A 72089-nucleotide genomic window follows, 5' to 3' on the forward strand; every position below is an offset into this window, starting at 1 on the left:
AGGGCGTTTTGGGTATTTGATAGGGTAGGTTTTTTGGAGTTTTGACAAGGTAGGGTTTAGGGTTTTAATAAGGTAGGTTTTTGGGGTTTGTATTGACCAATAGGGGGAGGGGAAAGGGAATAGGTTTTGCTAGTGTTTTAGTGTAGTGATAATAGGAAAAGTGTCATGGGGGATAAGGAAAAATGGTAAGGAAGGGAAAACAGAGCCTTGGCATCAACATCACGATTATACAACCCTAGCAACAATGGTTGTTTTGGTGTCTTCTTGTGGTTGACTTTATGAAATTTGTTGCATTCAATCATAGGCATATAACCACCATATCACTCATAGAATTTGATGAACAAGTGATGTTATAGGGCCTACCTTGCAATTTGATGGGCTTCACAGGAAACTTGAGGCAATTTGGCACAATTTCAGGCCTTTTAGCCCTGTGCGCTGCGCTCTCTATGTGCGCCGCGCCAGTGTAAATTTACACTGCAAATTTTCTCCCAGTGCGCCGCGCCCTTTTCCAGGTGACTTTTGGAGGCCTTTCTAGTGTCCAAATTAGGTGTAGGATAGCTCGTTGGAAATTTATTTGAGTCTACTTTCCAACCCAATTTGAATTTTTCAATTTGGAGTTCATTTTCCCTGTCAAAAGTCAAATTTTCCAAGACTGGTCAAAATGTGCCAAATGAGGCTGTCTCAAGGCAGAGTGTTGTTGCAGTCAACTTTTGAATGCCTTCCTCAACTCCAAATTGAGCTCATGATAGCTCATTGGAAATATATTTGTGTCTAGTTATCATTTGAATTATCAAAAGAAAGTCATTTTTCCAACCAAGCTAGGAGAAAACTTGATTTTCCCAAGGTCACTTCAGAGATGCATCAATTATCCCGAGGCAATTGTATTTTTGACATTTCTTTAAAACCATGACACCTGTGGAAAACGTGAAGGAGTTGTTTCTTCATTGGCCTATTGTGGACAAAAACCTCTCTCAGTTTCTCCAAAGTCATCTTTCCTTGCTCAGAAACATCATTTGAGTGAAACCTACCCCGATGTGTGGAACAAGCAATTTGTCGAAATGAAGCAAAATGAAGGGGATAGGGAGCTTATAAATTCTTGAGGAAATTTTTGGAAGTAGGGAGGGATGTTAGAAAGTAGGGGAAAGTGGAACCTCAGAAATTGAGTGAGGGGAAGGGGTCCAAAAAGGCAAAACACAGGTCCAACCTAGAAAATTGCCAAGTAGTAGCAAGAAACTAGGGTTTGTGCGCAAATGATGAATTTGGGGGATCTCAATGATGGGAAGTGTTTGATAAGGTACTTTAAGGATAGGAGAAGGTGTATGAATATCGGGATACAATTTTTGCCAATGATTTGACTGTCCATGAGAAATTGCCTTCAAAACCCTAGGAGAGGGAAATGACCTTACCTAGGCGTAATTGAAGCATGAACAAGGTGTAAAATGACCCAGTGAAACTTGACATGATAATAAAAACCTTCTGAATGATGGTACACTCAACTGAATAGTGACATAGACCGACATTTGGGCGACTTTGGAAGGAGTGAAAGCAAACCTTAGACCTAATGCCTAGTGATCAAATTTTACTTGAAGACTCACTGAAATGACAAAATTTGACCTTGACACCTTAAAGTCACTTTGTAAGAGCATGTTTGATCACTGGAGGAAGGCTGGAAAGATTGACACTAATTTCACTCACAACTATAAAGATGGAAGTGTCACTACTCATATCCTTCCACAACCTACAAGGTTGAAACCACAACAATTGGAGGAAAAAATAGCAAAAGGGATTTGTTACGGGTGTGATAACAAATACACTAAAGGTCACAAGTGTGCTGAGAAGAAATTATTTAACGTACATTGTGAAGAAGAGGAAGAAAAAGAACAAGAAAGATCAAAAGAGAAATATATACGCTACGAACGAACCCTAGAGAAAGAAGAAATGAATCAGACCATATCTTGTAATGCCTCGGCGAGAATTACCACTCCTCAAACTCTCAATATAGAATAATATATCAAGAAGAAAAAGGTAATAGTGCTGATTGATTTAGGTAGTACCCATAATTTTATTCATTGTAAGATAGCCAAGGAATTTAATTGCTTTCTATATACAGTACGAGAGTGTCAAGTTATGGGTGAAAATGGAGGAACTATAAATTTCTCTGGAAAGTGCCATAATATCAAACTAACCATGGCGAAATATGTATTGAATAGTCTAATGATTTCCATTCTAATGGGTGGTGTTGATGTTGTACTAGGAGTCCAATGGTTACAATCTTTGGGGACGATAGTTTTTAATTTTCAAGAATTTTTCTTGAAATTTTCTGGGGAAGGAAAGGAAGTTGAATTAAGAGGTGTTGCAGGAAAACCAGGGAGGATAATTAACTCTAATGGCATGACAAAGCCTCTGAAGAAATAACAACAGGGCATAATTGCACAATTATGCTCACTAAAGGTTCAAACATCGAAATCATCTATAATTCTCGAAATCCCCAAAAATTCTTGGACAATCATTCCAAGCTATTGAGACTCCCAAGGGCCTCCCACCTATTCGTGATCATCATAACGCTATTCATTTGATTCTAGGAAGTGTTCCTGCAAACATCAGGCCTTACAGATATCCCTATGCCCAAAAGAGTGAAATTGAACATATGGTTGCAAAAATGCTAGATGTTTGTATAATTAAACCTAATCAAAGTTCTTTCTTTGCTCTAGTAGTATTGGTGCATAAGAAGGATGGATCATGGCATATATGTCTCGATTATAGGGAGCTCAACAAGCTCACTTTTAAAGATAAATTTTCCATTCCTTTCATTGATGAATTGTTGGATGAATTATATGGTGCAATTTTTTCACCAAGTTGGATCTTCATTCAGGATATCATCAAATTAGAATGAATACTGAAGACATTCTGAAAACGGAATTCAAAATTCATGAAGGTCATTATGAATTTTTGTTCATACATTTTGGCCTTACTAATGCACCTTCTAAATTTCAAGATTTTATGAATTCCATTTTCAAACACTAGAAAATTTGTGTTATTATTTTTGGATGATATACTAATATACAACAAGTCTTGGAAGGATCATGTTCAACATGTTGAAATGTGCTAAAACTATTGGAGGAAAAACTATTATATGCAAAAACCTCCAAATATTTCTTTGGAGTACAAGAAGTGGAATATTTGGGTTATATTGTATCTCATGAGGGTGTTAAGGTAGAACCTAACAAAATTAAACCCATTAAGGAATGGAAAATCCCCACAACCCTAAAACATCCTCGAAGATTTCTTGGGTTGATAGGGTATTATCACAAGTTTGTTAAAAATTATAGGAGAATAGAAACACCTCTAACAACATTACTGAAGAAAGATTCATTTTCTTGGACTCTAGAAGCATCTTAGGCTTTTGAACATATTAAAGAGGCAATGTGCCAATCACCATTCTTATCTATGCCAGACTTCATAAAACCTTTATTGTGGAATGTGATGCTTCAAGAAATGGAGTTGATGTTGTTTTAATACAAGAAGGAAGACCCATTTTTTTTAAAGTCATCCAATCAAGGGAAATTATTTACACCAACCTATTTATGAGAAGGAAATGTTGGAAATACTACATGCACTAAAGCAATGGTGGCCTTACCTAATTGGAAGACGCTTCAAGGTAAAAATAGATCACGATAGTCTTAAATACTTTTTGGAGCAAAGAATATCTTCAAAAGCAAAACAAAAATGGGTCACAAAGATGTTGGGTTATGACCTTGAAATCATCTACACAAAAGGGAAGTAAAATGTTGTTGCAGATGCACTCTCAAGAAAGGATGAGTATGTGGAAGCATTTCTTTGTGAAATTTCTATTATCCAACCTGATTGGATAACTGAAGAAATGGATGAATGGAAGAATGATGAATACATGTGGACATTGATTCAAAAGTTACAGCAAGATCTAAGTAAATCTAATACATTTATCTGGAAAAATGGTTCATTATGGTACAAAGAGCGCTTATATCTTTGTAATAATTCCCAACTCAAACAAAGTATTCTTTTGGAATTTCACACCTCCCCCTTAGGAGGGCACTTAGAATTTTTAAAAACTTACCCCCTCGTCAAGAAATAATTTTTTGGGATGGCTTTAAATCTGATATTCAGATGTTTGTGGAAGAATGTTTGGTTTGCCGAAAAAATAAAGTTGAAACAATTAAGACCCCAGGTTTGTTACAACCTTTAGCCATTCCAAGGCAACATTGGGAGGAGGTCTCAATGGATTTTATCATAGGTTTACCCAAGTCTGAAGGAAAGAGTGTCATTATGGTGGTAGTTGATGTTAGTTTTTGTAGCATCAGATGTGTTCTAGCCACGAAATTTGGTGGAGGGGCTAAAATACATGAGATATCCAAAACCCAAAAATCGTTTCTAGAAATTCTGCATAGAAGTGTCTCAATTAGATTATTAACTAAATTTTAAATATTTCCTAAGTATAAACTTAGGGAATATGGTTAATTAATCAGTATTAATTAAGATAAGGTGAGAATCATCTAGAAACTCACATGGATCGATCTAGAGATGATCCTAGCTATTGATTAAGTTTTAATATTGTCTGTTAGTGCTTCAACAATGGATTATCAGAGGAGATCGATGTGGTGATGGAAAATACACCAGTGCAGATACTCAATTGCCCAAGTAGTTCGATTTTCTCAGTAGAAACAACTCAATAGAGAAGATGGAGCCAAAGAGTGAGTAACAGGTGGAAGAGGAGGGAAATATCATTTCAAGAAAAAGATTTTTAGTCCCCGGAAGAGGCAAAGGAAGGAAGACTAAAATTCTCTAAGGGCCAGCGTAAGCTCTGCGCAAAGGGTGATGCAGGGAGCTCGGTGCAGAGGCTAGGGAGGCAATTTCAGAGGAAAAAAATAATTGTGGGGTGAGAGAAAATTCTCATGATAGTTTTTGCCAGTATTTGCCTCAGATTAGATTTCCATTTGGGCATCTAAATTATTGTACTCAAAAGCATTGTTGAAGAATAATAATAAAACCCTCATTTGTTGCATCTGTTTTCCCATATTGGGTTTTCCTAGGGACAATTGTCCAAAAATAATTGTGTCAAAATTCTTGTGTGTGTGTGCTAGAATTTCTTAGTTTCTCATTATTTTATTTTCCATAGTATTTTTATGGTGAAAATTGCAGTTGTGATTTTATCTGTTGTTTTTCGTAGCAAATAAACTACGTAATTAAAATTTCAGTTGGAAGAATAATTTCTAGTTGCTGCAATAGATAAAAATTTCGCATGGTATCAGAGAGAGGTTGATCAGCCGGAGATCTCAGGAAAACAAAGGAAAGGAATTTCGCTGCTCATTCGGGGTAGCAAGTCAAAATTCCCAAAGGCAGCACAGTGTTTTTCCAAGAGGCCGAGTTGCTGGAGGAAAGACCAATTTTTCTAAGAGGGGCAGAAAAATTTGATCCTTCCAGATCGAGTGATTCCAGAGGCATAAGGAGCAACTTAATATCTTCGTTGTGCATATCTCTAGCTAGATGTAGATAATTTTGTAGCAGTTTTTTAGAGCATAGCCAACGTCGGGGTGGAAAAGAGGAATAGCACACTATAAAGTCTTAAGCATGGACAAAAGTAACATTTAGGAGACTTCATATTTGTCTTCCAGATTGGAGGAAGAACTTTCTTGCTTAGCAGGATCAGCTTCACAGGGAGTCTAGTATATAGATAGTGGAGCATCGGCTCACATGACAGGGGTTAGAGAATATTTCTCTAGCTTCAAAGAGGAGTATATGGACTTCCATATTACTATGGGAAATAAAACGAAATGTACTCCAGCCAGTAGAGGTACCATAGATTGTCAGAGGGAGTCAGGAGCAAGCACCAACACTACAAAGGTATTGCATGTGTCGGGATTAGGTATGAACCTAATTTCAGTATCCCAGATATAATATAAGGGGTATGATATTCACTTTGTAGGGAAGAAAGTGTATGTCAAACACCCAAGCTAGAAAAAGGTAAGAAAAATTGGAGTTCAAAGTAACAGATTGTACCAATTACAGATTGATCCTCCAATGGCACTAATAAGAAATGACAATAGAAGTTGAATGAGTTATGGCATAGGAGAATGAGACATCTACACCATGGAGCACTCAAGATGTTCAGAGAAATGGTAACAAGGGTTCCAAAACTCAGCACAAAACATGATGATGTGTGCAGAGGATGCATACTTGGGAAGTATGCTAAGACAACATTTCCAAGAAGTGACAATAGAGTTGATGGTGTGTTAGGACTCATGAATTCAGATATTTGTGTCCCGATGTCCACTAGAGCTCTCAGTGATGCCGAATATTTCATCACCTTTATTGATGACCATTCCAGGAAAACCTGGATCTACTTCTTAAAGACCAAATATGAGGTCTTCAATCGTTTCAGAGAGTTTAAAGCTCTCGTGGAGAATGCGACATGGAAGAAGATCAAGGTGTTTCGGTCAGATAATGTTGGAGAATATATTGATAAATACTTCACGGATTTCTATGTGAAGGAAGGCATCAAGAGAGAATGGAAAACTCCATATAATCCACAACAGAATGGTGTAGCAGAGTAGAAAAATAAAATCATTATTGGAGTTGCAAAGGCTATGTTATATGACTAGGATCTACCCAGATTTCTATGGGAAGAAGCATGTAACATGACATTATATTATTTAGAACAGGACTCCTTGTAGAGCATTGGGGATGAAAATGTCAGGAGTCTTCACAGGGAAAAAGCCAGAAGTTAGCCACTTCCTAATCTTTGGCAGCGTTGCTTATTTCCACGCGCCAGATGATAAACATACCAAACTGGATTAGACTGCAGAGAAGGGGTTCTTCGTTGGGTACAATGAAACCTCAAAGGCATACAGAATTTGCATTCCTAGCAATAGGAAGATTGTAGTAAGATGAGACATGAAGTTCATGAAGGATCGAGCCTTCAGGAGATCACATGAGATGCATGCATGTGATCAAAATCAATTCGCAGAAGATCCTTCGGTCCAACAGTAGGGGTAGCCATAGGAGGACAGTCACAAGGATCAAGTACTGTGACCAGTACCAGTATTTCCTCAGGTGTAGTAAATCTAGAGAGTTCTCAGCAGATGGAGCAACAAAGATAGGATGAGGAGCTGACTGAGCCTCACATGACTAGTGGTCGAGCAAACATAAAGGTTTGTCATACATTGAGAGATGTAGAGGAGTTTATTGGAACTCTTAGGACGAACAAAAGATAGCATAGACAATTTGACAGGTACCAAGGGTTGTGTTGGATAAAGTAACTATGTTTAGTCTTCAATAATGTACTTGTCAAAAGAATAAAGAAAAGAATTTTTATTATTATTATTGTGACTTATTAAAGCATGGGTTTCATGCTTTAGTCACCATGTTTTAGGTCAAAGTCCCCATTGAGGACTTCTAGGATTTATTTTGAATCTATATAATTATTGTACATTTAAAGAGACCCTTCTTGGGCTTTTGAATCATGTAAAAAGGTTTAGTATTGAATAAAATATGAATTATGGAACCTCCACACCATGTCAGCCTAAGACCTTATTCGACCCCATAAGAAGCCTATAAAAGGAAGGACATCGAATTCATTTGGTGCATCACTTCTCATCAAGTTCAAATTCTCTCTACTAGGAAAAAGTGTGAAAATGTGTTTGTTGGGCATAAGTGCAAAGTGGGTCGCTGGGAAAGTCTATTGTCGGGAAGCCGAAGTGAATGCGAGTTTGGGTGAGTCTAAGGAGTCAAGGAAAATCAGAATTTTGGTGGTGGTCTCTCTTTGTATTCGTGCTCTGGATTGGGAGATTGAAGCCTTCCAAGTTGGACTATTTTCAAAAGCTGTTATCTGCAGCAAGTTGTTGCATAGTCGAAGTTGCTGGGAAGAGGTCAATCTTCTAGAGGCTGACTTGGTGTGGAGGGAAGGATTGGTCAAGGTCTAGGGTGAAGAGTCTCAAATAATACTATTTAAAGGAAGAATTACTTTGACTAGGTTTTACCCTCAAGGGGGGTTTTCCCATGGCATGTGCCTACATCTTGTGCCCATTGTTTTATGTGTTGTTGCTTTTGGTAATTGCTTGATGAACTAAAGAAAGAATATATAAAGAATCATAATAATAAGAAACATCACAAGTAATAATCAAGATCAAGAAAACCTTTATTATATGTCTGATTTTTTGACATGTTATCATAGCTTTGGTGAAGAAAGAAGAAAAGGGCAGATCTATTCATCGGTACTATCTCAGGGAAGGAGTCTATCATATTCAAGGAAGATGTCTAACTCTATCAAGGGTAAGAACAAGTTTGAAGGAACATCTAACTTCAGATCCTAGAAGAAGAGGATTGACCTAATCCTAGAGAAGAACAAGGTGCTATATTTGGTAAAAGGAAATGTAAAGAAGCCTACAGAAGAAGTCAGTGATGCCAACTGTTATGCTCTTAACCTGCAAAATGATACCCAAATACAGAATATGTGACGAAAAAATACCCAGAACACAAAATAGCAATGATTTTATTATTCAGAGAGTAATTTTCACTTGCCTCTTCGAGGGGGCAACCTCCAATAGAGCAGAGCTCGACTACAAAATAAGACACGATGCTCCTCGCAGGGAGTCTCTATCCTTTATATATGACTCATACATGCAATACCACGGGCCAATACCGTGGGTTTTATTAATACCATCTATCTAATACTACGGCCCATTTGCAACTAACTGTGGTTCCGTCATTAATTGCGGATTAACCACTTACAATTATTAATATGGGCTTTATTGACTCTTGACTATTGACTCGCAGCGGCCTTCACATTTCATTGTGCCTCCATCCGCAATTTGAACTTGGAAGTTAGAAACTGCTCGTACAAAACAAAGCACTGCTTCTGCGACTTTTTGATGGATGAAATTATGTGTACTTCCACTATCAATCAAGACTACTACTGGGCGATGTTTAATAAAACCTCTTATTTTGAGAGTTTGAGGGGAAGAAATCCCTACCAAAGCATGCAATGAAATAACTGGTTCGTCTGAGACATTGTCCTTTTGGTTGTCTTCTTCTAGCGGCTCCTGTTCCTCCAGTGGTGGATCTTCCTCTGTTGAGTTGTAGTCAGTGGCATCAATTTGAAAAAATTTGGGCTCCTTGCATTTATGACCTGGGGAGTATTTTTCATCATAGTAGTAACATAGGCCTTGCTTTCTTCTTTCGGCCATTTCCGCAGGTGACACCTTTTGGACCTTAAGTGTTTGAGTCGTGTTGTGAGCCTGTGGGGGGCGACCTTTAGCGGAGAAATTTGGGCAACTGTATTGGGCTGCTAATGCACGTTCCATGTTACGAGCTACCTTGCAAGCCTCCGTCCATGTGGGAGGGTGGTGCAGTAGGACTTGGGCTTTGATAGCTTCTTTAAGACCGTTGATAAAACATTCCGTGTAGAACATATCTGAGAGACCCCAAGTGCGGAAGGCTAAGGCTTCAAAAGCTGTAATATATTCATCCACTGTACCAGTCTGTCGGAGCTTAGTAAGACGACCCAAAAAAGATGATTCCTGATCAAAGCGGTCTTGAAGAGCTTTGGTGAATTTGGTCCAAGTCCTAAAAGGTCCAGTGCAACGCTGATGCCATTCCCACCATTGCCACCTTTCATTGTCCAAGTACATGCTTCCCAACATAAGCTGAGTCGCATCATCGAAGATGTGATTCAGTTTGAAATACTGCTCCATTTGTGCTATCCATGCCGATGAGTGAGAACCGTCAAATTTATGCATATCCAACTTGGGAGGTTGCTGACTGGGTGGTGGGTGAGTGTGCCAGACGTGAGGAGAGTGGCTAGACTCACCCTCATTGTGTTCAGTGCCATTATACTCCTCCTCATGGGCTTGCTCCTTGCCCTTCGGGACTATTTTCTCGACCATGGTACATAGTCTGGTAAGCTGAAGGTGGAGGTTGTGCATTGATTCTTCAAGTTTGTCAGTCCTTTCATTGGCCATCGCTTGAGCTCTAGTTTCTACCATACACCAACCGGATTTTTTTGAAAATTGGGACCACCTAAAAATTTTTCACTAAGAAGTGAATGTTACCACCGTGCTCAGCTCGTCTTCCTGATTCTGATGGGCTAGATCACCAATAAGCACCCCGAAAGATCTTTTTTTTTTTTTCCTGAAAACTCCTGACGGAGTTTTACTCCTTCCTTATCTATACTGCAGTGGCCAAATCCTCAAAATGTCAATGCAGCCAAAAGTTCTGCGAAAATTATACCCCGGTATAGGAACCCTTCACAACGACTCTGATCTAGTGGATCTGAGAGATCTAAATGGCGGATCTGATGGCAGAACAGACTGCTTCGGCGGATCTGATGGATCTAATAGATCGGAATGGCTGATTTGAGAACTCAAGACTGCGGGACTGATGTCTACTGCTACGGCACCCCTTTGCACAGGCGGATCTAGAAGAGATGTTGTGTGATCCCCCAATAGAAAAGGGAACTATGGTCTTGAGTACTGTCAGGTGCTACAGATCTCAATATACATAAGGGTCTAGCAGTAGTACTCGGCTCAATGTTTCAGGGCTCTAACTAAGGAGGATCGACCGTACCCTTAGCCGTACAACCCGACTACCCTATTGTACGGGCAAGTAATCTCCCCAAGTGCTGTTCTCGGTGTACTGTAGCCGCAAGACGGCCGACGGTTTATCTATGGCAAGGTTTCAAGGGAGCCTAGGGGGCTTCCGATATACCCAGAGGGTATGTGGAAGTCAATCCGTGTGCGGTTTTGTCTAATGCGCTACTACTCGAAGGGGTACCCATAGGGGTTACAAGGGAGTCCAATAGACGTGACCACTTCTTGTATTTCCTGCGTGCATGCCTCCCCAAATCCGCAGGTTTATGCGCTCAACGACAGATCCCGTGGTTTAAAGACGCCGGAACATGTCTCTAGCCAAAAAAAAATTTGCTAAGAAATGGAGATCCCACCGGCCCTGGAAAGTGCTCTGATACCACTTGTTATGCTCTTAACCTGCAAAATGATACCCAAATACAGAATATGCGAAGAAAAGATACCCAGAACACAGAATAGCAATGATTTTATTATTCAGAGAGTAATGTTCACTTGCCTCTTCGAGGGGGCAACCTCCAATAGAGCAGAGCTCAACTACAAAATAAGACACGATGCTCCTCGCAGGGAGTCTCTATCCTTTATATATGACTCATACATGCAATACCACAGGTCAATACCGTGGGCTTTATTAATACCATCTATCTAATACTACGGCCCATTTGCAACTAACTGTGGTTCCATCATTAATTGTGGATTAACCACTTACAATTATTAATATGGGCTTTATTGACTCTTGACTATGACGTGATCCCATTACATAAATAAGGGGGTTAGGGTGGGACCCTAACACCAACAAAGAAAAGTTCATGGATTTAGAATTGATGTCTATGACTCTGATGGTATCAAGGATAAAAGTAAATCTTGTTCCATTCATATCTAACATTGATCATTCTCAGGAGATGTATGAAGCCTTGTTGAAGTTGTTCACTATTAAGAACATTGGTTAAGTAGCAAGTTTGAAGAATGAGCTGAGGAATACGAAGATGATTAAAGAAGATATTGTGGCAACCTTCTTTGTGAATATAGTTAGACTCAGGGATGATCTCTTGGCCATCGATGAGATTGTTCTGAACAAAGAATTGGTGATCACTGCTATATTAGGATTGCCACCCTCTTGGGGTGCATTTGCTTCAGGTCTCAACAATTGGAAGGTAGCTCCCACCTTTGAAGAATTATGGACCGCATGTAGTCAAGAAGAATTAAGGATCTCAATGATTGCCACTCCTGAAGGAGTATCAAATGCTTATGTTGTTCATCATAAATGAAAGAGATCGAAGGGACCAAGGAAGAAAGTTAGCATGTCTAAGATAGAGTGCTATCAATGTAATAAGAAAGGCCACTACAAGAGTGATTGTCCCGAAAATCCAAGGAATAAGAAGAGAGGAAGAGGTCAAGCTAACTTTACTGAAGAAGGAGACTCAAAGAAAGTCAAGCCTGAAGAATCTGACATTAGGGACTTACACCATTAAGTCATTTTCTTTACATAACATGTTTTATATATTTTATAATTTATAGGTTTTTAACATATCTTTAAAAAATACATTTTCATATTGCTTTAAGTTTGTAGGTTTCCCTCAAGCTTTGGGGGGAGCACCCAACAACTCTCAAAGATAAGTATCTCATGACTTTTCAGTTTTGAGTTCATGTACTCATCTACTTTTGATTATATTAAATACTAATCACCTTTCTCACTCTATTGTCTTGATTAGGAGAACATTTGAAAGAAGGAGGATCTCATAAGACAAGGTTAGTCAAGAAACAAAGGTATGCTTTGAATACATTGATTGAAAGGATTATTCATTTGATGATCTATTACTAACTTTGTTATGACTAGTTTTATTGAATATTAGTGATCCTTGTTTGGGTGATTCATCTCTTCATAAATCTACCCATCCCACTCTTAACTGTTTTGGTAGAACCCTAGACAGGTTCTAGAAAACCCTAATCGAAGGGTATGCTAATGTGAATGTTTGAAATCCTAACTTGTTAGGATTGAGTAATAAGGTCTAAAATCCCAGAACCTTTGAAGTTTTGGTATTATAGGGTTTGTTGTGTTTCTACATTGGAACCCTAACTCATTAGGATTTGGTGGAATGTGTGAGAAAGACCCTAATATTTTCATAAAAATGTTTCCTTTGGTATGCGTATGTTTGTCTGATCAAACCCTAGTGTAATCAAATGATTTTGTGTCTAACTCTTATTTGATATTGTTGTGAAGTTGGGTTTGACTAACACATGAAATATATTTGCATGATGATGAAATCTAGGCATATATAGATATGTCCTTTTGGTTGAAATCCTAGGTTGGTCTAGGTCAAGATGTATTAATGTTGTTGGAACATATGATATGCTTATGTATGGTTATAAATTCCTAGATATGTGTGTTGACCTAGTTATTGATGGTCATAAGTCTTAGGACTTAATGGAAGTCCTTGTTTTAGGATTTAATGGAAGTCCTTGTTTGAGATTCTAGGATGATGATATTTGGAAATCTAAGGTTGTTGTGGCTAAACCTTAGAAGTTAAAATATTTAGTATGTGTGATATAACAATCTGAAATCTATTAAGTGATTGTTGAAAAAAATGAAAATCTAGGGTTTGGCAGTTAAATCCTAGTAGTAACATTGTCTATTGTGTGTAATGTAACAATATGAAATCTATGTGTTTAATGATTGTTGATATTGTGGAATTCTAGGATTTTGAAGTTAAACCTTAGTCAAAGAAAAATCTCTAAAATATGATGAATTGAGATTTGTGAAAATTTGTTGAAATTTGAATCTTTGGTTGACTCTAGTGATTGCTTGGAAATATAGGGTTTGCAACTAACTTTAGTTGGTCATATTAATTACTTTTTGATGATTGAAAATCTAGGGGTCGGAACTAACCCTAGTGGAAGTTGGTCAAGTTAATGACTAAGTTTTGATTGACTTTGATGAATCTATTTGTATGAAATCTAGGATTTCTATGAATCCCTAGTGACAAGTCTAACATATATGTTTTGAAAGGTTGTTAAAGATTTTGAATATCTATATTTGTGTGAATGGTTTATAGGGTTTTCTATATGTTGTAGTAAGGTATATCATACCTTTGGAAGACTTATTGAAACCCTAGATGGAATGAATGTTGTTATGAAATGGTCTAGGGTGTATAAAGTCCCTAGCAAGATGTTGAAGAGTATATGTCTCTTGTTTGGGTATCTGATATGAATAAAGTTGAAATGCTTTTGTGATTTTTATATGGCTAACATCATGCTTCTATAGTTTTGGTTGTACTTTCTATTGAAGTTGTGAAGGTACACAATCTTCAACTTGGTGAAGATGCTCATTGATGTGATAAGCATGATGGGGATGATGATAAATCTAATGAAATGGTTGGAAGCCACGAAAGATTCTCCGATGTCGAAAAGAAGAAGTTGATCTCTCGAAGGAAGCATGAATATAAGAGATCTCCCTAAGATTAAGAGGGAGTCCAGATAAAGAGGTGCTTCCTGGTTGAGAGGGAGTGATGGATATGGTTCTCTGCTTCATGTGTCATGCACTAGACGAGGACTAACAATCAAAATTTGAGTTAAGGCCATGACCAGGAAAAGGAAATTGGAGAATGCATTTTAAAGTGTTGCTAAAATAAGCAAAGAAGGATCCAACTGAAGAATATGTTGCTGCATATGAAGTAGGAAGAAAAATGTATGATTGAGGAATCTTTTGTCAAAGATTTGGTTGATAGTCCTACTATGGAAAGTTGAGAATCAAAATTTGTTGCCTGGAAGACCCTGAAGGTTTGTATTTGATTATGTACATGTGAAAGTATATTATTGATTAGGGTTGAATTTGTATAGGTGAATCTCTCGAAGGAATTGATAGCATGCTAGTTACCAATCAGTTTGATTCGGAGAGATTGGTCATTCTTGATCTATTGGATCAAGGGGTGTTGAGGCTTTGCGAGTGAAGCATTGCTTGGGGAGACATCTAGCTGACACTTTGTGTTGATATTCGATTGCTCGAAGTTGGAAAGGTGGTGTTGATTATTGAAATATGTTTTGGATACACACCTAGAATTTTTGGGTTGGTGGTTAGCAAGTAAGCCTGATGGTACCTAGAGGGACTGAAAGCTTGAGTCCACCTTAGTCCCACTTGAATAGATTTCCCTGGTCAAGAATCTAGTCCATGGAATTGCGGTGCCTAAACTATTGAGTGACTATTTGGATAGATTTCCCTAGTCAATAATCTAGTCCATGGTATTGTGGTGCCATCAGTTCTTTATGGTTCATATAGTTTTAGATCTTCCATTGTGTACGTACATTATGAATACCTCCCTAGTTAAGAGAGAGTGTTGGAAAAAGTAACTATGTTCGGTCTTGAATAATGTACTTGTCAAAAGAATAAAAAAATAATTTTTATTATTATTACTGTGATTTATTAAAGCATGGGTTTCATGCTTGGGTCACCATGTTTTAGGTCAAAGTCCCCATTGAGGAATTCTAGTATTTATTCTGAGTATATAGAATTATTGTACATTTAAAGATACCCTTCTTGGGCTTTTCAATCAACTAAAAAGGTTTAATATTGAGTAAAATATGAATTATGGAACCTCCACACCATGTCGACCTAAGGGAAGATCAAGTCGACCTAAGACCCTATTCGACCCCACAAAAATCCTATATAAGGAAGGACAACGAATTCATTTGGTGCATCACTTCTCATCAAGTTTGAATTCTCTCTACTAGGCAGAAGTATGAAAATATGTGTGTTGGGCATAAGTACGAAGTGGGTAGATGGGAAATTCTGTTGCCGAGAAGCCGAAGTGAATGCAAGTTTGGGTGAGTCTAAGGAGTCAAGAAAAATCGACATTTTTGTGGTGGTCTCTTTCTGTTTCGTGCTCTAGATTGGGAGATCGAAGTCTTCCAAGTTGATATGATGCCAGAAGTTGTTAGTTGTTGCAAGTTGTTGCATAGTCAAAGTTGTTGGGAAGAGATCAATCTTCTAGAGGCTGAGTTGGTGTGGAGGAAAGGTTTGGTCAAGGTCTAGGGTGAAGAGTCTCAAAGAATACTATTGAAAGGAAGAATTACTTTGACTGTGTTTTTCCCTCGAGGGGTATTTTGCCATGGCATGTGCCTACATTTTGTGTCCATTGTTTTATGTGTTGCCGCTTTTGGTAATTGCTTGATGAACTAAAGAAAGAAGATATAAAGAATTGTAATAATAAGAAACATCACAAGTAATTATCAAGATCAAGAAAATATTTACTGCCTTTCTGATTTTTCAACACGTTGGTGGTTCAAGTTACAAAACCTTTCATCTTTCAGGAGGCCGCACAACATCAAGTGTGGGTATATGCCATGGTAGAAGAGTATAGCTCTATCATAACAAATGGTGCTTGGGAGGTAGTGCCAAGGCTAGAGAAAAGATCAGATGTAGGTTTTAGATGGATCTATAAAATCAAATATGTGGTAGAAAATAGTGCGGAAAAGTACAAGGCTAGATTCATGGCAAAGGGGTATGCACAAAAAGAAGGGATAGATTATGAGAAGACCTTTGCCCCAGTGGTCAGATACACTTCTATCTAGTCATTTATGTCTCTGGTAGTTTAGATGGGATGGCAGATTCACCAGATGGACGTCGAGACAATCTTCTTGAACGGGGTGATAGAAGAAGAAGTGTACATAGAATAGCAAAAGGGTTTTGAGACTCATGAGAGGCACACTCATGTGTGTAGATTGAGGAAATCTCTATACAGACTCAAACAAACAAAGGCATGGTATGGTAAGATTGACAACTACTTACAACAGATGGGATTCGCCAAGAGTGATGCAAATCCCAACCTTTACTATTTGATGGTAGAGAGTGAGCCACTCATTCTAGTTTTGTATGTGGATGATCTCTTTTTGACTGGATCATCAAGGCTCATAGAGGACTGCAAGAGGAACTTGGCAGCAAAATTTGACATGAAGGGTTTGGGGTTGATGCACTATTTCCTACGATTGGAAGTGTGGCAGAAGGATGGGGAGATCTTCCTTGGGCAAGGAAAAAACGCTATAAATATTCTAAAGAGGTTCAAAATGCAGGATTGCAAACCCATGTCTATGCCCATGATCACCAACTAGAAGAAGATAGATGCATCAAATGATAAGGATGTCGACCCCACCTTGTATAGACAGTTTAATGGGTCTCTCATGTATTTGGTCAAAACTAGGCCAAATATTTGCTTCGCAATCAGTAACCTAAGTTAGTTCATGGTAGAGCCGAAGAGGGTACATTGGGCAGAAGCGAGGCATATTCTGAGGTATGTTCGCGGCACAATCGAATATGGGTTGAGATATACTCGAAGGGATGACGTCAGACTTTGTGGGTACACAGATGCAGATTGGGAAAGAAATTCAATGGACAAGAAAAGTACCTCTGGGTACTGCTTCAGTGTTGGATTAGAGATGGTTTCTTGGTGTAGCAAGAAGCAGAAGTGAATAGCATTGAGCTCTGTGGAAGCAGAGTATATGGCAACCATCACAGCTACGTGTGAAGCAATATGGCTTCGAAAGTTGTTAGTAAGCTTGTTCAAACAAAGGATGGAGGCGATCAGTGTCTACTATGATAATCAGAGTTGCAAAAATCTCTCTGAGAATCCAGTGTTTCATGACAGGTCAAAGCACATCGATATTCGGTGTCATTTCATCAAAGATTGTGTACAACAAGGAGCAGTCTAGCTATAATATGTTCCCACAAAAGAGCATATTGTAGATATACTCACAAAATCTCTAGGGAGAGCTAAGTTCGTCTATTTTAGAGAACAGATGGGTATGGTGTAGAACTTGTTTCAGTAGCAGAGACAAATTACCTTAGATGATTCTCAGTTGCAACAACAACATATGAGAGGGAGTTGCAGTGTTGGCAGTAGTATGGCAGAGCCAGCAGCAATACAGATGCAACGTATATCAAAGTTACAGAATGGTTGGTGGGCAGTAGTAGAAAGACATCAACAGCGTGACATAAGATGATGCAGAGACAGGGTGTGCAGTAGTACTACAACGCATTCGTCGCTAAGGAGTGTTAGTTTTTGTAGCATTGAATGTGTTCTAGCCACGAAATTTGGTGGAGAGGCTGGAATACATGAGATCTACAAAACCCAGAAATTGTTTATGCAAATTCCGCCTAAAAGTGTCTCAATTAGATTATTAACCGATTCTTAAATATTTCCTAAATCTGAACTTAAGGAATATGGTTAATTAATCAGTATCAATTGAGATAAGGTGAGAATCATCTAGAAACTCACATGGATCAATCCAGAGATGATCTTATCCATTGATTAAGTATTAATTGAGATCTACTGCACCGTTTTTCCCACATTAGGTTTTTCTGGGGACAATTGTCAAAAAATAACTGTGTCAAAATTCTTGTGTGTGCTAGAATTTCTCAGTTTTTCAATATTTTATTTTCCATAGTATTTTTATGGTGAAAATTGCAGTTGTGATTTTATTCGTTGTTTATTGTAGCAAATAAACTAAATAATTAAAATTTCAGTTAGAAAAATTATTTCCAGTCACTACAATAGATAAAAATTTCACAGTTGATAGACCTACTAAGTATACACACTTTTCTGCATTATCTCATGCTTTTAAAATGAGTACAATTGTTACCACATTTATGGAAACCATTCAAACGCTATGGAAACCCAAAGACTATTGTAAGTAACAAAGAACACATTTTCACTAGAAAAATTTTTACGGTATTATTTTCTTTTCTTGGTACTCAATTAACTCATAGTTCATCTTATCATCCTCAATCTAACAGGCAAACTGGGATAGTGAACAAATGTTTGGAAGGATATCTTCGTTGATTTGTGTTTGATAAATAAGCACAATGGGTCAAGTGGTTACCTCTAGCTTAATGGTGGTATAACACTTACTTCTATATTATAGCAAAAATGATCCCCATTTATGGCACTTTATGGATATCATCCACTGTCCATCACATCATCTTTAAGAGAAAATTCTAAGGTTCAAGCAGTGGAAGATCACATCGAGCATCACCAACAAGTTCTCCAACTCTTAAAGGATAAACTCACTCTAGAGCAGAATTGAATGAAACAACAGGCAAATCAGCATCGCAGTGAAAGAAGTTTTGATGTAAGCAACTCCGTATATTTACGACTACAACCATACAAAAAAATGTCTCTCAAACAAGCTAAGAAGTATAATAAATTATCACCCAAGTACTATGGTCCTTACAAGGTGTTGCAAAAGATTGGTACTATGGCATACAAATTGGATTTGTCTGCATCTTCTCGAGTACACTCAGTTTTCCATGTTTCATACTTAAAAAAGGTTATCAATGACAAGCTCCCAGTTCAAACAATATTGCTAGAACTTTACGAAAAATGAAAAATCATATTTAAGCCTGAAACAGTCACAGAAACAAGAACTCGATAGCTACGGAATTGATTAATTTCAGAGTATCTCATTAAGTGGAAGAACTTACCCGCTGAAGATTCCACATGGGAGGATAATAATTTTATACGAAAGCATCCAAAACTACTCAAGCGTTGAGAACGACATTTTTTAAGGAGAGGGGCATGTTAAGTCCCTATAATACTAGTGTATCCCACTTAATATTGTTGTTAGTGTAGCCCCCTATTGTTATTGTTGTGCCCTTACATTATTATTGTTATGTAGGCTCTGACTATATTGTGACCCTTTAAACTCCTATATCTACCAAGAAGGTCTTATCATTTGTATCATCCAAGAATTGTTCATTTATGTGATGTAAAAGAGGTTGCCCTCTCGAAGAGGTTATTTCTCAAGTCGTTGATCTATTTCTTCTTCTGTTTTGTGAGTTGGTTGCATAACAATTATTGAAGTTTGGTCCAAGGACAATGGTGATATTTTTTGTTGCACTATGTGAGATTAGTGGATGTTGGATGAATAAGGTAAAGTTTGTGTTTAATAAAAACAATGACCATATGGAAATTTGAATCACACCTTTGTGCTTGTAGCAAGTATAGGATGGTATATGTAGGTATGAAGTTGAAGGATATTCTTCTAGACAAAGAATTGCAATGGTTAAATACCCAAGTACTTTGGTTGATGGTTGTTCCTTTATATGGACTTTGATAGTTTGATAACATCTACATGATCAAAGTACAAGTGCTAAGCTAGACCAAATATAGGGTTTGTTGACCAAGAGTGTTTTCAATTATTGTAGCATTTGATGCATTGAACCAACAGAAGATGGTGATGAAAAATGACTTGACAAAGATTGCAAGTATTTGTTAAGGGGTAGAGTTGGAATTATTAGCTCCTACTTTTATAGGATAATGTATGACGATACAAGAAAGGTGTGGTTTGTTATTAAATTGGTCATTGTGATATAGGGCTTATTTCCATGTGAGTAGACTTCTTCTAAGATTAATAGGTTACTAGATCTAGTTAGATATAAAAGATTCTCTTCAACTTGTTTAGCTCAAAAGTTAGTGTGTCGTTGAGATATTTTCTCAACAAGTTAATGAGATAAGAGAGTGGGTTTATCTTGAGACAACCTTCATATGTTTGTGTACTATTACATTGCACATAAATTAGTTTTGATGTGTGGAAAAAATGTGTACTCTTTTGTTTATTAAGAGGTATCAATGTCTCCCGGATCCGGGTGTCATTACGGCTCCCACAGTTCTCCATGCATGAGTTTAATGCCCAGTACTGCCAGCTGCAGAGCAGCGTGGCCTCCCAGGACGTAACCTCATGCGAGCAGGGAATGAATATTAATGCGAGCTCGGGTGGTGGATTTGCAATTAAGTTCTGCGTTGATCGATGCATTATGCCTCCGGTTATAATCATGCCGATCCAAGGCTCATTCATCAAGCTTTGGGCTCTGTCGCGCGGTGATAGAACTTGGTTTGCGGGAGCTGTGGGTGATGGTTTAAATTTGGTGCATCGCTGCGGGCTCAAAGCCATCCTTCTCAAAGGTAATCTCGCCCCTGTTCTTGATTCTCGCTCTCTGTTATTGTCTGCAATTCTCGTAGCTGTCTATATGCTCTGTTATACTGTGGTGTCGGTCGCTAGCTCTGGCGAGCAACCCTCCTGCCTTACCCGACCCCGTCCTGGTAGTCATCCCATCCATAACCCTTTTGAGTCCCACCTTCATACTGTCATCATGGTGCATTCAGGCAAGCGGCAACGCTCTGAGGGACGTCGTGACACCCGTCTGCAACCTCCAGTTGGTTTTACCATGGAAACAGCGCCAGATTCGTTCAATCCCTCCCCTGTCCATGATGCTGGACCTTCTGTTGGCTCTGGCAGGAAACCCATACCGAACAGTGCTTTTCAAACAACGCACTTCAAATTTCAGAGCAATCTGCACAGACCCCTGGTCACCGCCCACATTACCCTTATACTCTCGGAAGAGGAAAACCTTGTCTCCCCCTTGGCCTGCATCGCCCCTGTCCCCTCTCCAGGCAGTGAGAACTCCTCGGGCAAAGACGACATGAAAAATTGGGAAAAAGAGATAAATGAGCAGGAGGCTTTTCTTAAAAATCCTCCTCCAACCGAAGACACAGGACTTGCAGCCGAGGACCGAACTCAGGGCGAGGCGGAGCACGCCATAGCTATCACTGACAGTGATTTAAGCGGAAGTGAAGGTCTGAAGACTGGAGACACTGCTCGGGCTGAGAAGAAGGACAATGAACCAGCAGAGGAGAAGTAACGCCACTTGGGACTGTTCCTTTTTGTTTCGGCTTCGGTTTCAGGCTTATGGTCAGGTTTCTATGCAATTGTCCTATCGTTTTTTTGGCTCCCAGGTGGAATTTGATGACTCTTTATATACTGGGTTGCAAAATCTTTTGTATCTCTGTGTTGGCTCAGTTCTCCTTCACGGCAAAGCATGTCTCTCTCTTTATCTGATTTCTGGTCTCCTGCACTTTGTAACTAGTTTCCCCAGCTCATGTCTATAATGGGGCAGTTCTGTTCTGTCGAGTGCTGTTACGCCTCGATCATATGTAAAAATATTTTGCCTTTCAATTAATAGAAGTTAGTATTTACAGAGAGAAAAAAAAAAAAAAAGAGATATCAATGTCACATCAAAGACATTGCTATCATATTTCAGGTTTCAGTAAGCTTGCAATTAAGAAAACATCATAAAAGCAGTCGTCACAAGAAAGAGAGAGTAAAAGATGATGGTATCACACCAAATGTAAATAATGAAAAATTTGAAGGATGTCAAGCTATGGATCAAAGGTCAGATTAAATGCAAGGGCATAGTGGAATCAATAGAAAGGCAGCAGAGGAAAAACATGGAGCAAGACTCGCAGAGAAGGAAAAGAGAAAAAACATAGGACAAAAATTGGTAATGGTGGATGAGAAATTTTTATTTTTATACAGATTTTTCAATCTTTCCCCCTGCATATAATGTAGCAGAATGGAAGGATATGGAGGAAATAATGCAACATCAAAAAGAAGAAAGCATAGAACAAAAATTGGTAATGGTAGATGAGGAATTTTTATTTTTATACAGATTTTTCAATATTTTCCCCGGCATATAATGTAGCAGAATGGAAGAATATGGAGGAAATAATGCAACATCAAAAAGAAGGGGTTATAACAGTTAACTGGATTGACCTGATATGGAAACTCCATTGGAGTTACAGTCTATTTTGGAAAGATTAAGTGGCAATTACAAGGCCAGAAGCCATCATAAAGGCATTATCTGAAACAACACAATATAAACTAGTATAATAGTAGTCATATTAATGTGGTGCTAGATTACCAGCAAGGGATATGTATGTTACTGTAGTTAGTAAGCTTGCATTTATGCATATATCACAAAGACACCAACTGCAAGTATTAGGGACTTACAAGTAATTCAATATAAACGAATTGTAAGTTTTTAGGAAAAAAACAATATGAAAACTTCACAGCAATTAAATGAGTGATAAATAAGAATGTTCATTCTTATTATCATTTTGTCAGAGTGCCTGAAATGCATATAAGAATGGGTGATCGTCGTGTTTCACCAAAAATCTCTGCAAGAACAGGAACCATCTCTGAAATGGTGGAAACGATTTGCATCCCTAACAATAATTTGTCGCAAAACGATTGTGGAGATGAACTTAGTTGCATTGTGACAATCGCCACACATTCTAAGGTTCTTTATGATTCGGAGAGGCATTCCCAGGGGTGTGCTCATATGACCAAATGCTATTGCAAGCTTCTCACTGTGGTGAGACAGACTTTGCTCCTTGTGATCATCAGCAATATCATGAAGCGCAAATGATTTATCAGGAACATACCCTACTGCCTTTATTTGTTCGTCTAATTTCTCTAATGTTGCATATATATCCTCTGTTTGCGGATGCGATCTATCATCCACGACAAAAGCATGGACCTGGTGTTTGACTTGGATCCAGCTGCATCCTGGTTTCTTTCTAAGTCCCCTGTCCTTCATTGCTTTTCTTACCTCTGCTACATCATCCCACCTGCTAGCAGCAGCATAGATGTTTGCAAGCTGCACATAAGGTGCAGGATTATGTGGTTCCAACTCAAACAGAACTTCGGCTGCACGCCTTCCAATTTCTGCATTGCCGTGACATCTGCAGACACTAAGCAAAGTTCCCCACATAACTGCATTTGGTGTAAAGGGTGCACTGTCTACAATGCCTACCGCTTCTTCCAAGTGCCCTGTGTGGCCTAGAAGATCAATCATGCAGGCATAATGCTCTCCTCTTGGTTCAATGCCGTGATCTCGTCTCATGGATTCGAAGTACCCACGCCCTTCATCTACCAGGCCTGCATAATTGCAGGCGGATAGAACCCCAAAGAAGGTGCTGTGATTCAGCTTTACGGGAGCCTGTAGCATTTGTTCAAAAAGTTGAAGAGCCTCTCTGCCACAGCCATTCAGAGCATATCCTGCAATCATTGCATTCCATGAGACCACATCTGGTTTCAGAATTTTGTCAAACAGTTTTCGTGCATAATCTATAGTACCACATTTTGCATACATATCCAGAAGGGCACTTGTTAAAAACACATTTAACTTACAACCAATGGTTATAATCTGGGCATGCACTTGATTTCCCTGTCGCAGAGCTGCAAGCCCAGCACAAGCACTGAGAATTACTGAAAATGTCAACTGATTTGGCTTTGTCCCGGCCTCTTGCATCTCGTGAAAAAGATCCAGAGCTTCAGCGCTGCACTTATTCTGAGCATATCCTGCAATCATTGCGGTCCATGTGACTGTGTCTCTCTCAGGCATTTTGTCAAACACTTGATGTGCATATCCTGTTTTTCCATGCTTAGCATACATGTCTACAAGGGCAGTACCAACAAAAGCATTTGATTCAAATCCTGTCCTGAGAACATCAACATGAACCTGCTCGCCCACTTGCAGAGCTGCTAAACCTGTACAAGCACTCAAAACACTAGCATAAGTGTACCGGTTTCGCTTCGTGCCTGAGCGATGCATTTCGCCAAAAAATTTGAGAGCCTCTTCAAAGTTCCCGTGCTCGACATATCCTGCAATCATCACATTCCATGAGAGGCTGCCCCGCTCAGGCATTCTGTTAAACAGTTTTCGTGCATCCTCTATGCAACCCCATTTAGCGTATGCCGCAACCAAGACACTCCAACTATAGCGATCTCGTTCAAACATTTTGTCAAACACTAGTCGTGCACGCTCCAGACTTCCGCATTTAGCGTACATGTGGATTAGACGATTGTTTATAAATATGGACAGCTTGAACTCAGATTTTATCATGTACCCATGAATTATTTTACCATCCTCCAAGCAATTCATGTCAATGCACCTCTGCAACAGATGAGCGTAGACATCTGCATTCAGAAATACCTGATTCTCCTCTTCTTCTAATTGTCGTACGCTGTTCATTGTAGAGAGCCAATTGTTTATATTGCATGCTCTTGCTTTGGACTGTGCCACTCCCCAGTACAGAGTCAAATGCTTGAATTTCCTCATTCACGGAATCAAGGTAGAATAATTGGTACTTACCATTGCTGCTAGCAGGTAACTGTGAACAAATTTTGCCCATTTCCCATAACGAGAAGTGGTAATATAACGAAACTCGGCCGCTGGACGACAAGATGATTACAGAACTGGTTTAGATAGAGATATCTTAAAGTATATAGAGCTACTAGAACACAAATCCAGAATAACTTCAAGAACCCCAAGGCTCTAAACCCAATCATTAACACTAAGAGATAATTAAACATGTAGCTAGAGAGGGTTTAACATAGTTAATAGGGGTAGAACCCCATTTAATCACCCAGTAATCCACAACTATACACTGCTCCTAGTCATCATCAACAAGCTCATCAGGCTTAGTCCTATTTGAAATAGTCAACATCCAAGTTAAAAGTTGTTTATCAATTCTAGTTAGGGTAGGAGACTAACCATGCCCATATTCTTGCCATTTTCAAACTACCTTTCCCACAGATCCAAGTTAGAAGTTGCTTATCAATTTAGTTAGGGTAGGAGACTAGCCATGCCCATGTTCTTGCCCATTTCAAACCTTTCTTTCCTGCATGATGATGAGACCTATTGTCAACTCATTGAGACTATGCTAGCTAGGGATGAGAAGGAATAAAGAGTGATTCCATGGTCATATTGTAGTGGGGCTCTCCAAATGCCGGTTGTAAATGCTCCATCTCCTTACCATTTTTCAAAATTTGTGTATTTTTTTTAAAACTTGTGTATGAATATAAGCTCATTAGCATTAAGCCATACTTCATCGCATTTTTTTAATATAAAAATGAATGTAAAACATTTGACAGAAAAGCATTTTGATAGAAACAATCATATGGGAAACATGTAATTATATTTCTCACGGAAGATGAATTTGAAACCAAACAATCTTCCATGAAATTAGAGTATGTAGTTGAAAACATTTCCTAAGTAGGAATTTGAACTTAATTTTTTACTCTTATTTATTTAGGGTAATTTTTTATTCACTCATAGAATCTCTATAATGAGAAATGGTGCAAATTTGTCTTCCGGAAGTTTTAAAGTTGGAACAAACATCTTTTGATACTTTTTTTACTCTTATTTATTTAGGGTAATTTTTTATTCACTCATAGAATCTCTATAATGAGAAATGGTGCAAATTTGTCTTCCGGAAGTTTTAAAGTTGGAACAAACATCTTTTGATACTTGAAACTAATTTAAAGATTGATTATATGATATTCTAAAATTTGTAGATTTTTAAAGAGTGAATATTTTAGCAAATTCTCATTTCTAGCTTTGTTATGCTCAAGGGTGCTTGAAGCTCTAATTTGGAAAAGAAGATCATTTAAGTATAGGGTTTATATACACTTAAAGATAAGCTTATTCAAGTAAGTAACAACTTTCTATGAAGATGATTTTCTTTTAATTTTCGCTATGAATATCAATTTAATTTTCATAGTTAATCATTTTGATGAACATTTATCCTACTTTACACAACTTCAATAACATGTTGGAAAACTTTGACCTAAGAAAAAGGAAAACAAATATTAATTGATACACTTATGAAGTAATGATTAATTAAGATATGAAATATAATATGTAATTTTAAGCATGAGGTAATGGTTAGAGTGCTCCCAAGAGAAATAAAATGTGTTTATTTAGAATATATTTATGTTTAGGAGTGGTTTGAGGAGAAATTGATGCTTAAACTATATTTCTTCATCTTAATTTCATTGCAATTCTTTTATGAATGTGTTTCAATGTTATAAATTATATGTGATTAAGAGAAAAAGTTATTATCCTATCTATTTAGGTTTAAATCTTAGTTACTAGATGTTTGCTCTTTGTAATTTAAATGGGGTTGGAAGGATATTAATAACTTCATTTTCAATAAGGATTAGACAAGATGTTTTCAAATATTTTGAAGCCCAAAGAGTTATCTCAATGAGTATAGTCAATATTGTTTCACATTTTGACTAATTTTGTATTACCAATTAGAAAATTCAAATTCCCCTAAATAAAACACACTCATTTATATCAACAAATTTTCTAAAATTACTATTCATGATTCAAAAAGGAAAAAACATATAGATATAATTGTCTAAATTGCATGTGTATCACAAATGACCATGCATGCATATGAGTGACTAGAGAATTAAGGAAAAACAACACCACAGAAGATTTAGTTAAATTTATAAATATAGAAATTTAACCCATGATAAAGTTTTATCTCATATTTTCATCTATTACCTATATCAAAATATACATGCAAACTAATATTCCACTAATTCACTAATGGTCATCCATGCATACAAATGGTTTAAGGATGGAAGAGAAACCAGAGCTTGAAACTACACTTCATACAAATGGTTTAAGGATTGAAGAGAAACCGGAGCTTGAAACTACACTTCCTCATCTTGGTTTCCTTTTCAAACTTTTGATGAAAAGGTTTTAATGACATATATATACACATAATATAGTGGAATTTTTTTTTGTTAAATTTATAGTTAGCAAAATTTTTTCCATGATTAAGGAGTTGATCCATATGAATTTTATCTTTTACTTGCATTGAGTTTGAAATTTAAAGGGAGTTATCTATAATAAGGTTATTAGAAAATTTTCATTGCAGTAAAATGAATGAAATTGAAAAATTGTAGTGATCTATATATATGAGTAATTGTTTTTATTTTATTTTTAAAGAAGCATGGTGTTTTATTCATCCTTGATTTTTTAATATTTTATTATGATTATCATGATTACATTTAAAAATTTATATAAAGTATGAAAGGGAAGAATATTGAGTAGATTCCTTCTCATTTTTTATTATAGGTATCATGGTCACGCTTAGGAATTTATGAGTATTAAAAGGAGAAATATTGAGTGAACTTATGTCTTGTTGATTGGGATCTCAAAAAAAGGAATTGGAAGCACATTAAACTTTGGTTTTTGCAAAAATATAATTGATGGTATGTATGATTGTTGCCATCATTTTCATTTTCATGTAGTAATGTTGCATTATCTTCCAGGAAATTGGTTGACTACAAGGTTGTGAGGAGATTGCAATTCCTTATTTTTTTATTAGTCCCTACGAAAGTAAGGACCTATTGATACATTTTCATGTTTCAAACTTATATTTTCATGTGGACGCGAAATAAACTTTTATTTTCTCCCCATTTCATGAGCATTTGCATTCTACATACATTCATCTCTTCCACATTGATTTATAAAACAGCCTTATGCCTACCCAAAATTTAGTCATTTTCTTTATTTCCTTTCATCATTCTTAGTTTCGTTTTGCACCATGCCAAGAATCCATGCATTGAGTTCATGCATGGAATCCTCCACTGATTCTATTCTCCACATTCCACATAAAGGACCCGCATCTTATTTTATATATTATTCCATATTAACCAAAATACTTGGTTTATTTCTTGTTACCTCCCTTGAAAAGAAATCAACATCCACTTTTTCTTATCCATTTCAATGCATTCTTTTCTCCCCTTCCTTAAGAAGTTCCCAATTACTTAGGAACTATGCCAAGGCACTTTGGACTCTCTTAAGGCCTCAAGTTGGTTCTTGGACCAGAGGGGGCTCCCTCATCATCATTTACAATTGATTTCCTACTATTTTTTTGTAGGTTAGGTTGCCTTCTACTTCATAAAATCAAAATTGCTTCCCTGATTTATCATGTTGTTGCTACTAGCTTGCCATGTTTAAAAATGCATCAAGAAATTCTCAATTTGATTTTGCCTTCATTAAATTGAGAAAATTTGAATTTCCTCATCAATAGACAACTTGGATGATGTTAACTTGTGTGACATGGCTTATGCCACCCAATTTACTCAATAAATTTGAGTTGGAGGAGTTAGAGTTCAGTTAAGCATGTGTGATTGCTAATTTCTAGCAATTAGGGTTGGTTATCAAAGGTTGTTTTCAGTTAAACTAGTTCTAACTATTGGAGGGTCAAGTTGTGCAGTTGGTCTTCAGTCAAACTCAGTGACAATCCTGTTAACTGATCAATCAACCCAAAATAGCTAGTGCATTCAAGGAATTTGAGTTCCTCAGGCTTGTTGGAGATTCCAAGGCAGTGTAACATCAGTTATAGACTAGTCTTGAGTGTATAGGTGTTGCATGTAGCCAGATGATCAACCTAAGGAATTTCATAATTCAATTTGAGGAATTTCCTAAATAATAAGGGCCTAATTCCTCAAGGAACATCATAAGGAAATAGATGCTCAAGCATAGGCAAAATTTGACTAAGTATGGGTCAGAGGCCTTCAGTGAGCAATTAGATAGGTTATGCACTTATTGGATGTGCTCAATAGAGAAAAGCAATTGTAATACATCTATTCATTTGATCAATGCAAGAAATCATTGTGGTTTTGGCAAATTTCTTTCCCCAGATAAAAATACTTGTTTCATGTGTGTTATTTCTTCTTGCATGTCTGAGATTTTTGTTCTAAATTGTGAATTAATGTCCTTAGAGCAATAGAGTAGGTTTGTGTCTTGTGATTTTGATTAAAACTTCATAAGCAGTTGCAAATCTACAACCTAATTTCTACATGCCACCAGGGAAACCAAAATAGTAGCACAACATAAGTTGTTTTGATAGGTAGATACCATGATCCATAAATTATAGTGGATATTCATTTGGATAGTTTTCCACAATATATCTAAGAAATTGTTCTTAAAAATCTGAAATCTACACTATGATGGTTTATTGCTCTATATTTTTGGATCTATAAATTATTATTTATTTTGTATGCATACAAATTATAGTTATGAAAAAATAAACAATAGCAAATAAAAACTCACAATCCATAATTGACACAAAATATATCCAAGGAAACCCTTTCACGAGAAAATCTTGTTGGAAGGTAGGGTTGCTTTACTCTCTTTCTCTAAATAGAAAATAAATGCAAGTACAAAGAAGTAAGGCATGTAACTCGTGGCCCACTACAATGAAATCATATCTATGCATCTCTCCATATCCCTCTCGGTTACTCCACTCATTTATGGAATAAAATTCACTCAAAAAGAATCAAACCCCTTTTCCTCCTAGTGGCCCAACTATAACACAGTCATATAGCCTACTAGTGGTTAGGTTTGACTCCCTCAACTCTTAACTAGAGTTACAATATGTACTCTTCTAGAGTATTTTTCATCATGGTCATGTGGCTAGCCCATTTTCCATGATTAATGGGAGATGATGTGGCATCCTCTAGAATTATGGTGGTTGAAACAGGAAGGTCAACTTTTGAGAGACGTAACTTTTGCAGATAGACTTTGATTGAGGTGATTCTTACACTGTTAGAAAGGTATCTATGTGTAAAATAGGGAAAAAAAGGTGTAGTGCTCAAGTAGAAAAGTTTTACCCCCCACCCTCCCAACAAAAAAATACATCATTTGATGCCTCAAATTGCTTCTGGAAGGTTCCAGGACCCAATCTTCTAGACTAGGTCCCACTAGTAAAAATGGTCCACTCTAAAAGCATCAATGTGGATCACACCTCCCCATTGTTGGAGGCTTTTGGTCCCAAAAATATTATACTTAATAAGGTGAGGATTTTTTTCTGCACCTTCTCTCGGGTGTACCATTCAGCCTTGCTTGGAAGCTATCCTTTCAACCTAATCTGCCAAAGGTCATGTTGCCCCTATATTGTAGTTCTAGACCTATTTTAAAAAAATATATCTTTAGTCAACTCTACCTTAGCATCTGGTTGCAAATCCTCTACAGAAGGTAGGATCTATTCCTCTTCTTAATCTAGCATCAAAGGCTCATAGAGTTTCATTTCTCCACATTCACAACTAAGTAAATGCGCATTTATGGGGGCATACTGAGTCTATATACATTATCTCGCACCTTTTCCAGTATCTCAAAGGGGCCATACCACAAAGCCTTTATTTTCTTACCAAGACCTTATAGCCTTTCCTTGTTCAATTATAACCATACTTTATCTCCCACCTTGAATGAGTTCTCTGATATATGTTGATCATGCATGACCTTATATTTTTCATGTGACTTATGGAGTGTCTCCTATACTTGTATATGGATTTGTCTAATCTTCTCAAAAAATATTTCAGCCCTCAATGCATCCCTTGTAAGATCCTCCCTCACTTCTCCTTGTTTCCTATATGTAATATCTAAAGGTGAAGGTGGTGAATATCCAAAACAAGTTTTGAATGGGGACTTACCAGTAGAAGCGTGGACTGCTCTGTTATAAGAGTGTTGTATATATACCATATTTTTATCCTAAATATTTGGATGCTTTTGATTATAACCTCTCAAAAGTTGCACCAAAGTCTTATTGACGACTTTTGTCTGCCCATTTTTCCATGGATGGAATGTGTATGCCTCTTTTACTTAGAGTTTATATTCCCCCACAATGTAGTCTAAAATGCACTGAGTAATCTTATGTCCCTATCTGAAATGATGTTCCTCGGTATCCCAAAGTGCACCCAATCATGTCCAAAGAACAATTTTGTTGATCCTTTGCCACTGATGGTATTTTTACAAGGCATCAAAACTCACATCTTATTGAACCTTTCAATTAGCACAAACAAGTAGTAGTGTCCCTTCTTGGTTGTTAGTAAACCTCCCACAAATTCCATGGAAATGCTTTCCCAAGGACTAGTGGGTATAGGTAAGGGATGATATAAACCTTGTTTCTTATTGTTAGGCTTGTTAGTACAACAAAGCATGCATCCTCATATGAACCTAGCTACATGTTCTTGCATCGTAGGACAATATATATAGCTATACAATTTGGTCATTGTCTTCCCTACACCAAAGTGTCGTGCAACCTTGGAGGTGTGAGCCTCTCTAATCAGTTGCAATTGCTCACCTTTAGGAAAAAATATTTTATCCAACCTATAGAGTAACATGTCCTAGAGATGGTAGTCAATATTGTTGTCACCATCGTGCACATGCATCTAGTTCTGCAACTACCGAAACACCTCCTTGAAGTCCTCATCCTCTAAATACGCCCATTTCTATACATCATGGGTGAATGGACCCATGTGTTTCAAAGTTCGCAAAGGTGTTATCATTGATGTGTTGGAAATACTGAGAGGTGGTGAATCAATATTTATTTCAATTTTTATATTATGTCTGAATTAAAATTTCTTTCACAAATGAGAAGCACTAACACCATATCACAAGAAAAAAAAATAAATTGGATTAAATTATTTCTGAAATAAAACTAAGGACACTAATCCTATTTACACACATTAATTAGGACTCCAATCCTTTTATAAATAAAGTCTCCAACCTATTTTTGAGGACACCAATCCTCTTTAGTGATACCAAGCACCAACCTAGTAGAGAGGAGGACACCAATCCTCTTTAGTAATTCCAAGAACCAACTTGGTAGATATGAGGACACCAATCCTCTTAGGCTTCAACCTTTACAGACACTCAAAATATAACTCAAACACTAATTAAAAACTCTACCAGGATAGCTCTAGAGTACTACTTGAAGGTGTCTCCAAGGGGATAATCCAAAGTGGCTTCAACAACTTCAAGGAAAGCTCCAAACATGGTCTCAAAACCATCTCCAACCATTCTCTTCAATTGACTTCAAGATAGATCAAATCAACCACCAAAAACTAACCCAAACAAAGCTCCAAAAAGGGTACGAGTTCAATCTTTGTTGAAGTAGTAATAAGCTGAGATATAAGGCCAAATAGGTTGAGTTACATGGTCGTAATTACAGGTCTGAATAGGCCGACTTGCAGGGCCAAAATTATAGGTATGAACAGGTCGAGTTGCAGGGTTGAAATTATAGGTTTGAACAGGTCAAATTGCAGGCCCGAAATTGCATGTCTAAATAGGCTAGATTCTAGGGAAGAAACAAGTTGAATTGTTAATGACAACAAGGCCAAAGTCAGGATAGATAAGCATCTCCAAGAATATTCAAAAAAGCGATCATGACATCCTCAAAGAAACCCTAATCAATAACAAAGACAGTCTTCAAGAGATGCTCCTTCAATCTACTTCTAGGTTCATGAGATATGAACCATCTTCTTCTTCACCACATGTCTAAATTCTTATTATCTTGTTGACTAAGTTGTTCTGGCCTAATGAGGGAGAGATTGGCCTATTTATAGGCCTTGTTTCCCCTTAACTATGGCCAACCTATCCTATAGTTGGGCTGATTTGACAAGTTAAGCATATGTGGTTTTTCTTCTTGAAAAAATCATTTATCCTAAATGGAGAAGAATTAAAGGGTGTGTTATATTTTGTTGGAAAGTACTTAAAGAAATATTTAAGCCTACGCTATTGTTTTATTCAACCAATTATCCTTTGACATCAATAACAAATATTTTCTCAACATGATGTGGGTGGGATTGAGAGCATGTTGCCCAACTTGTTTGTGTTGTCCTTATTTTACTTGATCACTAAATGAAACTGCTATAGAAACCCCATCCACTTGTAATGCTTGGTTTGTTGTAGCTTTCTTTGGGCATGCAAGTACCATAATGGCTGGAGATATATGCAGATGACAATCTCCTTTCCCATCACTTAGTGTTTCCACTTCTTCACAACTTACATCAAAGCGAAAACAATAGATAATGAGCATTCTCGAGGGAATCAAAAATTTTATAAGGAGAGGCACGCAGAAGATGGCGCAGAAGGTGAATCCTATTCTGCAGCAACAACAACAGGCATCGGTGGTTACAATAAACGCTTCTCTATATGAGGGAGATCTAGATCCGACCGTCACCAAAGCGCATCCCTACTACCTCTTCAATCAGATCACCCCTGTTCATTCCATTCATGCCTGCAGAGATTGTATCAGTGTATCCTTCTATTTCTCACATCGGATATCCTGCAATGGGACAACACCACTTTCGGAATCTGCAAGATCTCCGTTCATTATTCCACCTACCATTCCCACCTCGCGAAGGCATCTCGCTCTCACTTTGGTCACTGGAGTAGCAGCCCTAGCGAGCAATGTCTCTCTTGCTGACATCGTCTACAACACAACAACGCCCAAATCCGCCACATATACCACCGTAGCACTCTTACTGCAAGCAGATCTGGCCATGCATCGGTCAGATCTAGAGTCCTATGTATTTTTTGGCACATTTTTGGAAGTAGCTCACATTCTATAACAAATTCGCCCATCTAACAAGTGAATTTGCACCTATATGGGCTGGAACTAGTGATAGGTATATATCTAGACATTTTCCCAGAAGGGCTTCAAGATCTGGTGATGAGGAAACTCCACCACTCTCCTCACAGGCTGAAGACAAGAAGGGGGTAGGGCATCCATATAAATCTAAGAGGTCTGGTCATGGCGACCCAGCAAGGCTGCTTCAAGTAAAGGAGACGGAATCACACTGCCCAGATCTATTAGATCCAGCACCCCATTTAGCAGATCAAGCACTGTCAAGGCTAGATCTACCCACCAAAGACCCAGATTTGAAACAAATCTTCATTAAAAATTTGCAAGGAAGGATTGTCTACATGCGAATTTGGAAGGAGAGGACAATAAAGAAACTAAAGTATGAAATCCAAGCTCATACATGTATCATTGCAACTATTCAAATTTTTTTATATGCAGGGAAAATTATGCAAGATAATTACACTATACAGGATTATGGAATTGTCACAGATTCAACCATCACTCTAAATTTGAGATTGAGAGGAGGATGTTCTGGATCTAGCTCAAAGGGAAAGGTTTCTTTTAAAGATGTTGTCAAAGGGAAGGGAGAAGCCAACACCAAACCAACACCACCACCAAATCTACCTGGACCTTACATAGTGGAGCAAAAATCAGAGATCACAACCTTGACAGTCTCTCTGCTTTAGGTAAATGAGCTTTGTGCAGATTTCTATACTAAGGTTGTCATATGCAGATTCAATGGTTTTTGGCCCAAATCAGATGCATTACATCAATGGATCTATACCACATGGACTACAAATTGTGATATCCATCTATGCTCTAAGGGTTTTTTTATTGTCAAATTCGACACAGTCAAAGACAAGGAATATGCACTCAATGAGGGACCATGGTTCTGGGGCAACGCAGGACTTTTCATGATCCCTTGGTTCCCAGGATTTGATGCCAATACTATGGTGGTATCTAAAATACTTGTTTGGGTCAGGTTACACAATCTCCCATTACATTTCTGGCATCCCAAAGTATTAGAAGGAATGGGGAATGCACTAGGCAAATTTCTCAAGGCAGATGCAGAAAGAGTCTCAAGAGGCATATTCACTTTCGCCAGAATATGTGTTGAGGTAGATCTTAGTCAAGGATTACCTGATAGCATTATTCTGGTCCATAACAATACACAATGGAATCAGCCACTAGATTATGAAAATACGACATTCTGGTGTCGTGGATGCCAACAAACAGGTCACCTTCTCAGTGCTTTCCCACATGCTAAAAAAGACACCAAAAGAAACAAGAAACCATCACAAAAACCAAAAGTTTGGCAACACACAGAGCATCCAGATGAAACAACAGAAGAAGAGGAGACAACAAAGAATTCTGCAGACAATATGGAGTAGACTATACAGATTAATCCATAGAAGGATAATATAGAGCACAACTCAGCATTAATTGTTGAAAATGCAGCAAGATGATGGAGCTTCGTGAAAAGAAGTCGCCTTCACTAAGTGGGCCCACAAGCTATTTTTGGCGCAAAGTCTATTTTTAGACTATGTCTACTTTTATACATATGGATCATAGTCTATGAGTTGCAGGATGCTATTTGTGGATGATTGGTCATGTTGGTAAAAACAGATGGACTTCTATTTTTAGACATATGAGCGGAGTCTATTTTTAGACTGCCATGCTAAAAATAGAACAGTCAAATATTATTAGCTCTTAATAATATTTGGACTATAAACATTATCTTATCCTCTTGGAGCACTTCAATTCGAGCTATGGATGTGGCACATGTAGCTGCCAGAAGGAAATACGCTTTTCTTATGGGTCAGTTGAGCTATTGCATGATGGACTTCAGTTAGAACTCAAGTGATTGAGTTTGGTGGAGTTGATGGAGTTGTGTTCAGTTTGACTTGGTTGAACTAGTTGTATTTAGTCTAACTGCAGAATGCACTAGTGATAAGTGATGTGAATTAACTATTAATTAATCCACTATTATTAACTCATAAAGCAACTAAATAATACATCAGTTAACTCAGTGCATGGACAGTTCAGTGGAGACAAGTGTTAGAGGTGAGTGAAAGGGCCAGACAACTGTCAGTTGTGACTATATTTGTGCATGAGATTTGCACAATCAATGGATTGAGTATTGCCAATGAGGATTGCGTGGTTCAGCCAAGGAAATACGAGTTTGGATCAGCCATTCTCATCTATTCTCATGCAAGATTGCATAGTGGAGGCAGGCAAGCAACAGAGGAGATTTGAACCTGTGATTAATTCAGATTTGAGCTAGTTTGTGTGTAACAGGTGGAAATAGTACTGAGTACTTGAGAGGAGTATTGTACTATGTATTGTTACATGTTCTCAATCATTATAATATACAGATAGTGTGGGGTTTTCAGCTATATGCTTTCCCCGGATTACATACTGTGTTAATGTGCACATGCGATTGATGTTTCATTGTTTTTAATTCCGCAAAATTGATGATCAACATAGAGGAGGTTATGTATTATGCATGCATTACACAATAGTGTATAATCAGGATAATCTCTGTGACTAAGTGTCATATTATTCAAAATTTCTACATGGTATCGGAGCTGTTGATCATCAGATCTATTATTCAGAAAGTGTTTACATTTTATTTCTTCAGGCAGAGTCTATAATCGGGCCAGGTAGCCTCTGGAGAGATATCCGGTAAAAGCCCATATAGTCAATCTCTATACGAGAAATACTTTGTTCTCACGAATTTTAGATCAGAGGCAGTTGAGTTTTGAGCTGGTGGAATTCGAATTTGCAGCAGTGTTTTCTTGGTGTCAAATTTGAAATGTCTTTCTACGGATTGCGATTAGAGTATGCTCTTGAGGGAAGCTCGAACTATATTGCATGGAAAGACAAGATGGAGGCGGTGTTAGATGACAATGGGCTAAAGGAGTTCATAGAGGTTGAGGTCCCAAAGCCTACTGATACTGCTCAAGTTGAGGCTTAGCAAAAGAAGACAACAAAGTGTCGAAGGATTCTGTTGGAGGGCGTGAAGGATCACATTGTATCCAACCTGCATGGAAAGGCTTCTCCATACTTGATGTGGAAAGCATTGACAGATCTATTCCAAAGCAAGAGCGACCAAAGGAAGTTGGCGCTCAAGGATAAACTCATAAACATTAAGTGTGAGAATGGAGACAGTATGCCCAAGTATCTCACGAAGTTCACCCAATGCTGGGATGAGCTGGGAAGTGTGGGGGTGACTGTCGATGATGAGGACTTGGTGAGCTTGGCTCTCCTTGGTCTTCCGAAGAGTTGGCATTCCTATCAGGACTCTGTCAATGGTCGGGAGAAATTGCCAGGATGGGAGAGACTTTGGTCCGATCTTGTGCAAGAGGAGATCAGGCGAAATACCAGGGACGGATCTTCATCAAAGGCATCTGATGAAGAAAAATGTGCTTTGGCTGCCAAAGCAAAGAAGGGGAAGGAGAAGGGTTCTCTTCCGAATCCAGTTCTTCCAATGATGGGAAGAAGGTTAACAAGTCGAAGGTGAGATGCTTTCGTTGTCATGAGTTGGGCCATTATGCTACTAATTGCCCAAAGAAGAAGTCCAAGAAGGGATCCGGGGAAGGATCTGAAGGTGAGGCACTTGCTTCACAGTTTGAGTTGGACTTCACACTCTTCGCATGCATGGTTTCATCCATGGTGGGAAGTGGTTGGTTTCTTGACAATGGAGCTTCTTTCCACATGACCGGTGACAAGAGTTTGTTCAGTACTTTGGATGAGAAAGATCTCCAGATACTCATAGCGATGGGTAATGATGAGAAGTACAGTGTCTTAGGTGTAGGTACATTTATTTTTCAGAGGGAGCATGGAGCTCGCCTTACCTTGACTGATGTCAAGTATGTACCAGGATTGAAGAGAAACTTGGTGTCGATCGCGATGCTGGAAGACAGAGGCTGTAATGTAGTCTTTAGTAAGGGAAAGGTTTTCCTTAGACACATCATCACTAGACAGGTGAAGCAGATTGGTTCACGGGTCAAGAACCTGTATGCTCTTGAGGTTCAAGATGCATGCAAAGCCTTGACTAGCGAGGCAACTGATGGAGACTTGGTGGTTGAGAGGGAGCGTATATTACCTCTCAACATGCAGAGCCAGAAGAAGTCTCAGAAGATTGTGGAGGAGCCATGATTGGTGCAACAACTTCAGGAGGTTGTGGAGCAGCCACAACAAGGGAAGCTGAGAGGAGATCGAGTAGAGACATCTACTCATGCAGAGACCTCTAGTAGGGGGAAACTTTTAGCTAGGTGGGCTGAGGGATCACATGCAGCCATACCTCCAGGTAGGAGGTGGGGTGATGTGGCTTGATCGTCCCAAGAAGGAGGGGCAGGATCCTTTAGGTACTCAACCTCTTGGATGAGACCTTGCTACGGGAGCCCTGATGTGGAGTAGCAGGAACTGACTGATTGGGTAGAGACAGATGCGGATGGATCAGCAGATAGGGCGACAGTGTAGGGAATCCCAGGACAGTGCATAGCTAGCAAGTTGCAGCAATGCGAGAGGCACAAGTGTTTTGCACAGTGCTAGGTGGCACAGAGAGGTGTGAAATGGTGCGAGATGCATGGAGATGTTGCAGTAGCGCAGATGTTAGAGAGGGAGCACTTGTCAGCAGCAGGTAGAGCTTCAGCATCAGAGTATGTTCCTAGCCCAACAGAGTGGTCAGTTTGGAGTGTTTTTGTTCCAAGTGTTGTTGGACATGCAGAACATTCTAGAGTTGCAGGATAGGGGTTGCAGATAATCCATATCTTGTTGAGAGGGAGTGTTGAAAATGCAACAAGATGATGGAGATTAGTGAAAAGAAGTCGCCTTCACTAAGTGGGCCCACAAGCTATTTTTGGCGCAAAGTCTATTTTTAGACATATGCATAATGGTCTATGAGTTGCAGGATGCTATTTGTGGATGATTGGTCATGTTGGTAAAAATATATGGACTTCTATTTTTAGACATATGAGCGGAGTCTATTTTTAGACTGTCAGGCTAAAAAGAGAAAAATCGAATATTATTAGCTCTTAATAATATTTGGACTATAAACATTATCTTATCCTCTTGGAGCACTTCAGTTCGAGCTACGGATGTGGCACATGCAGCTGCCAGAAGGAAATACGCTTTTCTTATGGGTCAATTGAGCTATTGCATGATGGACTTTAGTTAGAACTCAAGTGATTGAGTTTGGTGGAGTTGATGGAATTGTGTTCAGTTTGACTTGGTTGAACTAGTTGTATTTAGTCTAACTGTAGAATACACTAGTGATGAGTGATGTGAATTAATTATTAATTAATTCACTAATTATTAACTCATAAAGCAAATAAATAATACATCAGTTAACTCAATGCATGGACAGTTCAGTGGAGACAAGTGTTAGAGGTGAGTGAAAGGGCCAGACAGCTGTCAGTTGTGACTATAGTTGCGCATGAGATTTGCACAATCAATGGATTGAGTATTGCCAAAGAGGATTGTGTGGTTCAACCAAGGAAAGAAGAGTTTGGATCAGCCATTCTCATCTATTCTCATGCAGGATTGCGCAATGGAGGCAAGCAAGCAACAAAGGAGATTTGAACCTCTGATTGATTCAGATCTAAGCTAGTTTGTGTGTAACAGGTGGAGATAGTACTGAGTACTTGAGAGGAGTATTGTACTATGTATTGTTACACGTTCTCAACCATTATAATATACAGATAGTGTGGGGTTTTCAGCTGTATTCTTTCCCCAGATTACATACTGTGTTAATGTCCGCATGTGATTGATGTTTCGTTTTTTTTAATTCCGCAAAATTGATGATCAATGTAGAGGAGGTTATGTCTTATGCATGCATTCCGCAATAGTGTATAATTGGGATAATCTCTGTGAATACGTGTCATATTATTCAAAATTTCTACATTAATACAACGATCCAGCAATCCTCCGCAGCAGTACGAGAAGCACACAACAAAAGCTAGTGGCAAAAAGCTATTACATGGTTCAGACGGATCTGACTCTAACAAAGAAGGACAAGCTAATACCAATGAGAATCGAATTTCTATTGTAACACCCACTCCCAACACTGGTGGTTGGCCAAAAGTGGAAAAAAAGAAAGGTAGGAAAGAATATATTAGTCTTTTATGGATTCTGAGAAATCAAAACCTGTTATTATTACATATTCTCTTTAGCATCTACAACATGTAATTTTGATAAATTTTAATGAATAAAATTACGATTTTTCCACGGAAAAAAAGAACTTACATCAGAGCATAGATTTCCTTGCCATAAGTAGGGTAGTTAGGAAGTGCCCCACAAAATACTTCATAATGGTAGCATACAGTGCTTCCTCCCTACATCAAGACTGCTCACATAGCTTACCAACTTGCATCTATCTCCAGTTTGAAGGGATGTTGCAAGTTCAATAATTCTAGGACTAGTACTTAACTAATCTTCTTCTTCAACTCCTCAAAGGCCCTCTAGTGACCATTTCCCCACTAGAAACTCTTTCCACTTGTTATTACAGTGTGGAGTGGTGCTTCTACCAATGAAAATGAGGTTGTAAATTTCTTCAGGTATTGTACTACCCAAATGAAACTCCTAATCTCAGAAACATTGGTAGGCACCAAACACTTCATGATGGCCTCCATCTTGCTAGGATCTATTTTTAGCTTTTCTCAACCTATCACATACCCCAGACAAACCAAATATTGTTGTGTAAAATCACACCTCTTGATATTTCTAGCAGTTGGTGCCTCTTTAAAGTATCAAGCACTTGTGTCAAATGTGAGATGTGCTCCCCCCAATGATCCAAGTTGACTCAACTTCCGAATTTAACCAAGATCTTTTGCTTTCGTAATTTAGTTAGAATTGCATTTCATAAGAGCATAAATGAACATATATGCATGATTAAGAAAATGGAAACATAATGACGATCAACCAATCATAAACAAGAGACATTGATAACGAAATTCGTCCAATGTGGACTACGTCTCCAGATCTGGTGTCAAGATGGTGTTGAATGCTTCATTCAATGTTGGAAATGGTGAAGATGTACATGGAATATGTTTTATGTCATACAAGGACAAAGTCCCTCTACATGAGTGGAAAAATCTCTCCATGAGATGTTCCGCTACATGAACTATCACTCATAATAGACCTCCTATCAACATGACATAATCTTACACATGATGACAATGAGTATCCCGCCATCATGACATCAAAGGGATCTCAACCAAAATAGCCATGGTGATAATGAGTATCCCGCCATCATGGAAACAAAGGGATCTCAATTAAAACATGAATACATCTCACATGAAATAAACATAAATATTCTACATCATACATCAAGCAATAATGGAAATAACATAGTACATCTCACAGCTAATGATCAAAGAAGTACATGAAAACAACACTTCATATACCTCAAATCTGATGCTAGTTGAAGAACAACATACTCATCTATTGGATCTGAATGCACCATCGAAATCGTGGTGTCGAATGGCATAGAATCGATTGTCAATGCTTTGAAATCTGACACCGTCGCTCCAATCTCGAAAATGGCCAAAAAATAGAAGGCTCGTCTACAAAAACTGACTGCACCACTGAATTTGTTTCGTCAAGAGGTGTAAAATCGACAATCCATTTGTCAAATTTTAACACCAGAAAAATCTAGGCTTATAGGAATCTTTTAGATTTCTTTGTGATTCTCCAAAGATTCCCTCCTTTAGGTTGACTAGAGATTTGCAACTCAAATTAGAAAACTAATCTCGCCATTGAGATCCTTGTGAAATTCTGAGAAGAATGAGTATAAAGTTGGCTGCATTCTGGATCTGGGAAATTTTAGCCTCCAAGGAATCTAGAAGATTCCCTCAAGATTCTTCTCTTCTAGGAATCTGAAAATCTGTTGTTCAGATGGTGATTCTGATTTCACCATCATGTTCCCTACAAAATTTCGGTTAAAATGACTGTGAACTTCATATCATTCTAACAAAATGAAAATTTACCTTCCCAGAAAATCTACAGGCATCAAGGAATATTCTTTGAAAATCTGTCTTGAAATGTGTGCCATCATGGTTTTGCCTCCTGGAACTGCAAATCATGGTGCCACACTACTCAAAATTCTGTAGTCAGGGTTCCCTTGTGTCTGAATTCATCTCTCGGTTCTCCCTCTCGGATGGTATGAATTGGTTCATAAATATTTTACCTTGTGGAGTAAACAACAAAGTAATCGTTGTGTTGTTAGTATAAAAGCCCACTTGGGCACGTGAAGCCCAGGGTCAAACCTGATCATGGCCAACATAACTGTTTTGGTGTACCGTGTTAATATGCATCTACTTTTTTAACATAAAATGGTTAACCGTTATGTGGTGAGCTGGCATACGGTTTTGGCGCGTTATGTATTTCGACCCATATAACTCCAACATGTAATCGTTACATTATAGGACCACCATGAATTATGTGGTTTTGTTTTTGATATCATATGGTTTGTAAACCATATATTAATGGTATGTAGTTGGTGGGTTATTGTCAGGCCAGGAGTAACTCCAGTTTGGCAGAAAACTAATTCGATTTATTTCATTAGGTAGCTATTGTTATATACAAAGGATGTGACTTCTCAGTTCATCTCCTGATGACTGTTCACATTCCTAATTTAACTATTTACACAAATTCACCCAATCGCAGAGGATTAGGTGTCAACATTCCCCCCCTTAATCTGAAGGGATGTTGGTGAGTCCAAGCATCGTTCTGAATCTTTCAAGCTTTTCTCTTCCAAGCGCTTTGGTGAAGATGTCTGCAATTTGCTCATTTGTGGAACAATGACGGAGATGGATTGTTTTGGCCTCAGCATGATGTCGGATCAGATGATATTTAGTATTCATGTGCTTTGTACGATCATGGAAATTTGGGTTCTTGGCCAACTTTATTGCAGAGGTGTTGTCAATCATGAGTGGAGTTGATTGTACTTGTTTTACCTGCAAATCTTCAAGAATTTCCCTGAGCCACACAATTTCTTTTGTTGCTTCAGCTGCTACCACGTATTCTTCTTCTGTTGTGGAATCTGCTGGAACTGATTGTTTGCTTGATCTCTAGGAGATAGCTCCTGATCCAAGACTCATAGCATATCCTGAAGTAGATACCCCAGTTTCTTTGTCTCCATCGAAGTCTGAATCAGAGTATCCAATCAAGCTGAAGTTGTCCACCTGTGTATACTTGATTAAAAGGTCTTGAGTTCCCTTCAAGTACCTTAGAACCCTTTTTGCAGCAGACCAATGTTCCTCACAAGGCTTTTGCATAAACCTAGAGAGGATTCCAACAGCAAATGAAATGTATGGTCTAGTAGTAGTGAGGTAGATGAGACTTCCTACAAGCTGTCTATACTTTGTTGCATCCTCAAATTCCTTTCCTTCAATAGATGTGAGCTTTAAGTTTTGTTCCATTGGAGTAGAAAGAGGATTGCACTCTGTCATGCCAAATCTTTTTAACAAATCTCCAATGTAATTCTTTTGAGAAAGAAATATGGATTTTGGATGTTGGGTTACTTCAATGCCAAGATAGTAATGAACATAGCCCAAATCAGTCATTTCAAAACTTTTCCCCAATTCCTTCTTTATGGATGCAATGTAACTTTCATTGTTCCCTGTCATTAAAAGATCATATACATATACACAAGATATACAATAATTTTGCCAACTTTCTTGACAAATAAAGTTGCATCATCAAGATCAAAATGATTGAAGTTGACTTTCAGAAGATGCTCAGTTAGTTTTTCATACCAGGCTCGCGGTGCTTGTTTGAGGCCATACAAGGACTTCACAAGTTTTCATACTTTATGTTCATGTCCTTTCACAGCAAATCCATCAGGCTGGGACATAAAAACATTCTCTTTTAGATCTCCATTCAAGAAGGCAGTTTTTACATCCATTTGATGGACTTTCCAACCGTTCTGAGCTGCTAGTGCAAAGAGTGTCCGGATGGTGGCCCATTTTGTTGTGGGGGCAAAAGTTTCCTCATAATCGACCCCTTCCTTCTGTGCAAAACCTTTTGCCACAAGCCTAGCTTTGTGCATGTCAAGTGAGCCTTCAGCTTTGTACTTGCTCTTGTAGACCCACAGGCAGCCAATTGGTTTGGTTCCAAATGGAGGATCAACCAGCTTCCAAGTGTCGTTCTTTATGAGGGAATCATACTCCTTTTGCATCACTTCTTTCCATTTATCATGAGAAGCAGCTGCTTTGAAGGAAGTTGGTTCAAAATCTGTAGACAAGTTCAATTCACAATCATAAGAAACATCCATATCAACAGGTGAATTAGAGTCATCTACATCACCTCCATTTTGTCGGTTTGAATTTCTGGTTCCTGTTTTTCCAATTTCATCAGGATGAACACTTTCAAGTGTCTTTGTCAGCCACTTTGGGGGACCTTTCTGAGATGGTCCAGGCTGCTCTATTGATTGAGTTGGGACTGAATCAAGATTGAGTCTCCCAATTCTATCAATTACATCACTTAAAGCATCATCCGTTGTTGGAGTTTCATTCGGGGGAGAGTGTTCTTCAGAAGAAGATTCCACATGTTGATCTAGAATAGGAATCCCCCCTTCAAGATGTGGAATATGATTATCAAATTCTTGAAATGATTTTGTTTTAGCGAATCTATCCAAGCGATCAAGTTGCCGCTCAACAACATTGTCAGTTTTGGATGATTCAAGAAAAATTACATCTCTAGATACAACAAACTTTTTATTTACTTCATCATAGAGGCGGTATGCTTTGGAGGTGTTTGAATACCCCAGGAAGATACACTTACGACTTCTAGCACCAAGTTGGTTTCTATGTACCTTTGGTATCAAAGCATAATAGGTGGAACCAAAGACCCTGAGATGTTTTACGGAAGGAACATGTCCATACCACAATTCATAAGTAGTCTTGTTTCTTATAGCATTAGATGGACATCTATTCTTTATATATGCAGCACATAGAACATCATCAACCCAAAACATTCTCTTTACGTTTTTGAAGAAAAGCATGGATCGTACCATATTCAAGATTGTTCTATTCATTCTTTCAGCTACACCATTCTGTTGGGGATTATAAGGCACAGTTGTTTGATGTTTGATCCCATGTTGGCGAAGATAGTTTTCAAATTCATTTGATGTATATTCTTTTCCATTATCAGTGTGAATAGACCCAATATGAGATTGTGCATCATTTTCAATCCATTTATGAAAATTCTTGAATGTTTGAAAAGCATCAGATTTGTTCTTCAATAAATAAACCCAACACATTCTGGTGTAATCATCAATAAATGTCATGATGTATTTATTTCCATTTGTAGAGGGAACAGGCATTGGACCTCATAAATCTGAATGAATGAGTTCAAGCTTCCTATGTGCTCTTGAATGTGAATCATGAAAAGACTGTTTGCTATGCTTTCCTAGAATGCAAGCATCACATTGCTTATGTTTCCTAGGAATTGTAGGAAAACCAGCAACACCATTTTTCTTCAATAAGGGGAGACTGTCATAGTTTAAATTTCCAAATCTAGCATGCCATAATAAACTTGATGGAAGTGTACCTTCTTCATGATGAGAAATATATGAGAAATGCTGTGCATGAGCAGAGGTTCCTTGCAGTTTGAGAAGCCTTTCTTCTTCTATTCCCCTCATGACAAGTGAGTGGTCAGATGCTTTTCTTACCTCAAGCTTGCCATCAAACATATGAATGGAGTGACCTTGCTGGCGGATGTGGACCAAGGACAACAAGTTTATTTTGAGCTGTGGGAGATATAGAACATGATCCAGAAGAAAGTCTGGAAGACCAGGCAATTTAAGCCTGATTGTGCCAAACCCTGATGGCTTGATTTTTGACTGATCTGTAAAATATACTGCTCCATCAACATTGTTAGTGAAATCTTCAAAAAAATCTTTTCTATGAGTCATGTGACAGGTTGCTCCTGAATCAAGCAACCAATCATTTTTCGAAGAAGCAAGTGAAGCATTAAACAAATATTCATTTACTCCTATGTTACATTGTGCCTCAATATAGTGAGCGGATTCAGGTGCTTTACCTTTGTCTGTATCATTAGTTTTACCTTTCTGTTGGTTTCTTTTCTGCTCAATTTTGTCCCATGGTAGCTTGCATGTAGAGGCACCATGTGATCCATTTCTTTTGCAGTGAATGCAGTGTAAGTCTGCCTTTTCTCCTTGAGAATGTCTACCCCCCCTACCTCTAAAATATCTTCCTCTTCCTCTTCGTCCACCTCTTCCTCTTGTAGAATCTTGAGCAGGATTCTTTTCTTTATGAGCAAGGCACACAGTCTCTTCAGAAGATTCAGGGGCTATCTTCTTTCCGAAAGCTTTCTCTCTTTCAACAAACTTTTTCACAAGAGAGTCAAAGGTTATATCTTTAAGATTTCCATTTGCTTGCAATGACTCAAGATAATTGGAGTAAGTAGGATAAAGTGCCTTGAGAAAAGCAATAAGAGGAATATCCAATTCAACCTTAGTGGATTTGATATCATGCATTATAGACTTTACTTCATATGCAAGAGCAAGAGGATCATTATTTTGCAGTTCAAGAGTGAAGAGTTTAATCATGAGTTGGACAACTTCAAGTGCAGAATGTGAGTCATAGAGTTCTTTCAGCTTTTGTAGGGCTTCAAAGGCAGTTGAATATGACGAAATATGGCGACTCACCTCTTCATTTACAGATGCTGCAATTAATGCATAAGCTTTGTTGTTCTTGTTTTTCCAAATGACGAGCTCTTTCTCTGAGGTAGGTTGTACTGGGTCATTATCTCCTTCTCTGACACACACTCCTTTCCACAACTCATTGAAAATGAGGGTGTGTTTTATCATCCGGGACCATTCAGGATAGTTCTCCTTGCCAGTGAGAACTATTCCCACCATGGATATGATTGAATGCATTCTGATAGAAAAAATACTTCTGCCAGTATACAATAAAAATTTGCATAGATACCAATAAAAATCATTCAATGCACACGCTATACAATATCTTTTAAAAGGGCTCAACGCATCATTTCTGCCTCCACCAAATATTGTGCTACATATTATGTGATCTTATTATTAATGCGTGCTCCCTCTTGCATTCAAAAAAAAATTCCCCTTCCCTCGCTCTTTATTAGCCCCCTAGTTTTGTTCTTGAAATCTCAGATTGAGATTCTTGGCGGTAGAACGGAATTTCACTCCAACACCCGAATGCAAACAAAAGGCGGAGACTCGGCCCCAATAGTCTATTTCACTTGCAAAAATATTCTGGTGCCAGTGAGACCTAGGACAATACTGCAATCTGAAGTATTAAGGCCTAGGAGACTCGGACTGTTATCTTTAGCAGATTGATCACCACGCTAATTCCTAGTGCTCGGAGACTGCAGTCGAAGCTGTAGCTGGGGACTCTGAGTTTCGATGGGAAGAAACAATGCAATAAACGAAGAATAGAGGAAGCATAAACGAAGGAAATAATTTGTCAGCTCCGTGTACTACTATCACAGATAGACAGACCAAATTGAAATGACCAACACCGACTTGAGCTCTTGGGAAGGGAAGAAGCAAGGACAAGGGCCATGTCCTGCGATTATGGACGACAACGACTTGGACAATCTCTATTACGAACCCGACGAGGATGAACAAGGGATGTGTTCGAGGCTTCGAGGGCGGGTGATGTGGAGCGCCTCAGTATCTGCTGCTCTGATACCAGCGTCAATGTCAATGTGAGGGAAAGATACTGATACCAGGACAACGTTCAATACCACCATACACAGTCAATTCAACATAAACTTGAACAACGTTCAATACCACAATACACAGCGTTTCAATGGAATGGTGCAAATGCGAGACATAATGGAGATTCGAACCTTGACTATTCAATTTCAGATGCGGTCAAAGACAAGCTGCGGCTTATGAGAGGCAGATGCGTTATAGAGAGCGTTATGGACAGAGCACAGTGGCGCAACGGAAAGGAATATGGACAGATGCGTTAAGGCAATGATACACAACGCAGAGGACAGAGGTCAGTCAGAACAGTGCTCAGACCAGCGTACAACCCACAGTAGCAAAAATGAAGGGAGTTACAACTATTTTGAGAACTAGCTCTGATACCATGTCAGGCCAGGAGTAACTCCAGTTTGGTAGAAAACTGATTCGATTTATTTCATTAGGTAGCTATTGTTATATACAAAGGATGTGACTGCTCAGTTTATCTCTTGATGACTGTTCACATTCCTAATTTAACTATTTACACAAATTCACCCAATCGCAGAGGATTAGGTGTCAACAGTTATAACCAACCTATATATTCCTTGTGTTAAAAATATGGTTTCACCATAATATTTGAATTTTTATTGTTTGGTATTTTTTTAACTTTTGTTTTATATGGTTAATAACAACCATATTAATATGGTTTATGATTTTTTATTTGTATTTTGTTTTATTGTGCAGGCTTAGGAGCAAATGCTAGTGCACCATGTGTGGGTGGTTTAGTGGCGATTTAGTCACCACATAAACTTAGTAGGTCCCACCTACTCACTGGGATGCCATGTGGCATATTGTGGGCCCCACTTTTTCCCTGTCTTATCAAACTTTGAAGAATTCTATCTCCCTCATACGAGCTCGGATTTGAGTGTCGTTACTGTTGGAATCAGGGCGATGAGTACTTATATTTGGTGCTAATTTGACAGCAATCTGAAAACTTTGAAATTTGACCATTTCTGAGCCCTCCTGGAATTCTGCATGTGTTTGGAGCCACCTAGATCAATCCTCCCCACTGAGGAGCTTTTGGTCCTCCAAAAGCATGAAAAATAATCTAAAACTTCTTTGTACATTGTCTGCACCACAAGTGTTTGATAAGTTACCCTTCCTTCTCCTTCACCTTTGTCCTTCGGAGCCATAAGTGATGAGCCGACACCCACATCCCCTGCAACCATGTAGTACATTGTTTTGTAAATTACATGCTTGATTTACAAGACCAAATAATGACCCAAGTATCTCGTACTTGCCACAAGTTTATAACACATACTCGATGGTCAATTTTACACTAAAATGGAAACAATACCCCAGCTATCAAACACACAAGGCCAAGACATCATTGTTTCTTAACAAGTGATGGAAAACACATCATCACTTTTACATTTTAAATTGCAACAAATGATTTACAAAAACATGGCCATGACAAGCTAACATATCTAGAAACCATTTTTCACTTATCAATGTGAATGGGTCATCCCCCTGTGGTGGTTTTTCTTGTCAAATGACTTTTTCAACTGGTTCATGCACTGACGCTTTGTCTTTAAGGCACTGCTCTGGATGGATCCTCCAACACGTGGCTCTTTGATGGCCATCTCTATCGAAATGAATGCAATAAGTCTTCTTCCTCCAAATCTGCTTAACCTGCTTCTTTCTCTGCTATGGAGGAGGACTTTCATGCCTCATCCTCTTTCATGTTGTCATTCTCTTCTAGCACTCAACAAATATATGGTTATGTAAACCACAAAAAGTACATGTTTTTCGATTCCATGATTTATGTCCATCATTAACAACATGATTGTAATCGAAATGAACATTCGAATATTGAGACTTGTTATACCTTTCCTTGTTGTCTCTGGTGTAATTATGGCGATGAGAGCTTGCCTCAGCTCTTTCCCTGCAATGGGCACTGCCATGGGATGATGGTGATGTGTTCCCATCATTCTCTTTCCTCGACGATTTCAACAATGTCTCAAAAGCATATGACACCCTTGAGCATTCTCCTTTGGTGTATCCCAAACCTGCAAATCTAGGTATTTGCACGACCTCCAATGGTTGAGTTATGCCTTGGATATTAACACCAAGTTCTTCTTCTTCCTTGTACCTCATCCTAGTAAGGAGCCTCAGGTTTGTCCTTGTAATTGGTATCTCCACATTTCCAACAGAAATTATACTATGTGAAGATGAAACTAAAGGGAAATCAACATCTTTTACCTCCATTATTGAGTTGGAAAGAACTGATGAGGGCTTCTCATCATTTGTTGTTGGTGGTTCACTGGTTGTCTTGGCGCATTCCCCAACTTCCTTCCCGACATACCCAAGTCCTGCTTGATGGGGTAATTCCTTTACTTTGATGGGGTTGATAATGCCTTGGTCATTAATGCCCAAGCCTTTTCCTTCATACCCCATTCTCTTTAGCAGTTTGGAGCCAATTCATGTGGTATGATTTTCAAAAGCAATGAAATCATAATCAGGAAATGTACATGGAGTTGGAGAATTACTTTTTAACTCACAGGGGTCATGCTACAACTTTTCCAAGGCCTTGTCCTTAGCTTGCAGCTATCGTAGAAACCTCTGTTTCTCCTCTTTCTCTTCTCGTAGAAGCATCTTCAATTCAACATTATCTACTTGAAGGCTCTGGTTGTTGTGAATTAGTTCTTCCAGGCCCTCTTCCGTGGCTTGCAACTGAAGCTTCAATCATTGCTTTTCCTCAGTCTCTTCTTGTAGAGCTTCATACATTATGTCCATCTTTTTGGGCACTTTGATCATGGTCTCGTGCATCTCTTTGTCATCCTCCATCACTACACATTCCATTGTTCACGCTCGCAATTCACATAAATAAAAAGACCGATTTGATACCAAACTTGATTCGAGTTTACTCAACTTCCAGATTTAACCAAGATATTTTTCTTTCGTGATGTAGTTAGAATTGCATTTTATAAGAGCATAAATGAACATATATGCATGCTTAAGCAAATGGAAACATAAGGACGATTAACAAATCATAAACAAGAGATGTTGATAATGGAGTTCATCCAGTGTGGACTACGTCTCTGGGCCCGGTGTCAAGATGGTGTTGGTTGCTTCATTCAATGCTAGAAATGGTGAAGATGTACATGGACTATGTTTTTTGTCATACAAGGACATGTGCCCTCTACATGAGTGGAAAAGTCTCTCCTCAAGACGTTCCACTATAGGAACTATCACTCACAATAGACCTCCTATTAGTATGACATAATCTTACACGTGGTTACAATGAGTATCCCACCATCATGGCATTAAAGGGATCTCAACCAAAACACCCATGGTGACAATGAGTATCTCGCCATGAAGGCAACAAAGGGATCTCAATCAAAACATGAATACATCTCACATGAAATAGACACAAAGATTCTGCATCACACATCAAGCAAGAATCAAAACAACATAGTACATCTCACAGCACATGATCAAAGAAGTACATGACAACAACACTTCATATACCTCAACTCTGATGCTAGTTGAAGAATAGAATACTCAACTACTGGATCTGAATGCACCATCGAAATCATGGCATTAAATGGCATAAAATCGACTGTCCATGCTTTGAAATCTGACACCGTCACTCCAATATGGAAAATAATTGAAAATTATAAGGCACAGCAGCAAAAACTGACTACACCACTAAATTTTTGTTGTCAAGAGGTGTAAAATTGACTATCCATTTGTTGAATTCTAACACCAGCAAAATCTGGGACTATAGGAATCTTTTAGATTCCTTCATGATTCTCCAAATATTCCCTTATATGGGTTGACTGGAGATCTGCAACTCAAATAAAAAAACTGATTTCGCCATTGAGATCCTTGCGAATTTCTAAGAAGAATGAGTATAAATTTGGCTACATTCAAGATCTAGGAAATTTCTGCCTCCAAGAAATCTGGAAGTTTCCCTCAAGATTCTTCAAAGATTCTTATCTTCTAGGAATTTGCAAATCTGTTACTCATATGGTGATTTTGATTTCACCACTACGATCCCTGTGAAATTCTAGTTAAAATGATTTTAAACTTCATCTCATTCTGAAAAAATGAAAATTTACCTTCCCGAAGAATCTTTACACATCAAGGGATATTGTGTAAGAATCAGTGTCGAAATGCATGCCATCATGGTTCCGCCACCTGGAACTGCAAATCATGCTGGCACACTGCTCAAAATTCTGTAGTGAGAGTTCTGTACCCGCTTAGGGTTCCCCTGCGTCTCGGTTCTCCCTCTCGAATGGTATGAATTGGTTCATAAATAATTTGCCTTGTGGAGTACACAACAAAGTAGTCATTATGCTATTAGTATAGAAGCCCACTTGGGCACGTGAAGCCCAGGGTCAAACCTTGATCACGGTGAACATAACTCTTTTGGTTACTGTGTTAATATGCATCTATGGTTTTAACATAAAATGGTTAACCGTTATGTGGCGAGTTGGCATACGGTTTTGGCACGTTATGTATTTTGACCCATATAACTCCAACATGTAATCGTTACATTATAGGACCACCATGAATTACACGTTTTGTTTTTGTTATCATATGGATTGTAAACCATATATTAATGGTATGTAGTTGGTGGGTTATAATCAACCTATATATTCCTTGTGTTAAAAATATGGTTTCACCATATTATTTGAATTTTTATTGTTTGGTATTTTTTTAACTTTTGTTTTATATGGTTAATAACAACCATACTAATATGATTTATGATTTGTTATTTGTATTTTTTTTATTGTGCATGGTTAGGAGCAAATGATAGTGCACCATGTGTCAATGGTTTAGTGGCCATTTAGTCGCCACATAAACTTAGTAGGTCCCCCCTGATGACTGGGATGCCATGTGGCATGTTGTGGGTCCCACTTTTTCTCTGTGTTATCAGACTTTGAAGAGCTCTATCTTCCTCATACGAGCTTGGATTTGAGTGTCGTTCACACTATTGGAATGAGGACGATGAGAATTTAGATCTAGTGGTGATTTGATATAAATATGAGAACTTTTAATTTTGACCATTTCTAAGCCCTCTTTGACTTCTGCATGTGTCTAAAGCCACCTGGATCACCCAAGTAGCATTGCATGCTAGTGTTGAGTCTTGAAAATGTCATTCATTTCCATTACACTTTCACTATTATGTCCATTATATCACCTCCATTTCACCTCCATTTCACTATGTCACCACATTCATCCCACTCTCATTATTGGGCCACATTTATGTTTTTCCAATCTTTATTAATTCTAAGCCTTTTAAGTGAATTTGTGGTTAAAAATTAGAAAATAATGTGCATATGCTTATACCTAACAAATGGGTTGAGATTGTTGACATGTGTATGTTGAAAGGAGGCTTCTAGAAGACCCTTATGTGGCACTCTAAGGCCAAATTCGAATGTGAGTGGAAAGAGTCATGGGATCATGAGGATATGTGTCACATCTCCTAATTATATTGTAACTCTAAGAAGACATGTGTCTTATCAGTTTCTATTTTGATTAGGACTCTAGAGGTAGAGGGAGAGATTCATGGACTCTCATTAATGAGATGGCTTCTCATCTTTTTGTATAAATAGGAGATCTCTCTCCTTCATTTGTTAGTCTTTTAGCTTGTGAGTCTTAGCTTGTTAGCTTGTGAGATGGCTTTGGAAAGCTTTGGAGAGCTTTGTTGTACTTTGTAATTTTGAAGAATTTGAATAAAGCTTTGATGTTCTCAACATGGAAGGAGATGTGAAGTAGATGTGAAGTAGATGTCATGGAGCATATTAGAATGTAAAGTAGAGTAGATTTCATTTTGTAATTTTGCTTTGATTTCATTATGTTATTTGATTACTTTCAAGTTTGATAAATTTTCCATTCATACAATTTTAATTCATGTAAGTGTGTTCAACCGGTTGATTGTAGATTAGTTTTTCTTTACATGTTTTTGCATCAAATAGTGACATGAGATTTACCTCTCTGCTGACTTTGTTTTTTTAGCTTTTCAATTTCAGTTATGCTTTGATTTTAGTCTTATTCATTTGTTTTTTTAGTTAGTTTAGATATCAGATTACTCAAGTTATTGATGATTACCTCCGAAAGCCATAGCGAGACTAACTGGCGAGGGGTCAGACTATGAATTGATGTGATTTGATTTTAAGTTTACTTTTCTGCAATTAGATATCAGATTGCTCAAGTTGTTGATGATTACCTCCGAAAGCCATAGCGAGACTAACTGGTGAGGGGTCAGACTATGAATTGATGTGATTTGATTTTAAGTTTAATTTTTTGTAATTAGATATCAGATTGCTCAAGTTGTTGATGATTACCTCCGAAAGCCATAGCGAGACTAACTGGCGAGGGGTCAGACTATGAATTGATGTGATTTGATTTTAAGTTTACTTTTCTGCAATTAGATATCAGATTGCTCAAGTTGTTGATGATTACCTCCGAAAGCATTAGCGAGACTAACTGGTGAGGGGTCATACTATGAATTGATGTGATCTGATTTTAGTTTTACTTTTTTGCAATTAGATATCAGATTGCTCATGTTATTGATGATTATCTCTGAAAACCATAGCTTAGACTACCTGCGAGGAATCAGACTATGAATGTTGTGATTTGATTTTACTTTTTATTGGTTTGCAGTTTTTGATTTATTTGAGTGCAATAGCTTAACTTTTATTTCCGTATTTAGACAAGTAGCAGAGACAGTGATTTCATGATCAGTATTTCATCTTTTGCTTGATTAAAGTAGTTGCATACTTACACTTTTGTTTAAGTACTAATTCCATCAATAACATGTTTTAAGATCTTTTGAAGTGCTAAGTTTTGGAAGTTATCATTAGGGACATAGACCTTGTGTTGAAATCTACATCCGTACATGACCTTTAAAAGTATTCTTAAGACCTTAGAATAGGATTTCCATTTGCATTAGATACTTTAGGAGATCAACAAGAACAAAACCCCAAAACAAAATAAAATCTATAAAACAATGAAGTAAGAAAAAGGTTAACTAAGCACATATGGTGCACCACACTTCATCAATTTACGATACCCGGATTGATAATTTATGTAGAGCAATTTAAGACGTTAAATTGACTAGACATTTTGGCATTGTTGCCGGGGAAGCGTAATTAGGAGACCTTATTTCTTACATCTAAAAAAAAAGTAATAATTCTTGAGAATGCTCTCCTCCTGCACTTTGTGTGATCTGGAGGATCAGAAAAAGGATTGTTATGTAAAAAAAATTAATAATTCTTGAGTATGCTCTCCTCCTGCACTTTGTGTGATCTGGAGGATCAGAAAAAGAATTGTTATGTAAAAAAAAAAAGAGACAAAATAAACTTCATCATTTCAATTGATTCAATAATTAAATAATAATAATAATAATAATAAAACCCAATTGCTTTGATAGGTTCAAATTGTCCAAGATTGACTGGTTATGGTCTGTAGTGGTCCTCAAAACACTGTATCCTGTTTTAATAAGGTTTTGCAACTTAGTTGCGGCATGTAGCCTGATTCCGCAACTGATTTCAAGGTTTAGCAGGTTACAGGCGCCCAATGAAGAAACTGACCACATGGGCATCTCCGGAATTGTCTCGACATGAATCCTATCCTAGTCACCCAGTCCATACTGATAAAAAATCAGCCTAAGACCTCAGTCAAAGTCCTGCTTTTAGCATGTTTTCCTTGAAGTCTTTGTTGCCTAAAATTGAAAATCATTGATCCTTATTATAAAAAATTACAATATAAAAAAAAATGGCTATATTCAATCTTAGCTTTCAATGTGGCCTCAATAGAAAATCCGCATTCTTGCTTGAGCTTTAAACAAACCTGCAAAAACATTTAAAAAATCAAAAGTGCAAATTCAACGCATCAAATTGCATGGACTGTTGTAAAGAAAATAAGATGAGGTCAATTGAAAAAAAAAAAAAAAAAAAATTCCTTGTGTGGCTTTCAAAAGAGTATATGTGGCATCCAATTTATGTGGAAATTTTTTTAAAAACCTCCCAATGTCAAAACCTGAAAAATTTGCATACACATTGATTTGATGTTCTCGCCTCTTAATGATTTCGTTTCAGTGCATCATTAGCCCTTTGTAAGCAATCCATTTTCATTTATTTGAACTGTGCATCTTATTCATATAGGAAGCTTTTGGTTTTGGAACGTTTTTGGAAAGCCAACATATGAAATTTCTCAATCATAAAAAAATCTGAAACCTATGGATGGCCTACATAAACTATGAAAATAGATTGAAAATAGAAGCTTAAGTCATGTTGCAGTCACCAATACTCAGAGAAAATGCTGAGCTCATGATCTCCATTTTAAGCCTCACAAACTTCTTTGAATTCTTGGTTATTGGCAATTCGCTTGTTCACCATATTTTTTGTTGATTGTATCTTAAAACAATCTTTTTTTGAAATCGATTTTACAGAGCATTCCACTTCACGAATTTCATTTAAATCCTTGAGGCTAAAACCAAATTATGTGTTTCAACATTGTGCATACTACCGCTGGCAAATAAAGACGTAGCATCCTATTTCTAATTCGAAAATTTTACAGGCCGAATGCATTAACTTAGAAAAACGTAAACAAAGAAAAACATCAAACTTAGAGAGCACGATTTGGCCAAATGGAAATGAATTTGAAAAAACTAAAACATGGTTTTTTCGCCAGTAGGGTCAATTAGATAACCCAAAAACTGTTTTAAGAGATTCGTGGCGGTTTGGGAGAAATTCTCGGTTCTTTGGAGCCCATTTTTGCAGGCCGCGAGAAAAAAAAACGGGATTTGAATTAATTAACTGACAGTTGATTTTCGGCTGCTTTTGATTTGAAATCAATGGCATACTGATAATTAACTATACGTCTTCCACCCTTTGCCACCACGTCTCCTGCCTTTTATTGCCACCTGTTAACAATAGTTCTAATTGGATACAACTCTGTTTAGTGAATTAATTCCATTACGTGAATCAATTGAGTATGCCTCTTCCAAACTGATGTGTCAATTTCAATCGAACTTCACTACTCCACCTGTTCAAACAGCTATCCCTATGTTCTTTTCATAAAATGCTCGATGCTTTACTCGGATGGATTTTATTATTTGCATAGTCACACGCCTTGCATGATTCGATATGCAATGATAAGTCCTCGGTGTTTGAAGCTTCTGGAAAGACTCAAGTTAAAGGCAAAATGCTAGCTGATATTATCAAGAACCTGCAACAAGATGGGATTATATACATTGTTTTGTACACATCAGAGCCATATGAAATGGTTCCACTTAGTGGATTTCATAAATTGGAAAGGTTTCTTATTTCAAATGATTTTGGGAATGGTTCTGCGAATTCGACTTACTGTGATGCTGTTTGTAAATCAAAAGCATCGATATTAGAAGGCTTTCTTGTTGCATCTTTTATAGATTCTAGCTTTTCAATGGCATTTCCATATGTGACTTTGTCTGGGGACAATGAGCCTCTCGCAGATTCATTGCTCTCAGGATTTATGGAAAACTGTGACCATGGCTTTAGAAATAATGAAATTGCTTTTGTGGAGCCATGCTTTGTGGAGGGTGCCAACATTACGAAGGTGGAAAACCTCAAGGCTATCAGTGATTATGTAAATGCAAGGAAAGAAATAAGAATGAGAGGAACAACAGATTTGATCTTTTAAAGATTTGAATTGCAGCAACATTCTCGTGAATGGCAATATTGGATTCTTGTGAATCATAAGCTGATTGCATACAACTCTTAAACCCTTATTAGTTGTTCATTACACCGATTTTTTTCCTTTTCATATCTTTGCAGCCTCTTTGCATACTCAGTCACCTTGTTTTCACACAGCCTACACATATATTCACTCTGTCTTCACATACTCTGTACATATAATTGCTTTAGTCACAGTCATCTGCTTCCATATACATTTTCATTCCATTTCCATATCCATAAATGTCTGATTTCTATCCCTGCAGTCACTCCATTTCTCGGACAATAAAGGGAATTCTGAAGAGTATCCGGAAAATAAATTAAGATATATATATATATATATATATGTATATATATATATATATATATATATATATGTATATATATATACATATATACATACATACATATATATATATATATATATATATATATATATATATATATATATATATATATATAATTTAAAAAAAAAATGATGGGGCTCATTGGGAGAGCTAAATCAGTTGAACACACTTGGACTTGGACTTTCTTTAGCTAGATAAAAGGGGCAGTCAGGGATATGCGTCTGATGGTTGACTGTTTCAGCCACTTTCCGCAGCTAGTTCAACTTTTCGCAGATGTTTTTGTTAAACTCTAAGTTGTAGGTGTCATCAAGCAAAACAAGCCACATGGGTAGCTGGGGGAATGTCAGTACATGGATGGTGTCCTATTCATTTGATCCAATTCAATGAAAAAGACCCTAGTCAAAGGGAAGTCCAGTTGTGTGTTATCACTAAGTCACCACACTAAGTCGCCACATGTCAAGAAAAAATAATAATTTTGAATCAATGAAATGAATAAGTTATTTGCTCACTTTTTTGAAGGTATTGATTAATTTTGGGCTGATGATGAGAGATGAATGGCTAAATTTTTATTCAAGATTTTTAGCTACAGAAACCGTCGACATTCTGCAGCTAAAGTCCAATTCCAAAGCAGGTATAAATTCTTTTGATTTTTCCTTTAAGAACTTGTTTCATTAATACAAATTCTTAGTTTTGTGTGTAAATATCATAACTAGAGAGATTGATCACCTCTCTCCTTTGATAATCTTACATTCCATTGCAGAAGAAGTATTAGTTTTTTGCAGGTTCCAGGAGGAAGGACAAATGACTACAAGAGAATGGTGTCTCTATAAGAGACCAATTTGCTTCATAAGAGGATGATTAGCAACAAAGAGGAAATATGCTGATGTAAAATCAGATCCAAATACTTGAAAAACTTATAGATACTATTGTCTCCATCACATCCATCCATCACATCCATATCTCATAATAAACCATTCATCTCATTTTACTCCATATTTTCCATTTACATTCACATACACTTTCCATCTCTTTTTGTCTATTCATAACCCACAAATAAAAGCAAGAGGTTCATTCACATGCTTATTTCTCATTGCCATTTCTGTTCTCCATTGCCATCTTCCATTTTCATCTTCCATTTCCTGTCATTTTCATTCCACAAATAAGCCCTGCTTCAGTGCAAATTATTGAGTCCATAGTCCTTTGAGTCTATGTTCTTTGTAAAAACACCTTGAGGCTTGCAAGCCTTAATGGCAAGTCCTCATGCTGACAAACAATGGGAATACATTAATGTCCCTTGTTGGTCATATCTTCTAGGTGACTCGACATCGGCAAAATCATTCATACCTAGCAAGATGTGTTTGGGCATCTTGACTCTCATTGTCATCAATGGTGAGAGTTCTCGTGTTGACTAGTGGCATCCATTAATGGCCACTAAGTCAACAATTTCTTACTATGTTCGACATCAGAACATATTTTTACATAGTAGGAATTGTGCCAATGAGTTTTGAAGACATGAAGACTATTATTTTCAACATTTTGGAGCAGATTCAGCAAGTTTTAGTAGAAGCAATAAAAAGTCATCTTAACTCTTTATCCATGACTCCTCTTGTTCAGCCACTTGAAGAAGAACATGATCAAAATTTTGCAGCCACCACACATACAACTCATCCATTCCAAAGGGTAAGTTAAGGTACGTCATTTTCCAACTTTTGACCATATAATTCCATAAAAAGCTAGAATGATAATTGTTGGAAAAACATTTCTCTTCCTCATTTCATAAAATTGCCAATACCATCAGTTGGGGGGGGGGGGAATACATTCATATTCATATCTTGTCATGTCCATATCATACTCAGGAGCCCACATACTTCCAACATATATTAACTATTACATTGTTATTATGAACATACAATGGCTTCTGAAAAAGTGCCTAAAGGATAAATTGGATACAAACAAAATCATGGTTGTCACACAAGAACCAACCATCATGCAATCCAATAAAGATATACTTTGCAACAATAATCAAAATATCATTATGCAAAGTTCAAAGATCAAAATAGAATGCAACAACAACAACAACAACAACAACAACAAAAAATTGGTTGTAACACAAGAACCAACCATGTTGCAATTCAAGTAAAACACTTTGCAAAAATATGAAGTTATCAAATGATATCATGCAAAGTTAAGCCAAAGCTCAAGGATCAAAAGAGTTAATGTAATATATATTGCATGAGGACATGCAATAGCTTCAGTTGGGGGGTATGTTGAGTCTTGAAAATGTCATTCATTTCCATTACACTTTCACTATTATGTCCATTATATCACCTCCATTTCACTACTATGTCACCACATTCATCCCACTCTCATTATCATTGGGCCACATTTCTGTTTTTCCAATCTTTATTAATTCTAAGTTTTTTAAGTGAATTTGTGGTTAAAAATTAGAAAATAATGTGCGTATGCTTATACCTAACAAATGGGTTGAGATTGTTGGCATGTGTAGGTTGAAAGGAGGCTTCTAGAAGACCCTTATGTGGCACTCTAAGGCCAAATTCGAATTTGAGTGGAAAGAATCATGGGATCATGAGGATATGTGTCACATCTCCTAATTATATTGTAACTTTAAGAAGACATGTGTCTTATCAGTTCCTATTTTGATTAGGACTCTAGAGGTAGAGGGAGAGATTTATGGACTCTCATTAATGAGATGGCTTCTCATATTTTTGTATAAATAGAAGATCTCTCTCCTTCATTTGTTAGTCTTTTAGCTTGTGAGTCTTAGCTTGTTAGTTCTTAAGCTTGTTAGCTTGTGAGATGGCTTTGGAAAGCTTTGGGGAGCTTTGTTGTACTTTGTAATTTTGAAGAATTTGAATAAAGCTTTGATGTTCTCAACATGGAAGGAGATGTGAAGTAGATGTCATGGAGCATATTAGAATGTAAGGTAGAGTAGATTTCATTTTGTAATTTTGCTTTGATTTCATTATGTGATTTGATTGCTTTCAAGTTTTATAAATTAGATTTTCCATTCATGCAATTTTAATTCATGTAAGTGTGTTCAACCGGTTGATTGTAGATTAGTTTTTCTTTACATGTTTTTGCATCAAATAGTGACATGAGATTTACCTCTCTGCTGACCTTTTTTTTTTAGCTTTTCAATTTCAGTTATGCTTTGATTTCAGTCTTATTCATTTTCTTTGTTAGTTAGTTTAGATATCAGATTTCTCAAGTTATTGATGATTACCTTCGAAAGCCATAGCGAGACTAACTAGCGAGGGGTCAGACTATGAATTGATGTGATTTGATTTTAAGTTTACTTTTCTGCAATTAGATATCAGATTGCTCAAGTTGTTGATGATTACCTCCGAAAGCCATAGTGAGACTAACTGGAGAGGGGTCAGACTATGAATTGATGTGATTTGATTTTAAGTTTACTTTTTTGCTATTAGATATCAGATTGTTCAAGTTGTTGATGATTACCTCTGAAAGCCATAGCGAGACTAACTGGCGAGGGGTCAGACTATGAATTGATGTGATTTGATTTTAAGTTTACTTTTCTGCAATTAGATATCAGATTGCTCAAGTTGTTGATGATTACCTCCGAAAGCCATAGCGAGACTAACTGGCGAGGGGTCAGACTATGAATTGATGTGATCTGATTTTAGTTTTACTTTTCTGCAATTAGATATCAGATTGCTCATGTTATTGATGATTATCTCCGAAAGCCATAGCTTAGACTACCTGGCGAGGAATCAGACTACAAATGATGTGATTTGATTTTAATTTTTATTGGTTTGCAGTTTTTGATTTGTTTGAGTTCAATAACTTAACTTTTATTTACGTATTTAGACAAGCAGTAGAGACAATGATTTCATGATCAGTATTTCATCTTTTTCTTGATTAAAGTAGCTGCATACTTACACTTTTGTTTAAGTACTAATTCCATCAATAACATGTTTTAAGATCTTTTGAAGTGCTAAGTTTTGGAAGTTACCATTAGGGACATAGACCTTGTCTTGAAATATACATCCATACATGACTTTTAAAAGTATTATTAAGACCTTAGAATAGGATTTCCATTTGCATTAGACACTTTAGGAGATCAACAAGAACAAAACCCCAAAACAAAATAAAATCTATCAAACAACGAAGTAACAAAAAGGTTAACTAAGCACATATGGTGCACCACACTTCATCAGTTTACGATACTCGGATTGATAATTTATGTAGAGCAATTTAAGACGTTAAATTGACTAGACAGCTAGTATATCATCCAAATAGAAAATAACAAATGAATCTATAAAAGGGAACAATATATCATTCATTATAATCATAATGTAGCAGGCATAGTGCATAGGTTGAATGCCATGACTAACCACATAAAAACCTTGCCTAGTTTCAGAGATGGTCTTCTAGGTATATTCTTCTCTAACTCAATCTTAGTGTTATCTAGACTTTAAGTCCGTCCTGGTGACATATTTTCCCTACTTCATTTGATTTAGTAGATTATATATTCTGGGTAGGGGGTACATGTTCTTGAGCGTAATTTTGTTCAATGCCTCGTAATCTATACACATTTTACAATTCCCATCCTTTTGGCACAATGATTATGGGTGGACCACATGGTGATGTACTCGATCAAATGACACCCTTTTGCAAAATTCGATGCAATTGTTTCTTCACCTCACTTGCTTATATAATATACATCCTATATAGTGCAATGTTTAGGAATGGGGATTTTGGCAATAGTTGGCTTCCGTGCTACACTTCCCTCTTAGGTGGTATCCCTTTAGGCTCTTAGAACACATCATTGTATGCCTGTAGAAAATCTTCTAGTTGCTTTTTTTCATAGTATACCCCTACAAGGATGCCTTTTCTCTCATGGACTCTTTCATAAAATAGTTTTTCTCTTAAAAATAATAAAGCATACTTATTTCCAGAAATTATCAGCTTCAAGGCTTGATTGGCACTTAACAGTGAAATTTTCAACTTTCCTTTGTGCACATTGATAGTGATTGATTTTCCATCCTTGACATGGCAGTATTGGTTGTCTCTCCACTTGAGGATTACATCTTGCATATACATATAGGGGCTTCCAAACACCATCCCACATAGATCAAGGGGAATTGTATCTAGTTCTACTTCATCAATAAAATCAACACTGGTAGTATTTGTTGACTAGCTCCATTGCAATGAGATTTACTTATGATCTCGAGTCAAACAAAGCATCAATCTTAGTCTTTTTAACCGATATATTTATATGGAAGTGCATGGTATTTTCATTCTCTTCTTGTTGTTGAAGGCTACTAACATTCATCTCCTCCTACACTAATGTATAAAAAAAATTCTTACACATGTCCAAGTTGCTTTCAACTTGGTTTCTTGAATCAATGGCCATGAGATTCTTCTTCTTATTACTTTTTTTTTTTTTTTTTCTTTGGGTTAAGCTCTGGATGCAACTTCCAACACTTCTCCTATGTATGTCCGACAATGTTATAGTGGTTGCAATGTTTGTTGGGATCTTTGAACTGGTGTGTTGTGGCTATTGTCTTTTTATCTTCCCCCACTTTCCACTTCTTCTTCCCCTCCTTAGAAGTGTCCTAGTGCTCCTTCTACTATGATCCACTTGATTTCCTTTTCCTTAGGCCTATGTTCTCTAGGTAGTGTGGCTATATAGATGCCTTGTCCATCGATATGGGCTGGAAAAATATCACTTGCTTCCATATATGATTGTGTAGACCCCGTAGTACTTAAGGAGTACATCTTGGTTCTTTGAGGAGATAACAAACATTATGTCCATCTTTCTAAATTATGTGGTGTACTCCTATACACTATGCCCCTACTTCTACCTGAAGTAGTGCCACTAGATCCATTGGTCCTCTACATACCTCATAGGGTAAAATTGTGACTTTCTGAGGATTTTAAAGCCCTCCCAATTATTCACTGGGGGATTTCTCTCCAACTTCAAGGTCTATGTGTGGCTTTCCCACTACATCAAGCCATGTCCCTCTAATTTAAGTCGCGCAAATGAAATCTTCTATTCTTCCTCAATATGATGAATAATGAAATAAATTATAATTGTTGGAACCAGTAATTTAGCTTTAGAGTTTGAATCTCATCTTGATATAACTTGATGTCAAATTTTTCTTCCATTTCAAATAGGGGATGTGAATGATTCACCATAGTTGAATTAGGTTGATCTTTTGTGGGTTCTTTCTTTTCCTCCTCCTTTGTTTCTTCTTGATCTCCTAATATCCCCTCTTATTAAACCTCTAGTTAAAACCATCATATTCTTTGAATATCTTGAGATTTTTGGTTATGGTCACCATGAGGATATTCACATTATGGTTTATGTCTACAACTTGTTCTTCTAGCCGTGAAAACCTCTCATTTGTAGGATTTGGATGGTTATTCACATATTTGTCTATTATTGCTGAGGTTTTATGAATTTTGGCTTATTTGATATAGATCCCCTACAAATATCCACAATATATCCAAAGAAACTTGCTATGATAGAATATGATTTGTAAACTTCCATGGTTGTACCATTGGACAATTTGTCACAATAGATTTTAGAAATTATACTTAAAAATACAAAATCTACATTATGAGGGTTTATTTCTCTTTAGATTTATGGATATGTAAATTAATGTTTATTATGTATGCACATAGATTAATTATGCAAAATATATAGAACAATGAAATAAAAACTCACAAACCATAATTGTCACAAGATATATCATGGGAAACCCTTTAGAGAGAAAACCATGTTGAGAGGTGAGGTTGCTTTGTTGTCTTTCTCTAAATAGAAAATGGATACAAGTACAAAGAAGAATGGCATGTGGCCTGCGGGCTACTACAGTGCACAAATACTCTATGTTTTCCCTCTCCTATCCCTCTTGGCCATTTTTCTCATTTATGGAACAAAATTTGTTTAAAAAGAATGAAACCCCTTTTCCTCCTAGTGGCTAAGTTATAACACAACCTGATAGCCTACTAGTGGTTATGTTTGACTCCCTCAACTCTTAATTAGAGTTACTATATGGACTCTTCTAGAGTCTACTTCATCATGGTCACGTGGATAGCCCCTTTTCCATGAGTAATGGGGGCTGGCATGGCATCCTCTCAAATTATGGTGGTCGAAATAGGAAGGTCAACTTTTGAGTGGCATAAATTTTTCACACAAACTATGATTGAGGTGATTCGTGTGTCGTTGGAAATGTATATGTGTAGAATAGGAAAAAAGGTGCAGCAAAAATTCCTCCTCAATAAAGGAGTCAAACACATCATTGAGTATAGAGCCCCTTTAGACCCATTACCAAAGTTCAACTATGCCAAGCACCAATTCCACTAGGAAAAATTTCTTTATGCTTGTTCTAAAGATACTAAGGAAGCATGGGACTACTTTTTAAGCAAATGAAGTTGTTTTCAAAACTATTATCAAACGCCTATAATCTGGAGTTGGTGATGGAGGGGTAGAAGTATGTGAGATTAGTTGAAAAAAATATAAAGAGACAAAACAAAAGGTTGAATAAAGTCAAGGAGCTGACATGAAAGGAAGATGGTTAGTCGGAAAAGTACAAGGGTACACTCTCAACGAAGAGTCAAAGAGAAAAAACCAATGAAAATGTAGCAATACAAATGATCAACTGGTATCTAGAAAATTCAACGAGACAAAAGATAACCAAAATGATAAGGGACGCATGAGGAAAGAAGCCTCTAACAATCAAAATGAAATAAAATTTTGGAGGAACGGATTGAGGAGTCATTGGACTCATCTGAGGTTTCCCAGAAGCACCCACATTGGAGAGGTGTAGATCCGACGACCTCATTAAGAAGTGACAGTTTGTAATTAATCCTTAGTCCAAGAATGCATGTATATAACATGGAAGTAAATGAATCTATACCAATGATACCACACTCTCCCATAGCGAATATAACAAGTCCCAATGTAAGAGAAATCCTAAACCAAAGGATACATATTGAATCAGAACCTTCCTCTATTTGGTATAGAAGAGATGACCAATAAAATATGAAATATTATCTCCTATTAGAAATCCCAACTATTAAATAGACTTGGGTAAATAACAAGGAAAACAACGACATACTTCTCCATATCAGAGACTTCATGAACATATCCCACTGCCAAAATTGGCATCTGTTGAAGAAAATAATTCAAGTTGAGATGATGAACTATCGCATCCAGAGACAATCTAGTTCGTCGAGTATTTAGATCAAGCTTGTCAAATAGATGATGTCCCACCAACAACTTTGAGTGTCAAAGTTGAAAGTGAAAAGATCGCCCTAATAGTAAAAAATATACCAAACTTGATTGTCAAAGTAGAAATTGATATAATAGAAGAACAAGTCGAGTTAATACAACCAAGTACTCCAGTTGGACCACCCCTAGTCTTAAATGCATTAATAAAGATCCCATTTGAAAAAAAAAATATGGGATTAAGTTATATTCCCCTATATGAGGGTGATGAAGACCTCAAGAAGCACTAGTTTGTGTGTGAAATTTTATGGGATGACAATGATGTAAACAATTAAGAAAAACAAATGGCCCATCTCATTGGTGCTCTAAAAAAAAAGATCCCTCACTTGGTTTATGAAATTTACTAATAACCAAGCTAGAACCAAGAATGAAATCAAGAGAAGTGTCCTCACATTCTTTAAAGCTCAAGATGTTAAGCATCTTGCATACCATAAATTGAAAAAAATCAAGCAAAATCCAGGAGAGTTAGTTTGAGAATATGATAAAAGATTTAAATGCTTATTTATTCTAATACAATATGTGATTGTTGAAGCTCTTATAATACAATGGTACATTGCTAGATTATCACAAAGATTCAATGGGTCCTTAATAATTTAAGAAATCATAACATGTAAAAAAGATTTAAAAAAAGGATCAACACATTAAAATATGTGACGACTAGCCATTGACCTCCTCATCGATGAAAAAGAAAATTGAAGATAAGTTTGAATAGTTACAGAAGTCTCTCATTAACCTTCACATACAACAAAATGAATTGTGGTGCACCACCTACGAAGGGAAAACGAAGGACAACTACAAATTCACAGACCATATCGAACAAGATGTTTGACATGTACAAATTGACATATATTGTGACATTTTCCAAGGTGCATTGAACCAAGGTACAAGAGAATTCCAGTACAAATTAAAGAATGAAAATCCAAAGTGGTGTGCAATATGTGAGGAAGCCACCCACTCTATGCATGAATGTCAACTAAACAATCATAATAAGCTCAACTATCATACCATTCACGAAACATAGTCATTTAACCAATTAACTGATCCAACAACCCAAGTAGGTCGAGGAAACATGTATCAAGAGAGAGGAAATGGATACCAGGGCCATGGAGGATATCAAGGGAACGAAAATTTGGGGTGGATTTAATGGAAAAGTTGGGCATGTCTAAGGTCAGGGTCGAGGATGATCTTACTACTACATTTTTGGCAGAAGGGGCATATGGGACATGACTATCCACTAAAATATAGAACCAACCTTTGTTTCTACAACATTTTTGGATTGTTTTATCACTCTCTAGAATATTTCCTTGAAGTAATGAATAAGAGAGTTGTCAATATAAGCCACTCTATCACAAAACAATAATGATTAAACTCAAAAAACTTGCACGCTATCACCAAATTAGAAGTGGTACAAGAAGGATGACCCAAAACATAGGAAACAATCTGACCAAAAAAATTTGTTGCACCATATCCAAATCTTTTGCATCACAACAATTTTATAAGAGAAGTAGTCAATTTTTTTAGAAGCAAAGATGGAAATAAAACTTCAGCTAGAGATAACATCATAGGAGAATTTTTATATTTGATAAAAAGTGAGCATTCAATTAGTCACCTTAGTGAGCTCCTTCGCATACTTAGAGATTATAAGGAGGATCAAAGGTTGGCCAAAAACTTACGTCAATTATCCAAGGATATGCATGTCAAAGACTGTGATCCCCAAGTTGATCTTGAGATAGAAAAACATATGATAACATAGGTTGCGGTCGACGTTGGATCACATGTAAACATTCTCCCCATGGAAACCTGGGTAAATCCTGGAAGACCGACCCCACAAATAATGACTGATTATATAAAACTAGCAGATCATATATTCTTAAAGCCCATTGAAACGTCAAAAAAGGTTTAAATATCAAACATGCGTATCCCAACATTTTTCAATTTTGAATTTATCAACTTAGTCTAGGGGAGTATAAACTTACCCAGCTATGGTCGGATGATCATGGGGTCAGAACATGAAAGCTATTATTTCCCTTGAAAGCGGATAGATAAAAATTTAGGGAATAATTAGGAATATTGTAATTTTGTTGGACCCTTGAGAAGGAAATCCTTGGATAAAAGCATTATATGGTGATGTCGAAACAAAACACTTATATGTGGTTATACATGAGCATAAGGACAATGTGGAGTCCAATGTGGTAGGTGAAATTCTTGTAGGCTCCCCACTTTCCATTGGACAAAATTTAGACACTAATTTGTATGAATGGCATATCAGTAAATTATGAATCTAAACCTAAGGAATGTTGGAAAATTGAATCAGTACCTATGAGAAAAATTCAACTATGCTTCATAGTAAAATCAATGATAATGTGCATGAAGGAAAAGCATGACAATCATTGGCACTACTTCCAACTAGATTGAAAAGAGAATGTGCTACCCCGCTCAGATTTAAAGAGTGAAGCTTTCCTTCAACTCACATTGATGAAGTGTCCAAGTCAATATGTGAACAAGGAAGGGTACAAAGCCTTGTCCATAGTTTCACTAGACAAGCAGCAAGGTGGTGGGATAACCATGGCCCCCGACTTCAAACATGGGCAACTACTATGACATATTTTGTGGATTGATTTGGGGGAAAGAAAATGTCTGCAATAACCAACATCCCACAATTCAAGCCAGGTGATGACCTTGTAGCCCATATTTAGTTATGCTAAGTTGAATGGATAAGAATCAGCTATAGAGATGCGAGAGTCTAGCCACATATGTTTCCCATCACTCTAGATGATTTTCCAAACAAATGGTATAAAATTGAAGAAACTTAGGGGGACACACTCTAGTGGAGTGAGTTGAAAAATAAATTTATAAAATATTTTGAGTTCAACTCTGCTAATGAAGCAACTCATCACATTAAATAATTTATTTTGAACATAAATCCTATTTAAAAAGTAGATAAAGGAAAAATGAAAGTGGATCGCCTGTCAACTTCAACATGTAATTATGTATAATTCCAACCATTAATCCAAAGAGAAGTTTCCTGAATAGACATGGGAAATATTAAATTCCCAAGGAAGAACTTTTTGTTGGAAAGGGAACCATCAAGAGAACCAAAAAAACATTATAATGATCTTTAAGATATCAAAAGAGCAGGATGAAAAAAATGAGAAGCCATATTTCCCACTTGCCCATCAAGAAGGGAAGGTTGGAGACTAGAGAGTCAATGAGTTGAAGGCTCCTGAATGGATGGATGCTAAACTAAAAATCAAAGAAGTAAATATCCCTAATGTTGATTGACCAAAAACGACTTGACTATGAGACTACTAGTTGAACAAGTAAACCATAGAATCCACCAAACTCCTTAAGGAATACCAAGGAATATTTGCATGAGATTACAAATAATTGAAAGGACTTGTAAAAGAAATGGGAGAAATGAAAATTGAACACATCCAAGGAGCTAAGATAATAAAGAAACAACCATACAAATTGGCCCACAAATAAAAATCCATTATGAAAAAGGAAGGAGAAGGGAGGCTAACTTCCTGCATCAACTATCCTATACAAAAATTAGAATGGGAAAGTCCTATGGTCGTGCAACCAAAAAAGCATGACCCAAAGAAATTAAGAATGTGTGTCGATTTTTGTGGGTTGAACAAATTAATAGTCACAAATCTGTTTCCAACACCCTTCATAGATGAAATAATAAATGAAGTTCAAGGTCAAAGATGTTACTCATTAGATGGATTCTCATGTTACAATCAGGTACCCATTACATAGGAGGACCAAGAAAATACAACATTTGTATTAGAGTTTGGTTCGTTTACATATAGAGTCATGCCATTTAGATTAAAGAATTCTCTAGCCATTTTCTATATAATCGTAGATAAAGCATTCCAAGAATATGTTGGAATTTCTAAGTCTATCCATTAGAAATTCTTCCTGTACTATCTAATTTATTTCTTCCTACTTGTTCAGTTACTTAACAAGTTATTTACCATGTAAATACTGAAAATAAATACAAGTACAGTATCAACACATACAGATTATCAACTGAAAGAAACAACCACACAAGTGACACCATTATTTTTGGACTAATGTACCCAGAAAAACCCAATGCGGGAAAACCGGTGCAACTATAAGAGGGTTTTATTATTAAGCAGTTTCAGAATACAATCTGGGTGCCATAAATGGCTCACCCAACAGAGAATTCCCTCGACAATAGTACCTCTCAGTCGAAGATAGATATTCTAGCTAAATCAACAGAGGAACGATCCCACTGCAACACTTTTGCTGCTCCGTCACCCTGATAGGGATTGCGTCGCCCTATCCATCTCTCCAACTCCAATCTGCCCCACGAAATCTCCCAGTGTTAGCCTCTAGTGTTTGTGTCAGCCTCTCTGGCCGAACGTCAGCCTATTTGGCTGAGCGTCAGCTTCTCGGGGCTCTGCGTCAGCCTCTGGGGCCTCTACGTCTCCCATGCTGGCCCTCCTCAGGCTCTGCACAACTCCTGGTTGCCTCTGTGTGGCCTCTAGCTACCTTTGCATCAACCGTGTCCCAGATTTTGTGATGATGCTCTCGGTACTATCCCTACCTCTCTACTACTGTATTCACTGCCCCTCAGCTACAACTCTGATCACTCCTTCGATTTCCTCAGCAAGCCCTGCCCTAGAAAATCGAATTCTTGAACAACTCAATGTGTTCTCCAATTGAACCTTAAGCCTCTTCTTATACTTTTCTCGTTGACAATTCAACGGCCGAGATTAAGTCCCTAATCAACGACTAAGATTAGATCTGACTTGATCCATGACTTTTGGACCATTCTAACTCAATTTAATATTAATTCACATTATATTTTATTTTCGCTAAGTTTAGACTTAGGGACTCCATTAAAAATATTAATTATTTTAATATCTCTCAAACTAGTTAGATTCCACCCAAACCATTTCTAGGTCTTGGAGATATCATGTGCTTTAGCCTCTCCACCAATTTTCAAGGCTAGAGCACATTTGATGCTACCAAAAATCAACACTCCCTCTTAGCAAGGATTATGCTCTAGTAATACTCCTCACTGAGTATCACCCTGATCATCTGACATTGGTCCCTGTGCTGATGCTAGGCCTGTTGCCCAACGTCCTTTGCACTGCTGCACCATGTACTGCTACCCATGGCCCTGCCATTGCCACTGTTGCATCCATACGGTGACTCCCTCTGCATCTGTGCTGCTACCCATGGCCTTGCCACTGCCACTGCTACATATGCACTACATCCTCTCTCATCATGCTGCGCATAGCACTGCCACTGCTAACTACTATACCACAACTTAGTTACTGAGAAGTAAGTAACTGATCTCCCAACTCTAACATCTCTATCTAGCTAGAAACACTCCCAATGGTGAAGCTCCCTCTATTGTTGACAAGTGCTCCCTCTCTGACCTCTGCACTGCTGCAACAACTCTATGCCTCTCATACTGTTGCCTCATGTTATCCTAGGACTCCTGCATTGTAGACCTCTCCGTCACTCCATCCGCATCTGTCTCTACCGACATCTGCCAGTCCTACTACTCCTCTTCAGGGCTCCTGTAGCCAGGTATAATCCAAGAGGTTGGGTACCTCTAGGATCTTGCCCCTTATCACCTATAGTCCGTCTAACTACAACTCGATGTCTACCCACATCTTCTCTCGAGGTGCATGAGCACTCATGGCACAATCATCATCAATCTCTACTTCCTTCTCCACCTTAGCCAGCACAGCCTTGGTCTCAGAAGCCTCTCCCTTACTCTTCTTCCTATGACACTAGTTCGCATAGTGACCTAGTACCCCACAATGGAAGCACTTGAACTTGGAGAGGTCCTTCTTCTTTCTTTTCTCCTACTTTCCTGCAGATGCGAGAGCTGCATCTTCTTCTTCCTCCTTCTTGATTTTGACCCCTTTTCTACTACTCCCTACCTTGGACACCCGTCTGATCTCTTCTTGACGAAGAGTCACCCACAGTTCCTACCAATATGGAAGGCTCGTCTTGCCTAGTATGCTCTCAAAAAATACCTCCCAATCCTCTGATACTGCGTTCAATGCGGTCCTCACCATCAATTCCTAATCTGGTGTGGCCCCTATGGAATTTAGCTGATCACGGATCTCCTTCAATCCACCGAGGAAGACATCTATCTACTCTCCCTTCTACATCTGATATGACCGCAACTTGTTTTCAAGTAACATCCTCCTGTGCACAAAATTATGTTGGTACAATTTCTTTAGGGCCTCCCACATCTCATTTTCCATCTCCTTCTTGGCAATGTGTGGCACCACATGATCCTTGACACCATCAAGGATGATGCACTTTTCCCTGGCCATTGCCTCCTCGTACTTGTCATTTTCAGCTAGGTCAA

At 37.6% G+C, this 72089-nt stretch overlaps 1 pseudogene; it reads right to left on the reverse strand.

Moving 5' to 3' along the window:
• Positions 1 to 22602: 22602 nt before the first annotated feature.
• On the reverse strand, positions 22603 to 24561 carry LOC149245180 (pentatricopeptide repeat-containing protein At1g08070, chloroplastic pseudogene; annotated as a pseudogene).
• Between the last annotated feature and the right edge of the window lie 47528 nt (positions 24562 to 72089).

This window comes from Pinus tabuliformis, chromosome 7 (genome assembly GCF_031772625.1).
Source record: "Pinus tabuliformis cultivar Carrire ecotype Pingquan chromosome 7, CPIR1, whole genome shotgun sequence".
In the NCBI taxonomy this organism is placed as follows: domain Eukaryota; kingdom Viridiplantae; phylum Streptophyta; class Pinopsida; order Pinales; family Pinaceae; genus Pinus; species Pinus tabuliformis.